At 33.1% G+C, this 72,089-nt stretch overlaps 2 protein-coding genes across 3 annotated transcripts; both read right to left on the bottom strand.

Annotated features, from left to right (window-relative positions):
* Positions 1 to 24,224: 24,224 nt before the first annotated feature.
* Positions 24,225 to 27,145, bottom strand: LOC120155728 (trihelix transcription factor GT-2-like). Of its 2 annotated transcripts, none has more exons than XM_039167217.1 (2): positions 26,652 to 27,145; positions 24,225 to 25,818 (listed from the first exon to the last, which is right to left on the bottom strand). In XM_039167217.1, the coding sequence occupies exons 1-2, from the start codon at positions 27,008 to 27,010 to the stop codon at positions 24,474 to 24,476; spliced, it is 1,704 nt and encodes a 567-aa protein (XP_039023148.1). In that variant the 5' UTR covers positions 27,011 to 27,145; the 3' UTR covers positions 24,225 to 24,473. The 2 variants fall into 2 exon arrangements, with proteins under 2 accessions (XP_039023148.1, XP_039023152.1); XM_039167221.1 differs by having other exon boundaries at positions 24,234 to 25,818; positions 26,660 to 26,815.
* Positions 27,146 to 45,873: 18,728 nt separating this feature from the next.
* Positions 45,874 to 47,275, bottom strand: LOC120155742 (transcription factor bHLH106-like). The gene is made up of 2 exons (XM_039167225.1): positions 46,922 to 47,275; positions 45,874 to 46,551 (listed from the first exon to the last, which is right to left on the bottom strand). The coding sequence occupies exons 1-2, from the start codon at positions 47,177 to 47,179 to the stop codon at positions 46,126 to 46,128; spliced, it is 684 nt and encodes a 227-aa protein (XP_039023156.1). The 5' UTR covers positions 47,180 to 47,275; the 3' UTR covers positions 45,874 to 46,125.
* Between the last annotated feature and the right edge of the window lie 24,814 nt (positions 47,276 to 72,089).

Below are 72,089 nucleotides of genomic sequence, written 5' to 3'. Positions count from 1 at the left end.
AGTAGGATCAAATTAATAGAATGTAAAAGTATTTGAGGACTAAAAGTAGAATTATACCAATTTCATTATCTATCACGTCTGTATTTTCATCTACCATTAACGGCAAGTGGCTTGATTGATAACAATTAAATAGTTAGGTGGTCTAATTGATAAAATTGAAACATCAATTATAAAAGTAAAAGGATTAAATAATTGAGTGTTCAATGGTATAATTTACCCTAAAATTTTTAATGGGTTCAGATTTAGGCAAAACTCATCCCCTTCCCCTAAGGATAATCACAAAAATACTTTTTATATATATTTATATATTATTAGTTAGGTTTTGATAAATATATCTAAAATATTAAAGTTATGACATTAAATTAAATTCTATTTTAATTTTTATGTTATTCAATTTTAAATAAATTAATATTTTATTTTAATTAGTTTAATATTTCAATAAAAAAAATATAAACAAAACAAAATATTATATTATATTAAATCAAATAAGGATCAGATTTTCAATTTAATTTTCAGATTGAATTTAAGAGAATAAAATTATATTTCGAGTTGGATCGATCGAAAACCACTCCATTCCATTGCCATCTCAAAATGTGATATTTAAAAACACTTTATTCATGGCTGACATTTGACAATCTTCTATCCTTAGCCGTTGTACTTATTTCCCTTAATGCCTCATTTATGCGGAAGATAAGGCAGCGGCGGGGGTGATCCGGAGGAGTATATTAGTATTAGTATTCAAATTAATTAAGGCTTAATTCCCAAATAAGTGCCCAAACTATCCCTTTTGTGTCAAATAAGTGCCTATAGTTTTTTTGCTCATCCGGATGCTTAACGTTACAAACATTACCCTTTTAGGTGTTCAGGTCATCAACGCCGTTAGTTTTCCTAGTTAAATGACATGTGTCAACACATAGTAATTTTAAAAAAATTTATATAAAATTTTAAAAAATAAAGTATATATTTTTAAAAAAGAAAAACATAAATTTTGAAATAACCCCTAAACTTTAAAAACATTGATTTCAACCTCTAAACCCACGTCGATCGCCGCCATTTACCATCGAATAAGCTCCACCCAGCCTCCCACCGATGACCATAACCCCTATAAAATCGAGATCGGTTGACGATCAATCGACCACAAATCGACGTTTTAAATCTCACATACCCTGGATGAAAATCGTGATCCCACGCCATTTCGACGGTGAATCGACGACAACTACCGTCATATAACTAGGATGATGTCAAGGACTACGTCGACGACGGTGGTGGTTATGTTTTTTCTAGTTTAAATAAGAAGATTAAAATAACAATCTAATTAAAGTATTGGGTTCAAAAGAATTATGGAGAAAATTCATGGACTTTAGTTATAGTATTTCTCTCACTTGGTTATTATAAATTTAAGAGATTTCTAGAAGAGAAAATAACCTCAGTGATCGAAAATGTCTTATAATATACGATTTTAACCAACTTTTTTTGGATTTGCGAAAATGACCAACAAATTCGCAATGCGATCTCAAATTCACAACGCGAACTCCTATTTCGCAACCCAGTTTCCAAATTCGCAACGCGATTATGTAAATCGCATTACGATTTTCCAAATTCGTAACGTCAATATGTAAATCGCAACGTGAATTTGTAAATCGCAACACATAAGTCAAATTCGCAACACAAAAGTCAAATTCGCAACACATAAGTCAAATTTGCAACACAAAAGTCAAATTCGCAAAGCGCGTTTATTTTCGCAACGCGAATTTTATTTTCGAATTCGAAACACAATATTAATTGAGAAACACAAATATAAACAATATTATCGTAAATCATAACCTAAAACCCTAAATCATAACTCAGTCTCATCTTCATCTCTCACTCTCTACAGTGACATTCGTCCCCATCTCCAACGAAATCTGTCCCCATCTCCTGCGAAATCCATCTATCTCCATCTCTCAGAGCAACCCTCACAACTATTTACGGTCATAAATGGAAAATCAACCACCGAGGGTTAGTTTAATCTCTTATTTTTATTTTAAAATTGTTGTATTATTATTAGATTTTTCTGATATTGATGATAAATTTACTGGTAATTTCAATATATAATCTATAACCATTTCACTTAGATTGCTTAGTAAATTCATTCGGTTGCTACCAATACTGCCCTGTGAAGTTAGTATTTGTCTTTGTTTTGTCTTTTTGTTGAAGAAATGCAATTCATTAAAGTTTTAATTTGCAGAAGAATAGTTTTTGAAACTTAAATTCGCAACACGAAAATGAAAATCGCAACGCGAAAATGAAAATCGCAACGCTATTTTAGTTTCGCGTTGCGATTTTCATGTTCGCGTTGCGATATTTGCGTTGCGATTTTCTAGTTTCGCGTTGCGATTTTAATTTTCGCATTGCGAATTTAAGTTTCAGAAACTACTCTTATTCTGCAAATTGAAACTTGAATGAATTGCATTACTTCAACCAAAAAACAAAGACAAATACTAACTTCACAGTGTTGCGAATTTAGGTTTCATGAATAAACTACTACTCTTTATGTTGTCCTTGAACCCGCACTAAACCTATATGTTATCCTTTTAAATGTTTATATAAGTGCTTACTTCTGGAATGTTATCTGATGTTTTGTGAACTATAATGGAATAATGACTTGGGTGAATACCGTGCTAGTTTGAAACATATTTGGCTTTGTTTTCACTGTTTAATATCATGTCTGTTTATAGTGTATAATTTTTAGTTTTTGGTATATCTAACTTTGTATGTTTATTATTTTTGTAGAAATTTTTTTCGGATGCATTGACCTTAAGGAATAAATTAAGCATAACCACTAAAATTGTGTCAACGCTTACACCTCTACAAAGAAAATTGTTTGAGGAAACTTGCTTCGGGCCATGGCTGAAAGTACAATATCCGGGTGGAGATGCTATGTTGACACATTTGTTTCTTCAGACCATGACTAACGATCTACCCGAGAGGATACAACGTGGTGATTAAGAGATATGGTTTCATTTTCCTCCGGCGTATACTTGTTTTGGGCGGGAAGAGTTTTGCTTAATCATTGGTCTACGCTTCGGACATGATGATGTAACCCGGTACACTAGTCATATCTCCCGCCCATCATGGTTATCTCGGGTTTTTCCTGAGCTGGCAAAGTCGAAGCCGAGTTTACACGTCGACGACTTGAAGAGATTATTTGTTAAAGATGGTTTTACTTGGATGGATGACCTTGATGTTGTCCGAGTATGCCATTTATTACTTTTGCATACTAGCTTTTAAGGCAAAGAGGGCAGATAACCTATCTTTGAGGACCTAATATTATTAGTAGAGGACCTAAATGCATGGAACCTGTTTCCGTAGGGTTCATATCTATGGAAAGCTACCTGGAAGAAGTTGTCGTCTACCTTTGAGGACCGAAAAAGTTTGCGGGGCAATGGTTCTAAATGCACTTTGACAGGCTTTACTTGGGCCTTTAAGGTAAGAATTTCTATATAATGTTTCCAAAATTATAATTAATTATTTAACAATTACTAATGTTTGTGTATTATATTGTTTGTAGATTTGGATATTTGAGGCTTTCCCCAGCATGCAGACATATGCGATAAAAAAATCAAATGATATTCCTAGGGCTATTACCTGGAAGAGGATCCGCATGTTGGATTGGGAAGAGTTACTCCCATATACGACGATGAATTATGTAAGTTAACACACAAATAATACCATATATAAACAAGTTATAACTAGTACACGTTTAACTTTGTTTGAGATTTTATATTGTTAGGAGGCCAACTATCCATTACAGAGGTTGAGCTTGCCACTGATTGGTGGCAAGCTAGTAAGCGGTTTTTTGATGGGAGAGATGATGAGAAGCCCCCACTTTGAGAGCCATCACCTGATCGGGCCGATTCTACAGCTCGACACCCGGTGCTATCACCTGATCGAACCTCTTCTCCACCTCCACCATCACCTATTCCATCACATCATCGAGCCTCTTCTCCATCATCACCTCATGATAGGCGACCGACAAAGAGGCCACGACATTTATCTCCCTGTTCTCCACCTCCACGGGATGAGTTAGGGGAGTTACGTCATGAGGTCGGTACTTTGTGTCATGAGGTCGGTACTTTACGTGAAGATAATGGTGCATGGAGTGATGAGGTTCGGTCTTTACGTGGTGAGGTGGATTTTTTACGCGATGATAATGGTGCGCTACGTGGTGAGGTATCTACTTTACGTGATGAGGTTACCGCTCTACGCGAGATTGTTTTATCGTTGCAGAATGAGGTTCATACTCTACGCAATGAGGTAAATTTATTTAATACTATACTAAAAATGCAAATAACCTTTTTTCGATATTATTTATTTATTTACTGATTTATGTATTAATTTATTTTCAGCGGCCCGATAAGGTAGATGCTTTACGTCAGGTTTTTCTTGCACGACGGGATTCACGCACCAGACGTCGTGCACGTGCCATTACATCTCCGTTCACCCCACTAGTGCCAAGACTCCTTAAGAAGAATCCCAATGAAACTATCATCGTTCAAGAGGTGCCTCCTATCGTTCAAGAGACCCCTCTCATCATCGAAGAGGCCCCTCCCACCATTCAAGAGGCTCATATCATCGTTCAAGAGGTCTCGCCCGCCGTTCAAGAGCCCGATTCACATGGCGTCATATGTCGACATATTGATAAACCCCCTCTCATTCCCGATATGATGGATACGAGTTGGTTTTCGTATGTGTTACCGGCCAGTACCATTCCTCAGCAGTAGAGGGGAACACTATCGGACACAATTACGGATAATACCCTTTGGACTAATACCGTAGTTGATTTTTATCTACATCAGCAGAGCAAGGGGTGTTATTCTGACCTATGCAAACTCGACGATGTTATGCATTTGTTTCTTGATCGGTCTTGGTGGGGTATTTTATTAGGGGTTGAAGATAATGGCTATCTCGAAGGGGTGGTAAGTCTTATATTCTTCTTATATTGCATTTTGATTAATTTTTTTTAAAATTATTAATAAATTCACTAATATATGTATTTTTTTATAAAACAACATATTGATGCATGGGTGTCACGTCTTCTAATAACAAGGAAATTGAGGAAAATAAGAAATACTCGATGGACTATTATGCCAACATCTTTTCACGTAGCTCACTTGAAGGATCCGAGAGATGCTTCATATACGTTGGGTAATGGAAAAGCTAAACTTTATCCTGCGTGGTGGGAGATCGATAAGGTTAGTATTTATTTTTTGAATATTTTAAAGGTTTTCATAAATTTTATTTGATGTGCGCAATTATTTATGATTGCAGGTATTTATCCCTATTTTGGAACGTCGTCATTGGCTTCTCGTCGAGCTTCAGCTCCCATCCCTGAAGACAATGGTATATGACAGCATGTTGAATTACATACCATTATCTAATTTGAGAGATATTATTTGTAAGGGATGGAGCACTCATTTGGCGAAATACTTGGACGCGATTTATTATTGGACTAATTCTGGAAACAATAAGCCAAAAAAGTTCAAAATTACAATGATCAGAGACGATACCGCGCCACAAAAAATGGAGGGAGCCAGAGGGGATTGTGGTCCTCTTGTATGCATGTGCTTGGAGCGTTTGAAAACAGGAAGTAAACACCTTTTACCTCTCATAGATAGAGATAGAGGTGCAGTAGGCTTATGGTTTCGGTATTTTATGGCTCGAGCGATATATGCGAGACGTTGCCTACCTGCATCCGCATGCTGAAAGTTTGCATAAATAATTGGTAAGTTTGAGAAAGTGTTGTTAACATATATACTCTTTGTTGGTTTGAAAATGTTTGGTTAAGTACCTATAATTCAATAATTTGTTGTTTGTTGGTTTTAGATGTGTAGAAAGTGTTGTTTGAGCAAATGTTTGGTTTTTGTAGTTATTCCTGACGTGAGCTGCTTGAAATTAATGTATTTGTGCATAAACAATCATGTCCTTTTTCTAATTTTTATTTCTATATTTTTTAGGATAAAGTATAGTAATGATCATTGAACTTTTTTGACGCTTGCATTTAGGTACTTCAACTTTTAAAATTTACAATACAATCCTCCAACATTTAGTTCGTTTGCAATATAGTCCCCGACGTAACCGACCTTTTGACACCGTTACACTGCCATTAGAAGAAGATGACATGGCAGTCCTCCAACATTTAGTTTGTTTGCAATATGGTCACTGAACTTTTCAGGCGCTTGTTTAATTGAATTTTTACATTGATTTGTTCTCTTTGTAAAAGTTGATTTGTTGAGGAAATAAGAATTATTTTTTGCTTGTTGATTTGTAAAAGTTGATTTGTTTAATTGATGTGTAAATAAGAATTATTTTTTACTTGTTTCATTGATTTGTAAAAGTTGATTTGTTTAAATTCAATCTGCATTATGTTGAAGGCAAAAAAAACTGTTGAAGGTACAAATTCGCAACGCGAAAGTCAATTCGCGTTGCGATTTTCTCGTTGCGATAGTCAAATTCGCATTGCAATTTTCACGTTGCGATAGTCAAATTCGCAACGTTAAAGTTAAATTCGCAACGCGAAAGTCAAATTCTCGTTGCGATTTTCGGTTTGCGATTTTGATTTTCGCGTTGCGAATTTAATTTTTGCAACAAAAAATCGCAACGTGAATTTGACTTTCGCGTTGCGAATTCAAGGAAAACACCTTCAAAAAGATAACAGACAACAATCTGATAAGTGATAACAACTGAACATATCATAGCAATGTTCAAACTCAAGTTACTAATGAATGTCTAACTGAAAATGTATGCATTCACACATAAAATACACATAATACAACGTTTGCATTTAAAAATCACCTAAGTTAATGTTAATAAGTCCCAAAAGGTGAAGCCGGTTGTGATTAGGATTTTGATTTTGATTGCGATTTTGATTTTGATTTCCTTTTGCTTGGCACCATATGAGCTTTGGATTTTGATGAGGATCTATATTTAAGTAGAGGAAAAGATGATTGTGATGGCACTGGTGATCCACAGGTCAACCTTGTATGACCACTTTCCTTGCACCGACTACATATCGATATCCTCTTCTCTTCACCCTTAGACGATATACGATCGTGATTTTTTGGTCGGCCAGGTAGCCTGTTGTCCATGACTGGTTGTAAAACTGTTTGTAAGTCATCTGGTATGTCCCACTCAGAAGGATGTTGAATAGGGTAGACAATCTCGGCATAAGTCTGTCGATATACTTCTGTAGTGTAGCAATGCATAGCGTATACACTTGAATCATCCTGGTTTAGATGAAGAGAAACTTTTATAACATGCCCACACGGACAACCAGATGTTTGCCTTTTCATACAACTACACGTTTTTGCATTTAGATCGACAAGCCTATTTAAGTTATTATCCAATACTTCAAACAAAGTGTTTGAACATGGTTCAACTCTCCATGGCGTTGACTTCACACATTTAGTGATCTTTTTTCAATCCATGGTGTAACACGACGTTCCAATGTTCCTGTAAATTTAAATAAATAATACTTAGTAAAATATATGATAAGTTACGAATTTAAAGAAATAATACATGCATGGTTTCTTTTCTTGTAGTACCACTGTTGAATAGAGGCTCGAAAAAACTTCATTAACATAGTAATGGGTAATTTCCGGGAATGACGACTTAGAGCGTTGATTGATTCTGCACTATTATACGTCATGAAATCATATCTTGCTCCAAGTTGATGTACTCTTGACCATCTTTCAAACCCGACATCTTCTAGTGTTTGAGCACATTGAGGCAAAACACGTCTTAAACAATGTATATGCTTATTAAAATTCACTTCCCTATAAGCTTTTACAGTCTTCCAGTATGTCCATTTGTGATTTTTTATACCAGCGGACCTTGATTTTAGATTTCTGTACAAATGAACACCACAAAGTCCATGAAAAGCATATGGGAAACACCTTTTAACAGCGTTTTCAATTGAGTTTGCCCTATCGGATATAATTTTCAGATTGCTAATAGGACCTATGCAATCCCTAAGATGCCCCATAAACCATGTCCATGAATTAGAGGTTTCAGATTTGCCAACCCCGTAAGCTATTGGCAGTATCCTATTGTTAGCATCCATGGCTACTGCTAATAAGTTTACTCCAAGGTATCGACCTTTCAAATATGCTCCGTCAACTATAATAACTGGGTGCATGCAAGTAATAAATGAACGAATCTACAAAATAATATACACAAGAAATATAATCATTTAAATGTGAAATGCATTTAACTAACAAAAATGAGTTAACAAAATTATATTGATTTACTAACCGCATCACCAATGGCGATAAACAGCAACTCAAAGCGTCCATCTCTATCTATTTTGATATAAGTTACCGACCCAGGATTTTTCAGCTTTAAATTGTGACAATAAGCTGGCAGTTGGGCAAACGATGCTTCTAGAGACCCCCTCAACAATTCCAAGGCATAATATCTGGCTCTCCAAGCTTGAGAATATGAGATACTAATCTTGAACCATGCATTCATGTTAGTCATAATTTCATGTCCCCGATATACTCTGCCATTCATAAACATTAACTCAGCCAGAAAACCACCCAACACCTTTTTGTTTGCTTGTCTATGGTGAGGAAAAACTTGGGTTCTTGAACATGTATGTTTATCAATAAAAGTCCTAACTTGAAACATTTCGTAATCTTTTATCCTCTTTGCAATCATACGTCATGTACAGTTTTTGTCAATCATACACTTTGTTTCGAAACGATCTTTGCTTGATTTGTTAATTTTTAGTTGATAGCCATCTTCCACACATTTCGTATACAAAGATATCTTCAAGTCTTTCTTTTTATCAAAACAATCATCTTTCTTGATACGAATAACTTTTTTGTAACAATCAACTGCTATCTTTACCAACTCTTCTTCCGGTATATGAAGTAATTCTGGCATATTTCAGTTATACTCCCGTGGTATTTTCTTGTTTTTCTTTTCTTTAGGGACTTTTTCTTCTTCTTTTTCTTCTTCAGAGTTATATGAATTACAGAATGGATGTTCAACATGTTCATTCATAGTCGTAACTTCCTCCTCATTATTATCAACAACATCTTCCTCGGCAGCGGCTGTTTCATCATCAAAATTCGGGTATTGACCAATATCAAAATCATTACACGCAGGGTCTGTTTCTTCTTCTGAAACATCATCAAAATCCAAGTATTGACCAAGATCAAAGTACGGGTATTGACCAAGATCAAATTTCGAATACTTACTAGTACTCACAATTTTTTCTGTTGGCTCATAATTGTCTAACTGGTCAATACGAAAACCAGAATTTGGTGCTAAAAGTTGATTGGGATTTGGATTAGGAAAAGGTTGTGGGTTTTAAGAATGTGTTTGGTATTGGAAATGTGGTGAAACAAAATTTTCTTGGTGATGAAATTGTGGTGGAACCATTAAATTTTGAGGTTGATAACAACGTTGTACATTGTGAGCACTATAAACTGGGGTTGAAGAACTGAGTTGATTACTACCCGCTACTGACCCAACTTCACTACTTCTAGGTTCAACAACATACAATGTAACATCATCTTGCGAAACACTAATGTAAGCAATGAATCGTTCAACATCTTCATTGTCGATTAATAAATAAACTTTACATTTTTTCTGATAAGATAGCCTAAATCCACTTAGAGGCTCTAAATTCAATTTCTTTGCAACATGTAACATTAGAGTTTCATAAGTTAACTTTTTTAATGACATTTTTAGTTGAAGATTCATGGGTAAAGGAATATATTGTAAAACACAGTGAACATTCTCCTATGACCCTCCAAAACACAAATATATCCAAACATGATCAACATTAGATGATTTCATTCTACAAATTGTAAATTAATTTACTAAAAAAATGAGCTATAAACTAGATATCAACACTAACTTAGAGAAAAACATACCTTTATTAAGTTGATAGTTGATAATTTGGGAGAGAATTCATTGAAAAATTGTATATAAATAAAATTATGTAAAAAAATTAGAGATGGGGAAGGATGTTGTTGGATATAGGAACAGATGTCGCCGGAGAGAGTGATAGATGGAGATGGAATGAGTTGCGATTTAGGGATTTAGGTTATGAGTTACTGCTGCTGCATAGTTATATACCCAAAACATTTGTGTTGCGAAACTAAAACCTGTTGCGAAATTAAATTCGTGTTGCGAATTCAAAAATCGAGTTGCGAATTTGAAATTCAGTTACGAATTTGACTTTTGTGTTGCGAATTTGACTTTTATGTTGCAAATTTGACTTCTGTGTTGCGAATTTGACTTATGTGTTGCGATTTACAAATTCGCGTTGCGATTTACAAATTCGCGTTGCTATTTTCCAAATTCGCGTTGTGATTTACATATTCGCGTTGTGAATTTGGAAAATCGCAATGCGATTTACATAATCGCGTTGCGAATTTGGAAACTGGGTTACAAAATAGGAGTTCACGTTGCAAATTTGTTGGTCATTTTCGTAAATCCAAACAAAGTTGGTTAAAATCGTATATAATAAGATATTTTCGGTCATTGAGGTTATTTTCTCTTTCTAGAATACGTGGGTTTTATTTTTACGAAATGATATGAAGTTTGGTTGGCAAATAACTTTTTATCAGAATATTATTTTATTAAAAATAATGAGGGCAACAGAATAAGAGATTTTTTTTCTTAAGTAAGGTGGCAGCTTGGTTTAAAAACCAGGAATGAGGATGATGAAGGAGAAATCTTTAACCTTACTTTGTTGGTTCTCCAAAGCGGTGAACCAAAGTAGGAGATTGACCAAACCAATAGACTAGCAAGCTAAACGTGCTGAGTTATCTCGTTAAACCACAACAGCCTCTGATCAGCATCCTTGCAGCAACCAAGATCCAAATACCACCAAGCTTAGTCGAGTTCCAACAGTACCAACGATCGACGATGTAAGCTCCATCATGTGTACCATTTCATCATATGTAGAACCACCATTAGCAACTATAGTGTATCAACTCAAGACAAAGGAAAATAAGTTGAATGTCAGAAAGAGTTGGGAAGGTTTCATTTTCGATGTTGGAGGCGTTATTTTAGAGATCCCAACGGTGAGAACACTTCTCTTGGTGATAGGAAGCACATATCTCCAAGCTAGCTCCATCGAAAGGTGAACGACGACAGTAGAGGTGTTTTTAGTTAATGGGAATCGAAACATTTTTTGTAGATCTGCAACTATTCATAAATATTCTTTATAATCATAGTCTAGATTTATGATAAGGAGAATGAGGAGATTCAAACGGTATAATTTAGGTTTCGACCGACTGTTAACGACGATAGCTAACGCAGAGGCCACCGACAGTTAATGACGGTCGATGATCGAGCGTTGGAACATCCTTTCTTGAGATATAAAGAGCAGAGGAGGATAAAGTAAATTAAAAAAAATGGTGGAAGGCTGCGTGAAATGGAGAAATGATTTCATAATTACTTTTAAAAATCACGTGTTTTTAGGGTGTTGAGAAAGTAAGATGGCCAAATCATAGTTTCAGTTCTCTATGTTTGGTAAGGTTGCGACTTGTCCTTCAATTTTAATAATATTTCAACCAAGCTATGATAGTTTAAATTAATTCGATTTAGTACCTGATTTTAGTAATTAAATATTTTAATGACTCTAGAAGTTTTTAGTTTTATCATTTGGGTTCCCGAACTATAAATTAGTTTCTAATAATCATTTTTATCACGAGGGGAGTTAGCTTGGATTCAAATTCGTATATTTGATGGTTTGGGTTCGTGAGAGAAAAATTGGAAGCTCGACCCAGTACCTTCCGATTTATCTGTATGTATAATCCGTAATTAGTCGTATGGTTCTATAACCCTTATGAATAATTCGTTTAGAATATTACTCCGATTATAACCTTATTCTTATATGACCTAGGTTCGTAGTCAGTCAGAGCGTAGCGAAGCCGGTGCTCGGTAGATCTCCATGACTGATTCTTTTTGGAAGGTGTGTTCCTTGTCAGGCATATAATTGTTTTAAATATTTGTTTGGAATACCATGTGCACATGATTATTTTCTCTGATTTGAAATGAATTGTATGCTCTGATTTGACTACTATATGATTTATCTGATTTAAGTATAATTCCTGATTTACTGTATTTTAAATCATGCTACCTTGACTTTTGTTATATGGTTATTGTTTTTAATCATAAATAAATATGTATAAACTTTGATTTCCTGCTATCACTAGTTATTGTCTGAAAAATATTTTTCTCTGGGGTACTATGGGATTTAGTATGAAGTCTCTGCAGGTTCAGCTCGATCAAACTAGTAATTCATTATATAGGTTCAGATCGATCGAACTGGTAATTCCTTATGGAATTAAGGCGACTCTTGGGTGGGCTTATAGGCCTAATAGGCTTAGTGATAAGACCTCTTGGGTGGTACCTCTGTGATGCGCATTAGGTAAGTCCTTATGGGCCTGAGAGCACTCCCCTCAAATGGACCCAATGTGCTCCCTTAGGTTGGCACCTACGCCCTTTGGGCCTAGGGTAAGTCCTTATGAATGCAGTTCTGGGGAACTGCATATAGTGTTTGGTTGGAGGGCGATTATCTAATTTAAGCTAAAAACACTACTGATGTTTTCACAATTTGGAACTGTACTGATTTTGGAAACTCTACCGACTTTCATGATTTTAATGTTGAACTGATTTTGAAACCTTAATTATATGTTTATTTTTGCACTGTTAGAAAACAGTGACCTCCTTAGCTCACTCCCCAAACTTCTCTCTTTCAGATATTTTGGATAGGCATCCCGAACCTGACACTTCGAGGATCGACAAATTATTACATTGATATTATGTTATAATGCATTTATCTTCCGAGTTGCATTTATTTTGGGTGAAATGTGTCTATATTTTGAAAATGTTGATTTTATGATTTACACTGCCTTTGATACTGATGTAGAATATTTTATTTTTATTTAGTCCTTATGACAAATTTTAAATTATTGGAATTGAATTTTAATATTATCAACTATATTTTTAAAGAATGTTTATTCGAAATATGATTTTAAGTTATTGAAAAATGTTTTGAAAATTTTTTACTGTAATTCACTAGATTTGGTCGTAACGCATAGGTCGGGTCTAAGGGGTTAAAATTTTGGTATTAGAGCTTATGGTTTTTAAACCTCATACTGTGAATATATCCAAACCAAAATACGATTTTAAAATGTTTTACAAAATAAGTCACGAAGGTCATGTCACCAAGTTTTTACGAGTTTAACTATGTATGGGACTCCAAGTGCCAACCTAATCTTAGACTTTATCTCCTCTAGTAAACCTCGAGATCTACCTAAATGAGTGTTAGACGTGGTTGTCGACTTGGCTATGGGCGGTTCGAACAATTAGATTTGCGGACCTCATAAACGAGATGCTTATAGATACTCTACCTCTGGTAGATAATTTTACCCCTATGACCCCGATGTATTTACCCCCTACCACTGGTATAGGTTTGACTACTCCAGTTAGAGGAGCGGTCATTTTTGAGTCCGATTCTGTGAGGGTAGTATTAGATGAAAATCTCGGTAGGCAGTTCCTTCAATTGATTTATGGAGCGATTTGAGCTGCTGACGTTACACCTAAAGTTCATATTTCTCAAACTCTGATTGCTAATGGAGTCAGGACCTTTGGGAGGCTCTACTGGTGAAGCTCCAACTGACGTTGAGGATTGAATTTGTGATATCGAGTAACGTATGGATCAACTAGGTTTATATCCACAACGACATTATTTTGGAGTTGTCTCTATATTGGACGGGAATGCCCACACCTGGTGGGAGTCTGTGGTGAGTAGTGTTCTAGACGATCGCTTAACCTAGGATTTTTTAGAGAGCATTTTAGGAGTCATTTTCTGAGAGAGCTTTATCTCGCTCAGAGGCGACAATAATTTCAGGACCTGGTTCAGGGAGATATGACAGTTCCTGAGTATGAGATCTAGTTTATGAAGTTGCTAAAGTATGACTCTAGTTTGGTACCTACCGAGAGGGATAGGTGCCAAAAGTTTGCTCAGGGACTCAGATACAAGCTGCATCGTCAGGTAGTTACCAGGATGAGGTGTTCGATGTTTTAGTAGAGAGAGCAAAAGATGCTAAAGAAGTTGATGTTTTTTCTCTTGATAGAGATAAGATAGATCGAGAGCAATCTATGAGACTTTTTTTGACAGTCTAAACCTTCTACAAGCCCTGATAAGAGGACTCGTACAACTGCCCATCAGAGGAGTCATACTGGTTCAAGGCCTGCGTCACCTCCACCTCCATCTATTAGTCAAGGTAATTTTCATGTTTCACTCTGGTACCGAGTTGCAAACACTGTGAAAATCGATATGGGGGAGAGTTTCTTAAGAAAATGGGTTCCTATTATCTCTGTCGATCCAGTGAGCACTTTTTGAGAAATTATCTGCATCCTACTTCTGTCGATCAAACCCTCGTTCAGACTCCTGCACGTTCACAAGCTTTTGTTCAAACTTCCACTATGAGTCATAGTAAAGGTAGGACTTCCGGATCTGTTTCTAGGATGGACATCAAAGCTCGATCGCATAGTGGAGGACCAACTGCTTTTGAGGTTAGACAATCTGCCCTTGTCTATGCTACCCAATATTCTGGAGATCAAGTTGAGCCAGGGACATCAGCAGGATATTTATTGTTATTTCTGTTTCTTGACATGCATTCCTACCAACACCTTTCTATACTCAAGTTTCGTATCTTGTGACACCTTAGATTTTTTATTTAAGGCATCAAGACCCTTTTTTTCGCTCTGAGTATAGCAAGATTCTCTGTTATTGTCAATAGAGCAATTAGTCTTTGTCCTTGAAGGAACTTTTCGAGACCTAGTTTTTATTTTCTTTCCGACTTTAATGAATTTCAAGGACGAAATTCTTTTAAGGGAAGGAGAGTTTTCACACCCCAATTTAGGGGTTATGTTTCTTCTAGTTTAAATATGAATATTGAAATGACAGTCTAATTAAAGTATTGGGTTCTAAAGAATTATAAAGAAAATTCATGGACTTTATTTATAATCTTTCCCTCCCTTGGTTATTATAAATTTAAGAGACTTCTTAAATATGTGCGTTTTATTTTTGCGAAATGATATGATGTTTCATTAGAAAATATTTTTTATCATACTATTATTTTATTAAAAATAATTAGGGCCACACAATAAGAGATAATTTTCCTAAGTAAGGGGGCAGTTTGGTTTTAAAAACCGGGAATGAGGATAATGAAGGAGAAATATTTAACCTTACTTTGTTGGTTCTCCAAAGCGGTGAACCGAAGTAGGAGATTAACCAAACTAATAGATTAGCAAGCTAAACGTGCTGAGTCATCTCATTGAACCACAACGACCTCTGCTTAGCATCATTGCAACAATCGAGATGCAAATACCACCAAGCTTAGTCGAGCTCCAACAGTACCAACGACCGATGATGTGAGCTCCATCATGTGTACCATTTCATCATCTGCAAAACCACCATTAGCAACTATAGTGTATCAACTCAAGAAAAAGGAAAATAAGTTAAATGTCAGAAAGAGTTGGGGGTTTCATTTTCGATGTTGGAGGCATTATTTTAGAGATCCCAATGGTGAGAACATTTCTCTTGGTGATGGGAATCACATGTCTCCAAGCCAGCTCCATATGAAGGTGAACGAAGACGGTAGAGGTGTTTTTAGTTTGTGGGAATCGAAACATTTTTGGTAGATCTACATCTATTCATAAATATTCTCGATAATCAAAGGTTAGATTTGAAATAAGGAGAATAAGGCAATTCGAACAGTATAATTTGGGTTTCGACCAACGGTCAACGACGACAGCCGATACGGTAGCCACTGACAGTTAATGGTGGTCGATGATCGTTTATTTGAACATCCTTACTTGAGATATAAAAAGCACAGGAGAAGAAATGATGAGTTTTTGAATCGATAATATTTTCTCGTTAATTATTCGATCTTATGGATTTATTGCTTCTGATTTAGTTATGTTTATTTTCATGCAGGATCTAATTTTCCATAATTAGTGGTAAAAAGGGCGCATTCTGTATTTTTTTATTTGGCCATGGTTGGAGACATGGAACGACTCTGGACATGACACGGTCTGACGTGGCAGTTTCTAGAAGGTCCAATCAACAATAGTTTTCTAGAAGATCTAGTCAGTGCCTTCTGGAAGGTGGACGGACAGAGATATCTTAGGAGACTTATTTTTAAATTTTAAAGTTTGAAATTAGAAAACATTTGGAATTATATTTAGGATTATCTTTATTTAATTTCTATGTTTATCTCTAAGTTTTTAGAGGCTATAAATACCCTCTTGGGGTAAGCCTAAACAGACAACTCAGAATTTACTCTTCCTCTTCTCTCTAGTTTTATAAAGTTATTTCTTTTCTTTTCTTTTCAAGTTTTCATTTTTCTTTTATTTTAAGTTTTGTTTTTAAACATGCTAAGTATGACTTTTGTCATGCTTAACTAATTTTCTCATTAGCCGAGAGTTGAAACGATGACTCAATTCCAACGTGAGAATTGAAAAGCACCTTAATAACTTCGGAATATCTGTCTCAATCTTTGGGCTTATTTTCAAAATTAAAACAGTTTCCAAAATATAAGATTGACTTTGGTCAAGATGTTGTTACTATTAAATGTGTGGGAGGGAAGGATTGACTTATTGAAAGCACATTCGACTTTCTGGGAACACACTTGGCGAGATTGCCTTGCTAAGAGGGAATTGAGATCGGAATTAGTTGTTATTGAAACAACAATCTGAGTCGGTCTTCACGAACTTAAATGGTTATTGATCTACGATAATTGATGTTGATCAGATCAATTTCTGAAGCCAGAATCAAAGTTTGCATTGGGTATTCGGTATACAAAGAAGAGTCACGAGGATTGCCCTTGTTGACAAAGTAACTGACGTGAATCCCGAAAGGAAAATATAATTTGATGATCCGAAGGAAATTGAGTCAAAGCGAGGCTTGAGGATGTTTTTACCATATTCATTTCCAGCCTTAGACTTTTATTTTCTTTATTTTTTCTTTAAATCGATTTTTATTATTAAATCATTTTTATCAAAACCCCCCTTTTACTACTTATCGCTTGTTTTAAACCCTTCAAATAGAAATTGGGAATTTTAAAAGTCCCTTAGAATCGACCCTTATTTCTCTTTACTACATCTTTCATTTATTTATTAATTGAGAAGAATGAATATATTTTGACATCAAAATGATAGTTTTCAAGAAAGTAAATAAAATAAATAAATGGTGGAAGGCTGAGTGAAATGAGGAAATGGTTTCATAATTACTTTTGAAAATCACGTATTTTTTGGGGTGTTGGGAAAGTAAGATGGGCAAATCATAGTTTCAATCCTCTATGTTTGGTAAGATTCTGATTTGTCCTTCATTTTTAATAAAAATTTAACCAAGCTATGATAGTTTAAATTAATTCGATTTAGTACCTGATTTTAGTAATTAATTATTTTAATGACTCTAGAAGTTTTTAGTTTTATCATTTGGGTTCCCGAACTATTAAATTAGTTTCTAATAATCATTTTTATCAAGAGGGGAATTAGCTTGGATCCAAATTTGTATATTTGATGCTCTAGGTTCGCGAGAGAAAAATTGGAAGCTCTACCCAGTGCCTCCTAATCCATCCTTATGCGTAAGCCGTGATTAGTTGTATGGTTCTATAACCCTTATGAATAAATTCATTTAGAATATTACTGTGATTATAACCCTATTTGATATAACCTAGGTTCGTGTTCAGTCAAAGAGTGTAGTGAACCCGGTGCATGGTAGATCTCCATGACTAATTCCTTTTACGAGGTGTGTTCCTTCATATAACTATTTTAAATATTTGTTTGGAATACCAAGTGCACTTGATTATTTTCTCTGATTTGAAATGAATTGTTTGCTCTAATTTGACTATCGTATGATTTATCTGATTTAAGTATGATTCATGATTTACTGTATTTTAAATCATGTTTGCTTGACACATGTTCTCTAGTTATTGTTTTTAATGATAAATAAATATGTATGAACTCTGATTTCCTCCTACCATTGGTTAGTGTCTGAAAAATATTTTTCTCTGGGGTACTTTGGGATTTAGTATGAAGTCTCTGTAGGTTCAGCTCGATCAAACTAGTAATTCCTTATATAGGTTCAGACCGATCGAACTGGTAATTCCTTATGGACCTAAGGCGACTCTTGGGTGGGATATTGGGCCTAATAGGCCTAGTGGTAAGACCTTATGGACCATAAGATACTCCCTTAGGGTGGCACCTCTGCTATGTGCATTAGGTAAGTCCTTATGGGCCTGAGGGCACTCCCCTCAAGTGGGCACCTACGCTTCGGCTAGGGTAAGACCTTATGGACCCAATGTGCTCCCTTAGAATGGCAGCTTTGCCCTTCAGACCGAAGGTAAGTCCTTATGGATGCAGTTCTGGGGAACTGCATATTGTGTTCGGTTAGAGGGTAATTTTGTATTTTAAGCTAAAAACATTACTAATGTTTTCACAATTTGAAATTGAACTGGTTTTGGAAACTTTACCAACGTTTCATGATTTTAATGTTGAACTAATTTTGAAACCTTAATTATATGTTTATTTTTGCATTGTTGGAACACACTGAGCTCCCTAGCTCATTCCTCCAAACTTCTTTCTTTCAGATATTTTGGTTAGGCATCCCGGACCTGACACTTGGAGGATCGACACATTAGTACAGTGATATTTTGTTGTAATGTATTTATTTTTCGAATTGCATTTATTTTGGATGACATGTGTCTATATTTTGAAAAAGTTGGCTTTATGATTTATACTGCCTTTGATATTGATGTTGGAATATTTTATTTTTATTTAGTCCTTACGATTACTTTTAAATTACTAGAATTGAATTTTTAATATTATCAACTATATTTTTAAAGGATGTTTATTCGAAATATGATTTTAAGTTATTGAAAAATGTTTTGGAAATTTTTTACTGTAATTCACTAGATCTGGTCGTAATGCATAGGGGGTTACATTGCCAGCGGATGATTAAGGTTATGATTTAGTATTTTGGGTTGTTTATAATATAAGAAAAGTTAGGGTTTTTTATAAAAATAATATATTCTTTATATTTTTTATAAAAAATAAATTACCAAATGCTGACACATGGCACTTAACGGGAAAACTAATGACATTGACGACCTGGGCATTTAAAAAGGTAACGTTTATAACGTTAGGCACCCGAATGGATCAAAAAACCGTAGGCACTTATTTAACAAATAAGGCATAGTTTGGGCACTTATTTGGGCCTTAAGCCATTAATTAATAACAAATGAATTTAAAGCGATGCAATACCCCAATTGAGTTGAGAGCTTGTGGGTGATAAAAGCGTTGAAAAAGAGAGGAACGTACGAAGCCTTGCAACACTTCATAATTGTTTAATTATGGGTAAACTACATTATCACTTAGTTATAGGATGATTCCAATTAAACCACTGATCAGTTACTTTTTCCAATCAAATTCTTTAATTATGTAAACTATAAAAGCTATATACTGTTGAAATTTAATGGAATAATTGATGTTATAATTAAAAAAATTGATATGATTATATACAGTCTTTAAAATTTAGACAATCATAAGATGATTATAATAATATATTTTTACCTCATTTATAAATATGAGACATTTTCATTATTATTATTTTAATTAGTTTTCTATAAATATATAAATTAAATGAATTATAATAAAGTCTTAAGAATAATATGATTATTCTTAAAAGGTATTGCCATCGACATAAGAATATTAAAATCAATACCTAAGTAGGAATTACAGAATAACATATTGGTCATACTTGTTATGAGCATCTCTCGAATTATTATTATGTAATAGTTACAATATTATCTATAGTGATAATTATATGTAAGATCCTCAGTTTTGAGGTAATCATTATTTGTGCGTTACATGTTTCAATACAATCAATTGTGTATCGTAATGGGTCACACTATAAAAATTGATGTTGGATATGCAATGATATATATAGTGGGATATATTTAATTAAAAATGAGATTTGTCCCCTTAACATAATGAGAGCAACATTTTAAGTCACTTATCTAGTCAGACCATAAATATATGACCATGTTCAAATAAATTGATATGGAATATCATACTTATTTGTCTATTTTAATCTACTCAATATATCAAGAAATATTAGATGGATTATACCAATGTGACTATTTCATGACTTGTGCCCAATCTAGATATAAAAGATAAAAGAATGTAATACATGAAAAAGGATTAATCACAAAAAAAAATATGTTGAACCATGACTCTTTATAACTTAGATGACAATGATGTATTGTTAGATGTCATTTATTGTTTGTAATATTAGAATTTTTCTTATATTATTACTATTGTTATAGAAACATACATGATCACATCCTATGTTTGGAACAAATGAATTCAAGTATGGTTGAAAATATATATTTAGTTGTCACATGAATTAAACAGATTAATTTAATTAATTTAATTGGACAATTGAATAGTGAATGAATTGTATGTATCAATATGTATACACAAAATGATATGGTACAATCAAAATTGTTGTTATGAGATAATTATGATTCTTTATAATAATTAAATATATCATTGTTGTATTTATATAAGTACGGTACAACTAAAAGTATTGTTATATGTTTTAATTGATTTATCACATATTTTATTTAAGGATAATTTAAAATCTAAATAAAAGATTAATCAAAAAGACTATTAGTTTTAAGCTTACGAAAATACTTGGAGTATATATAGGATGGTCTAGCAGATGTTTTATATGCTCAAGCAAAATACTCTATGAAATAGTTTCAATTTTACTCTTTGTTTTTTTTGTTCATTTTAATTGGGTAGACGGCGTAAAGGTTAGAACGTTTCACTTTGTAGCTTGATTGACATTGTGTCAAGTGGATCAAAATTTGCAGGCATCTTCTCAATGTGTTATTCCCAAATAAATAAGTGTAATGATCGAGAGAAAACTGAATCAATGGTTGAGCTTTGGCCCGGGGAAATCACAAGGAGGCTTAAAAGATGGGTTAAGTTATTAGAGATTTTTATTATAGACCCAAAAGATAAGAATTTAAAAATCAAAGAAATGTGAAGACTCATAGGGTAATTATACACTTTAGATAAGAAAAATCTATTCTTGTCATTATTATGTTTCTGCCGTAGAGTATGAGAGAAGCTAGGCAGGGAAAGAAAACATTTCTTTTACAAGAACTCCATAAAACTTTTCTTTCTTCTTTTCAACAATCATCCACCAATCGATTGCTTGTATTTTTAGGAGCTTGGAAAAGGTAATCAATAGTTGAGAAATATACATATATATAGACATATAATTTCGAGCTATGAATGGAGTAGAAGTTCTCATACTTCAGGGGGGGGAAATCAAATATAGGAATTTGATGGGTATGAATGCCGTTAAGGTTTGAAGGACAAATGGATTAAAAATTTAGTAAATTTTTATCGTTCCAATTTTCTCATAGTTTCATTTCCTTCTAATATAGAAAAAGAAGTATGAGGACTATCTCAAACAAATGGCAAGGAGAAAGTTTGAAGGTTGAAGAGGAGAGCTTCATTCCTAGCTATTTTGTAAGGTAAATGTACTTTTATTCTTGGTGGATTCATATGCTTATAAAGAGAAGTAATTGTGAATATAGTTGCATGTTCAGGTGACTTAATGTCACTCCGATTTAATCGTTATTACCATTTGATAGGCGAAATCTTAAGCTTCACTAGTAGAACTAAGTGTTAATTTCAATGGCAATAGTCTATGTTAAGTTCCACGGCAGGAATTAAGTATTAATTTCACAAGTGTAAGTCTATAGTATGCTGGAATTAAGTGTTAATTTCACCGGTGTAAGTTTATGATAAGTTTTACGGTTGGAATTAAGTGTTAATTTCACCGGTGCAAGTCTATGTTAAGTTTTATAACTTGAATTAAGTGTTAATTTCACCTGTGTAAGTCTATGTTAAGTCTCACTGTTGGAATTAAGTGTTAATTTTACCAATGTATAATTTCACTGGTGGAATTAAGTTTTAATTTCACTGGTATAAGTACATGTTAAATTTCACTAGTGTAAATATGTATTATGACATATACTATGAAAATAACATAAAAGATGTGTACATGCATGGATTAAAGCTGGATGAATGATAAAGAACTATGGCTCACTTGGTACATAAGGATATAAAATCATTTTAATTTCAGGTGACACGTACGGAAGCCACAAAGAATTAGAGTGACTCATATGAGAGCAATTAATCATAATTATTTATGGGTGACTCGTACGGGAGTCCCGAAGGATTAGAATGACTCGTTCGAGAGCACCTAATCATAATTAATTCTAGGTGACTCGTACAAGATCCCTAAAGGATTAGAATGACTCATACAGGTGCACTTAATCATAATTAATTCTATGTGACTCGTATGGGATCCCCCAAAGGATTAGAGTTACTCGTACGAGAGAACCTAATCATAACTATTTATGAGTGACACATACAGAAGCCCTGAAAGATTAGAGTGACTCTAATGAGAAAACCTAATCATAATTAGTTTTGAGTGACTCGTACGGGAGCTCCAAAGGGTTAGAGTGATTTGTACGGGAGCACCTAATCATAATTATTTTCGGATGACTCATACGGGAGCCTGAAGGATTTGAGTGACTCGTACGGGATACCTAATCATAATTAATTTTGAGTGACTCATATGGGAGCCACGAAAGATTAAAGTGACTGGTACGAGAACACCTAATCATAACTAATTTCAGGTGACTCGTACGTGAGCCCCAAAGTAATTGAGTGAACTTGAAAATATTACAATTGCGTATTAAAATTAACGGGAAACCATCTTACAGCGTAAGAGATACATATATATATATATATATATATATATAACTCAAAAGGTTACATTTCATACACTTTTCTCTTGTGTTACTTTATGTCATATGAATCTCCCAGAATAATTGTACATTACTGGGCACTAGTGACTCATTTTTTTTAATTGTCTATCTTCTCAAGAATCAAGATCATGGATGTATATCATCCCCTAGAGGAGCGTCATTGTCGTGGAATCTGAACCTCGCATTTAGAGTACAGTATTGAATTTCTATGTGGGGCTATTGTATCCATGTAGATCGTTCAGTGTTGGTCTCTAAACTACATTTTGTTGTAAAATGTTTTGAAAAATCGCTTCTCTTTTTTGTGAATATTTGAAAAAAATGGAACTCTACTTCTTAAATTCAAATCTATTCATGCATTTATGGATAATCATTGTTTTATTTTTTTTTTAGAGAAGGTTAAGTTTGAAAGAAGGAGTCTTCTAGGAATGTTACTCGAGTCCTTCGAGTCATTATGAGGTGACACTTTAAGCTACAACATGTCTATGATTTTACAATAAGGTAATATTTCACATCTCTTCCTACATTCGTCAATCATTTATTAAATTTTAAAATAGACTGTCAGATTAAACTTTTTTATGTGTCATGAGATGTACCAATAACTCTAATGGATCATATTGTTTACTTCAAGAAAATTTGAGGTAATAACATATTTATGATGTATTTAAATTTTTACCGTTATATATGGATAATATTGATATATTTAACGAGTTTATAATCTTGGTTGATAAATTTAAATATATTTTTTATAAATTTTAATTTTAATTCTAATCTTATTTAGAGGGAAGAAAATGAGGAATTCTAGAGAAAGGAAAGGATTGCTCTTAGTGGGTAAGGAAATATAAAGGAACAAAAATGAACAATTTGGTCAATCGATCAAATGTAATTATTTATTATAATATTTTTTAAGATATTATTGTGATGGAATAAATTATTATAATTATTAATTTTCAACAAAATATTTATAGTAAGACGAGTCTTAACTACATCTCGATCCTTTATACTAATATATCTAATTATTATTGTTATTTGAAAGATACTAATATATTTTATTTTTACTTAAATTTATATACAAAAAATTTCTAAATATAAAAATTATTATTTTTCTTTCAAAAATTAAAACTTGAATATATATATATATATATAATAAAATAAATAAAAACCTTAGCAAAATAATTAAATAGTCTAATTTAATGCATATATTTTAACTTATAGTGCAGTACATTTGTCCACGGTGAAAACTTAGAACATGAAAATTTTACAGAACTAGTCTTTTGTTTTATTTTCCTTGTTTATTATCATGCGGAATGAGACTCAACTTATTTATATATCTGAAAAAATAAATAATAATGAAAAATAAACATATAAATGCTCCTCTGACTAGCTCAACCAATGTGTGCTCGATCACTCACCTGTAAAAATTCATTTCACCATTGCCGGAATCCCTGTCCCACTTGGTACGACATCAACTCAACATGGTTGATTCTTGGTGTTTATCTGACCATCTTGTGCTAATCAGGTTGGTTTTTTTTCTGATATGCATCATTCATTTGTGTTCATTGAAACTGGTTTGCTGGCAACAATCTCAAAGCTCCCCCCTTCATCTTCTTCTTCCTCGTCTTCGTCTTGATTCTGATCACTTTCCATGTCTTCCATTACATGGTCGTGTTGAGGCTGGGGAGGAGGAGGCCATTGCTGCTCTGGGCGTACCATCAGTGGGACTGAGTTGTGGTTGTGTTTAGAGCTGTCATGTTTGTTCTTTTCTCTATATAAAGCATCGAGTTGGTGGAAGTAGGGACATGTTTTTGAATCCTCGGGCCTCTTCTTGTTGCTCTCTTTCACCTTCTTGAAGTACTTATTTATGTTCTCCCATTTCTCTTTGCATCTTTTGGCGTTTCGATTGTAGCCAAGCCTTTTCATTTCTGCTGATATCTCCTCCCACAATGGTCCTTTTGGACCACTGTCTTGGTATTTTGCGTCCAGGTTAGCCCTCAGGCTAATCAATGCTTCGATTTCGACTTTAGGCCACCTTGAAGAGCTCGGTGTGTAGCTTTGATCGCCGTTATCTGACTTCGACACATCTAAATTAGCCCCTTGTGGCGGAACTGGTGGTGGCGGCGGATCTGCCAATGCCACTGCCGACACTGGCTCTGGAAGAGCTCGATGCTGCTGCTGTTGCTGTGGCTGCTGCTTCTGCTCGGATAACTTCTGCAAAAAGGCCATAACAGCTGCATCCTTCGCTGCTGCAGTGGATCTTTCTTGGCTTAATATCTCTTGTTCTCTATTCAATCTAGACATTTCTTGCATCCTCCAAGCTTCTTCACGGACCATTCTTTCGCGCTCGCGTTTCTCGATTGCTTCCAAGAATTTATTCTGCATCTCCTCCTGCTTCTCAATCACCTCCTTCATTAGCCTCTCGAAAAAGTCCTTCCATTTCCGTTTCCTCTTCCTATGACCTTCTAATCCTAAATCGGACGAGGTGGACGAAGACGTTGAATTCGACATCAGATCTGCCGAAGAAATGTTAGGGAAAGACGGAATTGTAGTGCTTGTTGTCGTCGATGGGAAGGAAGGAGGGACTGTAACGTTTATATTCGGAAGTACCATATTTTGCTGCACACCGGTAAGTGATGTGGATGGAACATTGACTTGGGGCACAGTTGGGAGATTAGTCGTCCCTGCCGCCGCCATTGCAGGCGTTAGTTGCGGTGATGATTGAATGGAAGGCTGGCTTTGGAGGGCTTCTAATTGATCGAAAAACCGATATGTCTTACCATCGGTTTTACCACTTCGTCCATCTTTGGTTCTCTTGTGATACTTGTAAACGTTCTCGAATTTCTCCTTGCATTTCTTGGCACTTCGATGATACCCAAGCTCCGCTAGTTTCCTAACATTGAGAAACAACAACTTCAATATTTCTTTATTTGCACATAAAATAAACTACCAGTTGAATTCCACATGTATAACTGAGACTAGGGTGGTTAAGTAGTTGATCAGCTCGAACTCGACTCGGTCAAAACTCGGTAAATATTAGACTCGAGTTAGCTTGACTCGAATTCGAACTCGATACCTTAAGGAACTGAATCGAGCAAAGTCTAACTCGACTTGATAAATTCTCGAATAACTTGTTAATTTTTTAAAATATAATTTTAGTAATTACTTCAATATTATTTCATTCAAAAAATAAATCTAAATAATTATTAATTTATTAATAAAAAATAATAAGTTAACTAATATATTATTTTTAATAAATAATAAAATATTATTAATTATAATATTATTTTAATACAACACAAACAAACCCAACCCTAATATCCTATTATTAGTACATTCTATTTTTAGTTAAAAAATTGAGGTAAATTTTTTAGTGAGCTTAACAAGCAACGAGTCGAGTTTTACGAACGAGTTAAGCATCAAAATTTTTTAACGAGCACGAGTCGAACACAATTTTAATGAGCAATGAGTCGAGTCGAGGAGCAAATTTTTTTATCGAATACGTGTCGAGCACTACTCAACTAACGATCGACTCGCTCAATAAACACCTCTAACTGAGACGATCAGAAAGCTTTAGTAGAAGGGGAAAAAAAAGGAACTACGATAAACCCAGAATCGATACTGATGAACACAGTTAAAAACTCAGATCTCCATCTATCAAGCTTACACAACCTGAATCCTTCACTGAATGATAAAAAAAAAGAATAAGAAAACAAAAGATATCACCTTGAAACCTCTTCCCATAGTGGACCCTTAGTGCTAGCTTCGCGAAAGGTAACATCCATGTCGGACCTTATCTTCAAGAGTGCCAAAGTCTCCTGCTTCGGCCACCGGTTGCCTCCGAAAGTCCGCTCACCTTCATCGACCCGACCTCTATCGTCTTCACCTGAATTGTTACTATTGTTTCCATTCGAATCAAACATACCGCCAGCACCACCACCAGCTTCATTGCTTCCGTTACGACCTCCGCTGCAGCTAACCATGCCAGCAGCCGTAGAAGCGGCAACGGCAGTGGTATCACTTTCACCGCCTGCGCCGCTTCTGCTTTCAAGAACGGTACCACTAGTGTCACCACCACCCAGCATATATGACGTTTTTGGATGCGACAACTCCTCTCTTTGGCCCCTCCTCGGCAAGAGCTTGCTATTTTACTTACAGCTTTCAATGGCAAAAGGGAAAAAAAGTTGAATTAACAGAAAAGGAAAATATATGTCAACAGAGGAAAAGAGGCGGTGAATTTTATTTCTTGTAATTCAAAAAGGGTTTTCATTGAAGATGGATCGTATATGTATATAGGTGAATTTATTAATTTACTATGCTCTGTGGGATCTGCTTGTCAGATGTCCATCTCAGCAAGTAGTGTTTTCTTTTTCCTTTTTCACTTCAAAACTTTCATATTTTTCTCTCCTTTTTTGCAGTGGAATCTTCAGAGTTTTATTATTATTATCTTTTAAATAAATAAATGGGTTGGTTGGTTGGTTGGTCTTTGGTTAAAAAGAACAGCAAAGAGGAGCTGGGGGCTTCCTTTTTTATTTTTATTTTATTTATTTATGAGTAGTAATTAAAAAGTGGCACAGAAAGATATATATAATAAATGAAGAAAAAGATAAACAAATATTTCAGAATTTTATCTACAGCTGTTGCTGATCATTTTGCCTTTTTTATTTAGCTAAAAGCCCTCCTCTGCTTTTGTAAAACTTTTTTTTCACTTTCTTCCTTTCTTTATTTTTTAGAGGAAAAATATTTTTTATTAAAGAAATTAATGCAGAGTGAATTCCAACTTGGATTTTTAGTTTTTATTTTGCGTTCTAAACTTTACTGACAGTTGGCACCATTTTAGTAAAATAACTAAAATAGCCCCTAACATGGACATACACTATACTACTTTAATCATTGAAGTCAATTATTTTCAAAATAATTTTTTTATTATTCAATTTCACCATCTGAATAGCGATCTAGGTTTTCTTTGAGAAGCCCCAGATTTAATCATTACCCCCAAATATTTTAAAATATAGGTTAATTTAAAAAATTAAATATTTTGTAATTTAATTCAATATATATATATATATATATATATATATTAACTTTGAGATGATTCTATTGGATTATTTTTAAAAAAAATAAAATTGTTAACACACAATATGAATGGTGGTGACGGTTCAGAGAACCTTATGAAATGGTTCGAAGGGTTTTCATAAAAGAAAGGAAGATTTTGATTTTTTTTTTATACAATTTCAATTGCTTCAGGCTTGCTGTCCTACTAAGATACACGAGGAACTAATATGAGTTGTTCTTTGTCCACTCGAGGTACATGTAAGGTACGAGTCTAGGAAAGAAAACTTCCCAATTTTTATAAAGATGAATCAAATTCGATTCGATATAAAAATTTTAATTTATTTAATTATGAGTTATTCAAGTCGAGTTATATGTATTATTCGAGTTAATTTGAATTAGTGAGTCAATGTTTAAGTTTGAGTCGAGTTTAGATTTTACCAGTTCAAAAACTTAAATTAATGATGTCGTTTTGATATTTAGCTAAGCAATTTAACTGTTTTGTAATTTTTTTTTTTTGATTTTCATATTTCTTTAATTCTTTAGTCATTTTTAGTTAATTTTTCACCAAATATGAACTGCATGCTCTTAAAGCACTATAGAATACCTATATAGTTTCAATTCATTTATGAAATTAATTTTTTTATATTTGCAGTTTAATCCATCAACTTTACATGATTTCTCCATTTTTTTAATTTCTCCTTTGTATAGAGCAGTCTTGACTCTCGGGCATTTTCGGGGCCTAAGTGAAACTAAAAAATAGGCCTTTGTAGAATGAAAGTATATTTTATTACTTTGAACAATTAATTTAACATTACATTAATGAATCTTAGAAAAATTATTAAATTAGGGGCTTTAATTATAAAAGTAAAAAGTTTAATTGAAAAAATAAGGGCTTCAATTATAAAGGTAGAAAGTGAGATTGAAAAAATTAGGAGCCTCAATTATAAAGGTAATATATGGGATTGAAAAATTTTGGGGCCTCAACTATAAAGGTAAAAAGTAAGATTGAAAAAATTAGGGCTCTCACTTATAAAAGTAAAAAGAGATATTGAAAAAATTAGGAGGTTTAATTATAAAAGTAAAAAATGGGATTGAAAAATTTAGGATCGTTAATTATAAATGTAAAAAGTGAGATTAAAATAATTAGAGGCTTCAATTATAAAAGTAAAAAGTGAGATTTAAAAAAATTAGGAGTTACAAATATAAAGGTAAAAAATAAGATTAAAAAACTTCATGCTTTAGTTATAAGTGTCAGCTCAGTTGGTAGAGCACAAGGCTCTTAACCTTGTGGTCGTTGGATCGAGTCCCATGGTGGGCAATTCATAATTCAGAGGTCTCACACGGACCTGCTCTCAACCTGGTGTCTGGGAAAGCCTACTATCCTACCTTTCCCTTACCCCATTACATATGGGAATAAGGGTCAGCTAATGCTTTAGTTATAAGTGTAGAAAGGGAGAGAGAGAGAGAAATTAGGGGCCTCAATTAGAAAGATAAAAAGTAGGATTGAAAAAAATAAGGGTCTCAATTATAAAGGTAAAAAGTGGGATTGAAAAAATTAGAGCCCTCAATTATAAAGGTAAAAAATAAGATTGAAAAATTAGGGGTCTCACTTATAAAAGTAAAAAGTAAGATTGAAAAAAATTAGGAGCTTCAATTATAAAAATAAAAGGTTGGATTGAAAATTTAGGAGCGTTAATTATAAAGGTAAAATGTGAGATTAAAAAAAATAGAGGCTTTAATTATAAAGGTATAAAATGAGATTAAACAAAATTAGGGGCCTCAAATATAAAGATAAAAAGTGAATTGAACAAAATTAGGGGCCTCAAATATAAATGTAAAAACTGAGATTAAAAATTATAGTCTTTAATTATAAAGGTAGAAAGAGAGATAGAAAAACTATGGACCTCAATTAGAAAAGTAAAAAGTATGATTGAAAAAAATAAGAGCTTCAATTAAATGTAACAAGTGAGATTGAAAAAATTAGGGACCCAATTATAAAGTTAAAAAGTGGGGTTATTAAAATTAGGGGTCATACTTATAAATAAAATAATACTAACAAAATTAAATGGCTCAAAAAAAATTATTTTGAGAACGGGGATAAAGAGCTTGCATATTAGCAAGGAAATATACAAGCACAAAGACATTCAAAAAAGGTCCCATTAAAATTATGAAAATAAAAATTATGATTGAAAATTTTGGGGCCCTATAAAAAATGAGGACCCTGAGCAATAGCTCATCTTTCACCCTATTAGCCGGCTCTACCTTTGCATTAAGTATATTTTAACTAATTTTGAACAATGTGCTCGTCTACTACTATAGAATACATATGAAACTTTAATTCCTATTTTTTAACAAAATTTTTTGTTTTTCAATTAATCTATCAACGTTGTATTTTATTTAATTACGTCATTTAATTGTATTTTTTTAAAATTCTTTCTTCTTACTCTTAATTTCTTGATTCTTTTATACTTTCATCAATATTTTATCTTCAACATCTCTTTTTTATAAAATAATATTATAAATATATTCTATAAAAATATTTTTCTCCTGTGGTCAGACACACTTCAATCCGAGCAGTATTTGCATTGGTGGCCAGTTGGGATTTGCATTTAGAGCAGATGGATGTTAAAACTGCTTTTTTGCATGGTGATTTAGAGGAGCAGATCTACATGCGGCAACCTGAGGGTTTCACTCAACCTGGAAACGAGCATTTAGTTTGCAGATTGAAGAAATCTTTGTACGGGTTGAAACAGTCTCCGAGACAGTGGTATAAACGGTTTGACTCCTATATGATCAAGATTGGCTACAACCGATGTGAGTATGATTGTTGTGTCTATGTTAAGAGCCTTAATGATGGTTCTTTTATTTTTCTATTACTGTATGTTGATGATATGTTGATTGCTGCGAAGAACATGGATGATGTTATCGGTTTGAAAACTTTATTGAGTCAGGAATTTGATATGAAAGATTTAGGTGCTGCAAAGAAAATTCTTGGAATGGAAATTTGCAGGGACAGAGACTCAAGGAAACTGTGGCTATCTCAACGGGGTTATGTTGAGAAAATGCTAGAAAGGTTTGCGATGAGCAACACGAAACCAGTTAGCACTCCATTGGCGAATCACTTTAAGCTCTCATCAGAACAGTGTCCTAAGACAGATAAGGAAGCTGAAGATATGGCAAATGTTCCGTATTCTAATGTTGTTGGCTGCTTGATGTATGCGATGGTATGTACTCGTCCTGATTTAGCTCATGTTGTTAGTCAAGTTTGTAAGTACATGTCTAAACCTGATAAGCAACATTAGGAAGCGGTCAAGTGGATCTTTCGGTACTTAAAGGGTACTGTGGGACATGGAATTGTTTTTGGGAGTCAGTAGGATAATCCTTTGGTTGTAGGATATGTGGATTCAGACTATGCAGGTGACTTGGATAATAGAAGATCTACAACAGGGTATGTCTTTACTCTTGGTGGAGGGCCTATTTGTTGGAAGTCTACTGTTCAATCTGTTGTGGCTCTATCTACAACTGAAGCTGAGTACATGGCAGCGGTTGAAGCTGCAAAAGAGGCTTTATGGCTTACTGGTTTGGTGAAGGAGTTGGGTGTTCAGCAAGGTGGAGTTCAATTGCTTTGCGACAATCAAAGTGCTATTCACTTGGCTAAGAATCAGGTGTATCGTGCTAGAACTAAACATATTGATGTAAGGTTCCACAAGATCAGAGAGTTGGTTGCATCTGGAGAGGTTCTGTTTCAGAAGGTACATACTGATGAGAATGCCGCTGATATGTTCACTAAGCCAGTTACGACAGACAAGTTCAAGTATTGCTTGGACTTGTTGAATGTTTCAAGTTGTTAAAGAACTAAGGTAACCCAACCCACATTGAATGTTTCCTAAGGGGCAGGATATTCGCCAAGGTGGAGATTTGTAAGGTATGGCTCATAAATATACCGGTAAAGAGGACAGGGGATGGAGCGGAGTGAGCGAACATCAACTGTCCTTACAAAGAAAGTCTCGTAGAGGGGGTTACGATTATGTGTGTTGGGGTGCGGGGGCGTAGCCCCCGCGGTACGGTACAGGGTTAATTTTGTAATTATGTACTAGGGTTTTCTATTATAAATAGAGATGTAACCTAGACCTAAAACATATTGAATAAAATTTTCTAGCGCCGCCAAGGCACCGAGGACGTAAGCACATTGCCGAACCTCGTTAAAATTCTTGTGTTCTTTCGTTTTCTTTGCCCGATTTATCAACAATATATATAATATTATTTAATTGTCAACACACGTAAATAATATTAAAAAAGTAATAGTATAAATCTTAGATCTAAATGTGTGTATTTTAACTCAACGTTTAACTATTAAAATTTCGTTTCATCTATAAATCAAAATATGGCGAACATATTTGATATATCAAAAGTAATTGATATTTTAAAGAAGTTGTATGATTATATTTGATGTGGTCATTTGAATATAAAATTCGTTTTAAGGTTAAAAACTTCATTTTACTCTATTGAAAAATTGAGTTATATACTGGAAATAATTTTCAAACATTTTTATAAAAAGTTTTGGATTTTAGTCAAGTCAAAAACTAATTCTTAACTCAGTAGTATTGATACAAATAGACTAAAAATGTAAGTAGTACTGATATTTGGTGTCGAGTTTATGTTAAAATCCTAAAAAATTCATAAAATCCTCATTTTCTCAAAGCCTAAGTTTTCTACCGTCGAGAACCTCATTCCCCTATCTAAAAACATCATAATTTTTTATCGTTCTTATGTTGATTTTGTGTCGTTTTCATCTCTAGTACTTGCATTCATCAGCATATCGTGCAATCATCTCTCATTCCATCTCAAATCGATGATTCTAGGTAAAATTTTCAGAACTCTATTTTTTTCTTTTCGAATTTAGGTTCATTTTTTACTAAATTACTTCGAATCAATGCATGGGATAGACAAATATACTATTTTCACTTTATAATCTACACCCATTTCAATTAAATTTGTTTAATTTTTCAAATTAAAAAAATCTAAATTCTTTTTAACATTCTTTATATATATATTGTAATTTTTTTTATAAAAATATAAATAATCATACTATATTTTTTACATTAAGCCCATTATTTTCATTTGTTATTAAATACCTTGAATTGTGGACTCATATTGAATTTTGGGATTGATGTTAGCATTCATGTATTTCATTTTTCTTGCAGGTTCTCTTTATCCTAAATTTTCCTGAAAATATTCTCGAAACAATCCACCTCTCAGAGCCTCTGCTCCTCAAAATCTTAATTCCAACCCTAATCTTAACCCTAATCAAGACCCAAATGAACTTACCATTCAAAACTCCTTCTTCAATGAACTTGGTCGACAAAATCTTTGGTATCGTTATGTAAAAACCTTTGAGATATTTCCTATTAGGAGTAGTGTATGCCCTCTCAATCTACCATGACTGAGCTCAATTTCAATTATCTTCATACTCTTAAGGCATGGAAATTAGACAACACTTTTAAAGTCAAACCCATTACTTCCATAAGCTAGTTCAGAATGGCACTCAGAAATACACTGCCAATATTCGCTCTTATCTTATGGGGCAATACATTACAATATATGTCATTTTGATAGCTGGGGACTTAGGTCTAGAGCTTAAGGGTATATATAATGAGTGAGATTACGTACCCTCCCCATTAGAGGTCAGTAAAAGTGTCAGTGTCTTAGATATTCATGAGCGTTTCGTGCACCTCATTATCTCTTGGTGGTTTCGACCATTTGGAGGTAAATGCCCTTCGCAGAGTTGACTTCTGGTGGCTTTATTATTTTGATCATAATAAAAAGATAAATTTTCCCAAATTGTCTTCAGTGAGTTAGTTGACACCATAAATAGTTTCACATCCAAGAAAATAGATACTCTAGTCTATGGTTTTCTTCTTAGCCATTTCTTTGTCAAAATCGATATCAATGTTGATGTTGATGTCGCTATTCCCTTGACCTCCTTTATCGATCTAAAATCTCTTCGTAATTCGGGATGAGAGAAAGTTGGCACTACTTGGAAAAGCAAAGACAAAGGGAAGCAAGGTGTTAGTTCTTCTAGAGCAACTCAGACTTAGACTTAGGCTCAGGATTATGACATGATGCAAAACATCGACGATTCGATGAATCATGTTCCTGACGATCCTCCTCTAGTCGGTGGTGAGGATGTTAGTGTAATGCCTCCTTACCTTCAAACGATGATGGAGATGTTGGACTAGACGTTTGCTACCACGGAGTCTCACTTCACTGCTTTGGGTACTCATGTTTTAGAGATTGTTGCTCGAAAATTATCATTGGAGGTGATGCATGTGGGCTCTTGGCGTGATTTACTTGTTAGATTCAACATAGTTACGGATAGGATAGATGATCTCTCTCGCAACCTTGCTCCTTTTCGCATTCCTTCTTTGGATCTTGAAACTCCTCCGTCGGATGCCTGATCACTTTTCCATTTTGTTTGTTTATGTTTTAGATGTTTGATCTTGCATTTAGATAATTTTTTTGGCTACTTTAATATTTTGGCTTTGGATATTTGATTGTTTTTATGTTCTTGGATGATTTTTTTACTTTGGATTTGGATTTGCTTATGTTATGCACCTCTTTGGATCTTTATGTTGGATATATTATGGATTTATGACATTTGATATTTTGATATTTGAGGCATGTATATTTTTAATTATGATCATGTTTATTGTTTAATGATATTTGATATTGTTGACTAATCGTATTTGACAAATTTAATCTTTACATCTTGCATTTATATATTGCTTAAGCTTTTTGATTTAACAAAAAGGGGGGAAATGTTAAAGTAAGGCGAGTATTTTTCAAGAATCTTAAAATTTTTCAAATGTTTTATTATATCAAAAAGAAGTAGATTGTTGAACATATTAGATATTTTGATATATCAAAAGTAATTAATATTTTAAAGAAATTTTAAGATTATATTCGATTTGATCATCGAATATAGAAATTCATTTTATGGTCAAAAACTCCATTTTCTCTTTACTCTATTGAAAAATTGAGTTATATACTGAAAATAATTTTCAAACATTTTTATAAATAGTTTCAAATTTTGATTGAGTCAAAAACTAATTTTTAACTTAACATTACCGGTACTACAAAAACAGTACAAATATTATTCATGTAGTATCGATACAAATAGCCTAAAAATGTAAGCAGTATTAATACTCATTGTATTATGCATATTTCAGTAGGCTATTTTGGTACCGTTACTATGAAATCATCGATACTCTAAGTGAGAGTACTGATACCCCCTTCCCCAACGACTAGATTTTTGTATTTAAAGAAGGTAGTTCCGATATTCCAAGTATGTGTACCTGTACTCAAGGCGTCTAGTTATAATTTCTTGTGAGAAATTTCTTCCCAACGATTCTATTAACTCTCACAACAACCCAAACGACTAGAATTGAATGAAGAGGTATAAAAACAAGATTCCAAGTCCTATGTGAAGACAAGAGATAAAAAAAAAAGTCAAAGCAATCACATTGAGCCAAAATCAAAGTAAATATTCTCCAACATTCCTTTTGCTTTCAAAGAATATTTTTGTACTCATTTATTTATTTCTTAAGTATTCTTATTTGTTAATGAATTGAGCGAACACCTCCCTTGTGAGGTTTTTCTAAGTTTGTAAATTGTAATTTTCTCTTTGAGAGAGTGTATCGAGAATTTGATGTATAATTCTTGAGGGAGTTGTAAGGTTATACCTTGTCCTCAAAGGTTGATACAAATTAGTGAATTTGTGAAAAAATAGTGAATTTGTTGAAATCCTTAGTGTGGATAGCTAAGGTAGTAGATGTATAGATTGGTTTCGAAAGTCGAACCACTCTAAAATTCTTGTTTTCAAATTTTCAATTTCTCTTTAAGCTTCCACCAAATTATTTTTTTACCAATTCATCCCATGTTGGCTATTTCATCATTTCAATTGACTCAACAAAATATTTTAAGAATATTTAAAATTATATCTTATTGTATCAATCAAGCGTCTCCATTGGTTAAAAGATTAATTTTATCCATTGAAATTCCAAGTTCGAGTATTGTGTATGCAAGAGTATAAGCATTCATTTTTCAAATTGTTGAGAGTAGGGTTGAGCAAAACTCGACTCGAAAATTAAAAAAAAAATTGCTCAAGTCGAAAAAACTTGACTCTACTTGAAAAGATTTTAAGTTCAAATCAAGTTGTAAAATATAATTCGAATAACTCAAAATTTTTAGTAATTAGTGCATTGATTTTCAAGTTTAGTCAATTCCCTCGACTTTGTGTGATACATATATATTACATATAAAAAAATATGAAGAAATATATATATACGATTATAAAAAAACCATTTAAATTGTAATCAAATGATATCACAATATTAGAAATATTTATAATTAAATTTAAACAAAATCTCTCAACTTGTCAACTCAAATAACTCAAAAAAATTTATTCGACTCGATTCGATCAAACACTCACTCCTAATTAAAAATTTTGAACAAATAATATCTTATATTCATCCCATATTTTAATTAAAGACAAAATAATTCATCCGAAAATTATGATACAATTGAATCAAAAGATTGGACTAGTAATCTAAATACACATTTTACTAATTAAGTTATTATTGTATTTGCAGTTCACTAAATATAAAACTCCTATATTTAATATTTATTTTAAATTTAATTATTGGGTTGGGTGACCTGAAATCGAAGTTATGGATTAAGAATAATCCAACATAAACAGGATAGTTTCCTTTTCGAAATAATTTCAACTTGCTGGGTGTGACTGTGGTACACAAATGGTGGCGAAAAAGGGGTCCCTACACGACGATGGCGACAATGGAAAAAGTTTGACGAAAATATTTGGGAATTTCGAAATTGCATAATTCTTTTTAATAAATTTGTAGTGATCTGATAGTATCTATCCAAATTCTTTCTTAATTATTAAGAACATATATGTCACGTACACACAATTGTTCAAACTCAAAATTTCTAAGAAGAATAATATTCTTTTTTACCACTAAAACCATATATTGATTTCAAATTTCGTAATCTTATAAAACTTATATATAAGGAGACATTAGCCGTGGTTAGATGTAATTAGGGGCCAACCCCATTTATGATTTGAAGTAAATTGGTTTCCATTTCAGTTAGGTCTGCAACCTACCCCCAATTAATAACACCATTGATGTAAATCTCATGGGGACCATTGTAACTTAGCTGTGTCAATTGGATGTTTCCCTAATTTTGTCCCAAGGGGAGATAGTTGCCTTGCCGTTGCATCCATACAATTAGTGATTGTGGCAACACAATGTTCACATTATGCCATGGCCCTGCACTTGCTTAATGGAAAATGACATGTCCTTGTGATAAGGTTGTTGACACCTATTTTTCTCACATTATTTTTATATTAATAATGTCAAGACTTGTCCTTTCATCTTCTCTTTTTATTTATTTTACTTAATTTATGCTACAACCATTTTATTTATTTATTTTTCACTTGTAGCACATAACTTGACTTATTATTGATCCATCAAAACGTCACATACCTTATACTTTAGGTTTAACTTGTGTGATTATGGTAAAAAGAAATTTTTCTCTCCTTAATGAATTTAAATTCTAATAACTGAGTGGTAGAGAATATAATGGATGAAATTAAGTCTTAGAACCTCTCAATTTTTTTAGCTTAATTATTTTTAAGTCCTAATAGTTTTATGAATCAATGAAATCAATGCTTCACTCCAATTTTTTGGTTAAATTATTCTTTAAGCCCTAATTAATTTTGAAATTATGAATTTAAGCGCTATCCTCTACTTTTATAGTTTTTTTAATTCAAAATTTCTGGTTAAATTACTTGCTAAGGTTCATATTTTTTATTTTAAATTAAATTGGATTTTAAGTCTTCATTATTATTATTTTTCATAATGAACGTATTTCTTAGATTCTTTGTTATCGGAAAAAGAATTGTCCAAAATTTAAACTTAAGATGCAATGTTAATAAGGATTTAAGCGTTGCAAGCTATTTTTAATGAAGAGGTTAAGATTTGAAGTTCCTTTTATTTCTTTTTCACCATAAAGTTTGCTTGCATATATTTAAAAGCAGAAAGAAAAAAAGAAGAATTGTTTCCATATAAAGAAGTGGAGTCAATAACTGAATTGAAAAGCAGAAATACTTTGGAGTCAATAACTGAATTAAAATGGCTAAATTACTTTTTTATCACTTAACCTTCTTTTTTCTCATATTTGGATCATTAAAGTTTAATTTTTTTAATTTAATCACTTAAATTTTGATTACTCATATTTTGGTTACTCTACCGTTAAATAATTAATGACATTATGACATAACATATGACTTCATTTTAGGTTCCTAAAAAAACTAAATTTAGATCGAAATGGTGTCGTTTTAGATCCCTATGAAAAAACCAAAATTTGTCTTTTTCCTCTCATTCTCCCTTCTTTTCTTCTTTCTTTCATTCTCATCATCTCTTTTTCTCTCTCCTTTTCTTCCTCAACCTGAACCAAGCTCAAATTTCAACCACTATGTCGACCATTTTTCTTACCACCACTGTCGTTAAAGGCTGATGTGCCCCGAAATTTCTCGTCAAATTCGTCTTGTCCTTTTAAACATGAATATGGTGTCTGTTTAACCGAAAAACACCTCGATGTTCACAAATTTTTTGTTCAAAAATCTCAATCTACCAACAATGATGTAGTTTGACTCATCTTTTATTCTTCTACAAGTATTTCAATTTAGTTTTTAATAGAAACTCCACAAAAATCTAAAAAGTTCTCCTTAACTATCGACATTCTCCTTCATCAATCTCGACATTCGACTATCAAGTTACCATAATTTTGAGATATATTGTTCTTCTCACTGGCGTCGACCTTTTCACCGTTGGTATTTTCCATCTGAATAGTATAACTTTTGTGGGCAAAAATATGATTTATGGTTGAAAATGGTTATGGATTTTAGGGTTTGATTTTGATTTAAGGTTTAATATTTGATTAAGATTTGGGGTTTAAAGTTTAGTTGATGTTTATGAATTCAAATAAAATAGAGGTTGAAGTTAGACTTGAAGATTAAAATAGTCCAGTTTGAAAATTTTGGATCTAACAGTAGTCGACAACAAAGATTAACCCAATGACCAATCTAAAAATTAATAAAAATACCAAATCAACACACAATTAGATAGATAAATGATTGACTGATTAAAGCAATAGCAATTTGAAAGTTTAGTGATTAAAATAAAAAATTAAACTTAAATGATCAAAATATGAGTGAGAAAAAGTTGAGTGATGATTTGTGTCGTTTACCCATAAACTTAAAGGGAGGGGTTTCTTGTACATTTTGCCATCAAAATCAGTAACTCAATAATTGACGAGGCCAAGGGGGAATGTGGCATATCTATAATAATGCGTAAAAGTGGGACCATTAAATAAATATGCCACTAAATAATCACATATAAACATTCACATGGGGAGAACCATATCATCATTAGCTGCACATTAAATTAATAAAGGTACATAAAGGTTTTTTTTTTAGTTTGAAAAAAAAATAAGGCTTAGTTTGGTTTTTGAAAATGTTTTACGTTTAATTTTTATTTTAAACCTTGTTTTTAGTATTTATAAATTAAAAAATATGTTTGACAAATAGAGAAAAACTTTTATTTTTAATAATAAAAATATATTTAATTATTTATTTTCATGTAAAATAAATAATATAAATTTACAAAAAAAAGCATTCACACGTGTAGATTTGAACCAATATCACTGATTTAAAATCATACATCTATTTTTTATTTTTAATAGAATCAATTAATATTATTAAAAAGTGAAAATATATCAGATTACAATAAGGGTGTACAACTATTATTGTAAACTAGATACACAATTTGCACATTGCCCTATAACATCGAAAATAATCAATTTATATCATATAAGGATTATACATGAAAAATGTTAAAAACTCAACCAAAAGACTCAAACAAAAAAAATATATGAACAAATTTGAGAACATCGGTGAACGAACCACAACAGTAAATTAAATTATTAAAAGATCACCAAAAACCACAAATCAAAGCCAAACGTCGTGAGAAACTATCAACAAACGTAAAATCGCGTATCCAAATTCAATTTGAGGGACCATAGTAGATGTGATCAACAAGATTACAAGCATCATCTTGATCGATTGTAGCGTCGTCAAATCTCACTGTGAAAAAACTTAAATAAAATAACAATCAAACGACCGAGAAAGAAAAACAAAAAACATGCCATAAATGCATAAAAATGTTTCACAAAATTATAATTATTCTTATTAAAAAAATTAAAAATAAACAAAGAGAAAAGAGAACTGACGAACGACAACTATCATCAAAATTAGTTGTTGTCCCTTTTTTCCCATATGTATGGGATAAGAGGAGGTAAGATAGTAGGTTGTCCCCAACACCAGATTGAGAGCAATTTCCGTAGAAGACCTTCGAATTATGAAATGCCCTCCGTGGGGATCGACCCACGACCTCAAGATTAAGAACCTTGTGCTCTACCAACTGAGCCGGATTAAATCATATATCTATATATTGACTTAAATTAGAATCAATTCATTAAAATAAATTATCTATGTTTTCAACTTTTCAGTTTCATAGAATGTTTTTAGTGAAAATAATAACAATATATTTTATTGCTTTCTTAATTTAACTTTTTTCTTATTATTTTTTAGAATTTATTTTAATATTTTCAATCAAACACCTTTTTTCAATGATTTCTAGTCTCTAAAAGAATGAAAACGAAAACAAACCTTGTTCCTTAAACCAAATGTTCTTAAATACTTTTTCTCCCTTCTGTCAAAAGGCTTTTTATGTAAAAAATATAATAAGTTTCAACTAATAAAAATTATTTATTTTATTTTTCTAAATTTTTAATTAAAAATATTTACTCATATTTTTTTTAAAATTTTCATTTGAATATAGATTGATTATATAAATATAATAAAGTTAATGATTTTTTTAATTTTCATTATGTAGCATCATATCTGATATGGAAAGAAAGATTCATGATATAATTTTTGAGAGGATTAATGTAAAATTAAGTGTCAAAACTATATTTAAAGTTAACTTTAGGTGACTAAAGAATTTTTACATTAAGGAAAATTTCCTTAAACACCAAAAATTAACTTTAATTATATTTTAGACACCTATTTTTACATTAAGTTTTTTCAAATAATATCAATTTTGTCATTATTATTATGTATGATGGTGAATTGCTAGCAATTGGGCAGGTTAGAAAAAATGGAATATATGGAACGGAATTCAGAGTTTGGGCAATTACTTTTAAAAGAGTATTTAGTAAATTTTTTTAAAATTTATAGTATCATTTAGAAATTTTCCAATAACTAAAAAGGAAACGTGGTGTTTTCCAAACCACGAGTGCCTTTCGTTTTACTGTTTGTTTTTCCGCTGACATAGGAATTAAATACCTAATGCTATATCGGTATCTTTAGATATTTATGTAATTCTGATGTACAAGACTTTGAAATAAAATAACAACATACAAAATTTGTCTCACTTAGAAGCCTTGTTAGCGTTAGACACATAGTTCAAATAAATGCATCTCTCATTCACTCAACCAGGAATTAACCACAAATAAGTAGAGAGTTCCACCGGAGGTTCCATAAATTCAAAACCATTAATGGGAGCTCCGCTGCTTAAAGCAGTCAGTCGATCAGCTGTAGGTTTTTGATCTCGATGAATATGAATTTTATCCTCCAATATCGATCTTGAAGTCTCGAGATATCAATTAACAAGGCTCTTCCTGCTAACGCTTCCGAATCCTTGTTACAAATTTTGAAACCTCAAGGTCATCTGTTTCTACCAATTTGCCGAAAATCGAACCTCCAAACATGCAATAGGATGTCATGAATAGCCCAAAGCTCGGCCGTGAGAACTGAGCACCTCCTCGGGAGTAAAACCGAAGATCCATTCACTCGCAACGTTACGCAGCAGTCCACCAGCAGCGGCCACGCTGCCATTTGATCTCACAACTCCATCCGAGTTAGCCTTGATCCACCCAGCAGAGGGACGCAGCCGCATCAAAGGATTAGCATCCGATTTGTAAATAATTAGCTCTGCTGCAGGCACATTCGCTGCCGCAAATTCTTCAGTCAACCGCTTACACTTCGAAACAAAATCCTCCCTTTGCACGTAATCAGGCTCAAACAACAAACTACGTCTGTGCTTCCAAAGTTGCCAGCAGATCTCAGCAAAGTAACTCGATTAACGAGCCCTTATCAATCTCAACCATTGGATTTAATGGATAGAGACATTAATTGCTATTTGGAATCTCTATCAAGCAATTGGTACATATATGTGCTTTGCCACAAAGTTTAGACAATGAAATTTACAGACACGATACTTGTGGAGTTTAGGCATGTACTTTGGACAAAATTCTTTTGTTGAGAATTTCAAACAACTCAGTTATTGGAGTCACAATCATACATTGTATCTAAATTTCATCATGCAATAATGATACAACACAACCGAATGGTGCTCAAAGGATTCTATAAGTTAAGGGTACTGAGCATGGATGAATCGAGGGAATAATAGATGAAAGCGGTTATTTCCCTCAAAATTTTCAAATTATCTTATATTTTAGATTTTTTGTTGTTGTAGTTTTTATTGATTGTTCCTTCTCGCCCCACTAAAATTTTATAAATTCACCCCATTACTATAAAATCATGTATCCGTTTCTGGTACAGACGTTGCTCTAATTCATACCAGCTTTCATTCATTCCAGTTTTGATTTTGATTTAATTAATCCAAGCATAGACTCAATGTTGAGAGAAAAATTCAACTATTGGGCTCGATTATCAAATATTCAAAGCAAGGAATCCATGAATCTCAGTCAAAGTGGACATATTTCTGTTCAATGTTGCTTACACGGAATGAGTTGCAATAATTATAAGCAGGGAAGGGAAGGAGTATTCAACATGTATGAGGAGTCAACTTATTCTCTCATACTGAGTATAAAACGTCCACTTATCTAAACAACAACTTTTATTGAGAGTTGTCTTTCATCTATTCACTAAACAAAACAAAATAGATCGCATGAAGTCACAAATTAATATCGAATTCAGAACTAAACTCCTTGGTGACATTTACTAATATTTACGGATTTGACTAATTTTAATTCATACATAAAATTGATTAAATTTAAATTATGAAACCAATAAATGTAGCAGTCCATACCAGAATCAGCTATAAAATCTTGCTGTTATAGTATACTTGTTTTGGAATAAACGACTCCTTGATAGAGGAAGTGGATAAGTGATGACAGAAAATTCATCTTATACGAAGATAGCATTAATCTTTATCATAATCACTATTCATTGCTTAACCACAAGGGGGGATTAAGGATTTTCTCATTCTTCATTAAATAAAGATAGATCCAACTTGGCATGATTTGTTACTAAAGTCTCAAGCTTGAACTTGGTAGGTTTTGGTTGAGTTGATGACCAGGTTTGGGATGTACCAATTTTTTGGAATAAATCATATTATAAATAAAAAATATAAAGAAAATATTTGTATCATAAAAAAATTGAAAATTTTAGAGTAGACGACCGTCCTGTCAATCCGTTGGTCCATCCCTACTTGTCTAGACAGTTTCATGATGTTTTTCATTCTCTCTTTTAAGGTACTGTTTGCTCTAAATTGGTCTTAGCACGTAGAAGCATTAGCTTGGTGCAAGACTCAGTTCCGAAATGTCTTTTGCCATTGGATTATGGGGCTTGAATACCCATTTATAAGTTTTTCATGCAAAGCATTTGAAGAATGTTCCTTCTCTTTGATATAATTTAAGTTCTTCCAAACAAAATTTATTCTATAAAGAAACTCGTTCATCCTTTTGGATTCAGAGACTCTATCCACCTACTGCCTCACCTTTGGTTGGTGAGCCCCCAGAGGACTCCATTGCTATCTTGGTGTCAAATCGAAACTCAGGCAGGCTTTTCTGCATGCCACTAACATTCTTCTTGAAGCTCCTGATTCAACATCAGCATTGCCAATTTGCCTGCCTCCTGGACTTCTGGGGCATTGATGATGTCTTTTGAGGAGTACATTATGCATTCTCTCGAACAATACAGGTTTACCGGATGGGGCTTATTGTCCAAAAATTTCTTGAATGAACAATTGAGATATCATTTTTCCCCCTGTTGATGAAATCTTTCTTCTTGTTCACATATTTATTCTTAATTCTATTTATGGTTTGTGTTAATTTAAATTTTCTATTTGAGAAACTGATATTGGAAGTAAAATAGAAAAATGATGAAATTACGAAATGAAAGAGTCATGGGAAGCATGAGTGCAAAGAGCAGATAAAGCGGTTTAGAAGGCGCAAAAGAGCGCACGCTGCAGAGCAAGGCGGTGGGAGGAGAGCACGTCCACCTGACACAGTGGGCCACTCCCTCTCTCGAAATGTGTAAGCAAACACAAACGCACCTTTTTCCATCCATCATTCCCTTCCCTTTCTTTTCAGCTCCAAACCTAATCCTCATTTCTTATTAAACTATGTATCACTCAATAAATCTTATTTTACATGGTTTAATATAAAAATAAGTGGTAAAATTGTATAGTTTTTTTTATCTAAATTATTTTTAGTTTAATTTAGGTGTCTAACATTATAAATGTTATCATTTTTAGTGTATCGATCGTAATAGCCGTTAGAAAATCCTATTAAGTACATGCTACTTATTTCGGTAATTTTAAAGATTTTTTTTTTTTTTAAAATATTATATTTAAAAAAATTCCTCTCATCCTAGAATATGAAACGAATCAGCATGTTAACCTCCATCCCAGTCGTCAATTTTTCAACGAAAAATAATGAGTTTGAAACATATGAGAATAATCGACTATTTTATAATTTTTAATAGTTAAAATACTCAACAAAACAACATCTTATAGTCAGAAGATTACTTATAACTTCTAATAATTAGAAAACTCAATAAAATAAAACTCTATAGTCGGAACCATATGTGTATTTGATCCTATATTTCTTTATCATAGAGTATTATGTAGTTCCCTTTTGTAAGAAATTTATAAAATTGAGGAACCAAAACTGAAAAATCAAATTATTGAGTTGCATGCAAAGAGATCGTCCTTGATTCCTGTGAGAATGTTTGTCGCCAATGCTTTTTGTTGGTTAATACCCGGAGCTGAAAACGAATCCATGAATGATAGCTGTCCAAAACATACCATAATTCTAAGCATCAAATCAGAGTCTGTAAGTAAAAAAATCCTTCAAAATCTTTCCGCTTTCCAAACTCAGTGATGAAATGCCAGAAGACCCAAACCCTCAACACGTAAAAACGATGATTTTATATATATTACTATCATTTGCAGAATTCATATGCTATATTTTTTATGCAGAGCATGGGAACTCACAGAAACAACTGTATTTTGCAGCTAAAAGACACCAATTACGTACATATGTCTTCATTCAGATTTCAGAACTCCGATAAGATCATAGAATTTGATCCTCCTTCCACTTTTTCCCTCCATGTCTCACATTTTGTTGTTGACGTGTCCATGGGAGTAGAGGAAAATGTAATATGTAGGGTTTTAAATAAGATGAGAAAAACTGTAAATTATTTGAATTTTTTATTTTTTAATTAAATTATTAATAATGTTAACACTTATATGCGGTATAAGATTTTGATGTACTCTAATTTGAATTAAGCTTGAGTTTGAGTTCAATCGAGTTAAGTCTGATAATATTTTAAGTTCAAATTTTTTTGAGTTTGATTTTCAATTGAGTTAAATTTTTTTGAGCTTGAGCTTAAATTTTAATTTTTGATTTTAAATTCAAGTTAAACTTAAAAATTTTAAGGTTCAACCAAGAAATATCGGATTTTCAATTTGCTTTGTTCCCTTTTTATTGGGTTTCATTCGAAATACAAGTTAAACAGCATCCACCCTAGAATTACAATCCATGTCTTTTTAGAATACAATAACTAGCTCACTCGGTGCAGTCACCCCACTCCCCCCCCCCCCCAACAAAAGAAAAGAAAAAAAAACAGCAAAGTTGAAGATGAAAAATTTCCCAAAAAAAAAAAGAAGATGAAAATTTTAAATCAGCGACTACATCAGGGGACCATTACATTGTGATCATATGCCCGTCTCCTTTTAGGCCGATCGATTGAGTCGGAACGTTCGAGCAAAGATTTCAATGCGTTTTGCAACAAATGAACTGATTCAATGCCGTGATCTTTGTCCGCCGCCACAACCAGAACGTTGCGGATTCTTCCTCCAAAGGTCGCCATCTCGGCTCTCAGAGTCTTCAAATGGAGAGAGTTTAAAACCTGAATCAGCTCCGGAAAAAGATCCGACCTGTCCTCACAGCACAATGAAGCCTTGAAAATTGATGTTCCATCACTTGAATAATCGCACGACAGAACCCTGATCTCATCGGTTTCGGATGGTAAGTTCTCCACTTCAGTTACCTCAACCGCTTGTTGTTTCAGTTCTCGCAAGCGTTGGACCACCTTTGCTAGAAGCGAAGCTTTGTCTGTCTGATATAACTCCATTAAATGAAAGAAAAAGAAAACTCTAATTCTAGAAAGCATATTTACTTCCCCAAACGATGTCGACAAAAAAGTAACGAAATGTATTTTATCTGTAAAACTGCAACAGGAAGAAGCTGCTGTTTCGAAAGCTTCAAAAGGCTGTTATAAAGTTATAGATCCCCAGATTTTAGAATCTAGAGACTTTATCCAGGAAACTTTGACGGAAAAAGAGAGTGATTTTCGCTGTAAAAAAACAGCCAACAACTATGACATATATCCAACTTCAAAGTTCAAAACTTTACCGTCTTCTTTTAACTAAAGGAATTAGCATCAATGATCGGAACATTTAAAATAATGGAACATCAAAAGAGAATACCTTAGAGTTACAAGGGAGAAGACTCCTAAGCCTGTTGAGATGAGAGTTAATCCTTTCTCTCCTTCTTCTCTCAGCTTCTTTGTGATTCTTCAAAGCAGCAAGAGCTCTATCCTGCGGCGTCGTTTCGCTGATGCAGGAATTTGAAAAGCTTTGCATAATTTGAAAGTCGTAGCTGGAAGAAGAAAAGCCATAGGAGGATCCATGTCCGACACCGTTTTGAGCCAGAAAACGGTAGAGCTCCGAATTCTCCGGTTGCATGTTTTCCTTTTTCTTCTTTTTGAGTGGAGAGAAGAAAGACCAAGCTAGTAAGTTGGAAGTGTTTTTGAGTGCGTTCGGTCGTTTTTGTCTTTATGGTTTTTAATAATATCTCCAACAAAAAAGTTGTGGTATAAAGTTTCCCGGCTTCCTTGCTCATGTAGAGCATTGGAAAAAAAATAATTTTCTTGTATAAGACTTTTATCGTATTATTTTTTTTTTGATATAAGATCATTATTATAGTATTAAGTAAAGACGCACGTAATTTTAGAGTCTTTAATTAAAGATTTCATGTAATCTTGGAATTTTTTAATTTTTCTAAAATATAAAAAGTTTAGTAATCTTGGTAGTCTTCAACTCAAGAATCTATGTAATATTAGAGTCTTCTAAAGGTATTGTAATAATTACACTAGTGTTAGAAATAATACTCGATATAGACTATTTTGAGATTTTTTTAAAAAGATATTATTTTAATCATTATCTCAAGTTTTCCATTTCTTAATATTTTATTTGAAAGAATATTATAAAGTGGAATTAACTTCTCACGAGTAGGGGTGTAAACAGGCAAAGTCGAGTTTGAATAATGCTGAGTTCGACTCGATTTGAAAACTCTGAAATGAAGTTCGAATCGATTCGAAAACTCGTGAGCTTAAAATTTTTAAGCTCGACTCGAGCTCGAAATCCTGAACTGAAGCTCGTGAGCAACTCGAAAAGGCTCAAAATGAGTAAAAAAAATTCTTAAACTTAACTCGATTGAAACTTCAAACACGAACCTGAACGTTAAATACATGAAAATCTTATTGTATTTTTAAAAAAATCAATACATAAATGTTAATATTATTAATAATTTATTTAAAAAAAATAAAATCTTAATATATTATGTTTTCGAGCTGCTCACGAGCTTTTCGAGTTAAATATCAAATAGCTCGTTTCGACTTGTTAAGAACTAGAGTCAAGCTCGAGTCGAATTCATTCGATCTGAGTATTTATTAAGTCTTAATTAATTCAATCTCGAGTAACTCACGATATGTTTCTTCTCATTTACAGTCTTACCCACGAGTTCTCAAATTTCTAGGCATTTATAATGTTTTTCTTGAAAAAATATATTGCCGCTTTATAGTTATGGGTTGTTCATGATATACTGATACACGCTTAGAGATTGGGATATAAAAAAGTCAAATTGAAACGGACAGTGCTGAAGTGTGTCGTATTAATTTTTAGGAGTCTCTGTCGGTGGAAGAAAATTGTAGGGTAAACTATGAGTTTAGTACATAAATTATCAGTTTTAATCAATTTTAGTACATACACTTTTAATCTTTTTAAAATTATATCTAATGTTTAGTTTTTGTTTCATTTTAGTACCTCGCCATTAAAAACTTAATGTGTTTAGTACTTAATCTATCGATTTTGGTCCGTTTTAGTACCTAAACTTTCAATTTGTTTCAAAACTTAATATTTTAACAGGGTACTAAAATGAAATAAATACTAAATGTTATGAGTGGCAACAGGGGGTGAGGACGATTTTGCATTACCCATTCCGTCCCCAACATTTGCTGGTACGGTTTTGGGGAATCTCCATTATATGTTTCAGAGATTTTTTTGTCTCCATCCCTTACGGATCCCTGCGGGTTTCGGCAAAAAGTAAACTAACATTTTTTTAAATCGATGCAACACCTAAATCTTGTAAGATATGTAAGATTGCCTCAAATTGATTTATATCTATAATAAGAAAGTTTCAAACATCAATATTCATCTAACACTGAATGTATATGTGCAATCTTAACCATTTTAATATCAACAAATCAATGTATATTAAATGAGAAAAGATCTAAACTTCAATTTTAGTTCCTTTAAGATGTAACAGTGGAAAAATGTAATCTCACATATATTTTTTGGGGTCCTATAGTTATTTTTGTAAAATATCGAGGATTCCTACGATTATTTTTCGGGGATCTCCACGATTATTCACACAGGTACGGTTCGGTTATCCCCACGGTTCGGATATAACAATCCTCTTCCCCATCCCTAATTAAGCTTCGGGGATAAAACTTCCCCATCCAATCCCCTTGGGTGAAGATTTCGGTTATTCCCCATCCCTGTCGGTTAAGATCCCCACAGTTTTCAGTTTTTCCCCACCCGATTGCCACCCCTAAATGTTTGGTATCATTTTGAAAATATTAAAAGTTTAAGTACTAAAACATATTTAATATGTTAGTTTAGATATTAAATGTGTAGTTTACCAAAAATTGTGTTGCGTGTATCGAAATCATTTTTTCAGCATAAATTAATTGTTGTTAGTGGTTATAGAAATGTTTTTTATTTTTAGATGTTTCAGGTTTGAGTATAACATTTGAAAGAATGTTTGAATGTTCATTATCAAAACTTAATTTTTGAATGTTTGTTATTTTTAGATGTTTCCGGTATCGATGATGTTGTAATTGGACTTGAACTCTATTTACTCCATCAACTATGATTAAAAAATATATCCACGTTATTCAAAAGAAAAAAAAGAAGTATATCCACAAGGTAAAGTCCTAATATAACTCAATCTTAGATTTTTTTTAATCCTAACCCGACTAGATTTCTATTTACTTGATGACTCTTGGATGGCAACAAATGCAATTCGCTTTGTGGTATGTTAGTCGATACTCCTGGATACCTAAGATTGCCTTAGTCTCGAACCTTGACACGCGACCCGTGACATGAGGTTGCTCACTAGTATAGATAGAGAGATGTGAAAGTAACAGTCTTAGTTATGGTCATACCCAAACTTATAATCTTTACATTATTACTATTGAGATAGGAGCAGCTCAAAATGGTTTCATCTTTCCCAATTATCTTGGCTGGAACTTGTACGAAGCGTTTATAAAAACTTTTATGCATAGAGGTTTGACATTCTTTTCCTATCTAAATCTGAAGGACTGAACCCTACCTTATTCTTGAGCCCTTTGTCGACCTAACCTTACCCGCATTTCCTTTTGAATGGGGCCAAAGAAATGTCATCTGCAACCAGCCTCGCTCCGACAAAGATAGGATGGCATTCTATGCTGTGATATGGACTATTGGCTGTGCCGAAACGAAATCCTTTATAATAAAATAAGTTTTAGCAACGGATACTTATATGAAATGGCTATGTTGAGGTTGGGTTTTTGGTGCAAAAGCAAGTGGCCGGTCTGCTGTGCTTCCATTTTGGATTGTCTGCGTTCCCCTAATCTTATCAATGTTCCTAGTTAAAATTAATTCTGTCATGCTAATTCGGATGTGGTGGTTCTGTGTGGTTATGGTTTTGTTAGTTGATTAATGTTCCTGGAATGTTTAGCTTGGATGTAAGCTGCAGAGATCCTGGTTACTGGGTGAGGAAAATTGGTTGTGATGGTCCTTTTGGCATTGATGGTGATTTTTTATTGGATCGTTCCTGTTTTTTGGGAAGCAAGAGTTTTTGCGGGGTGCTATTTTTATCTGTTGTTGTTTTTTTCTACGACTTCAAGGTGCGATGCTTCAGTGGGAATCCAGTCTTTCGCCTTGCTCCTATATGGTGTGGTGGAAGCTGCTCAAGGGTGAGGCATTACTGCTTTCTTTGTGATAAATTGATGGATCCTGAAAGGTGTGTATATCCCATTGCAATTCTGCGGTTTAAAGGTAATAGTCTTATCGCTTTATAATCATAGTCCCATGGCAAAGAATGAGTTGGTTCCAATGGGGGCTTTAGTTGATGTGTATGGTCATTCAAAATCGTGGGTAGTGGAGATGATGCTTGTGGTGCTTTAATGTACATTAGCGAGCAGTAGTGCAGATGAAGGTGTCGATGTCTCCACAATTCTAGGTTTAGTTATGTTTCGTTCCATATAAGGTTCATGAAGGGACGTTGGTTTTCCACATTGGGTGTGGTGGTGGGTGCCTAATTGAGTGGGCTTCAGTGCTATTTTTTTGGGAGTGATTTGTGGTCTCGGGTGAAAAGCTGATCGAAAGTCTATTGTGGATTATCAAAGTGCCTGATTGTAGTAAAGTAGGTGCTGTGGAGTGTTGGTGGGTTCATGTTTGTTAAGCTTCTAGAGGGTACACGTTGGTTCATGGTGGTATTGAGTGCATTGAAAAGCGTTCCTTCCACCCTTTTGTTCGGCTGGGCTACTTCTGAGTGCAGTGTTCATGCAGTTTTAAATTTGTTTCGGGTGATCTTGGGTGAGTTAGAAGGCTCTTAGCCAGTTTTTTTATTTTATACTTTGGTGTATGGTCAGGTTATATATGTAAGTTGGTTCCTTTGTGATTGTTTGTGAATGACTCGGTTATGTAATAACACTGATTGGACGCACTCTTTTTCTTCTATTTAAGTTTAGAGAAATTTTTTAACGATATCCCTATCGATATATTTGTTTTATATGGTTTTAATAAATCATACAAAAACCACCTTTTTCAAAAAAAAAAATCCACTTAGACCTCTACTTAAGAATTAAGATGGAAACTTAGTCGATCGATCTGCTAATGGAAGACTTTATAACACACTATGAACGGAAAGAGCATATTGAAGCTTTGAAAGGAATTCTGCGGAGCCGGTTAGAAGGATACATATCAAAATCATAGTGGCCGCTCTCTTCACTTCAAGAGTTTCAAACAAGACAGACACAAAATTTTATATTAAAGAGGCGAACTTCTAAAATTTTAGGAGGAGATAACTTTATAAAACTTTAGAGCGAAAATAGATTATCAATATAAAATACAAAAAATATATCTAAAATATATGATAATTTAAAATTTTTAGAGATGATTGCCTCTAACCGTCCCTCCATTCGGTCAATCCCTAATTTCAACAGAACAAGAAAGAAGCAGCAAACCAGACTCTTTCGCTAGGGAAATGAGAGTTGGGGTAAGTTAGGGTGTGCTATAGAATGAAAGGATGCAAAATTTAATGTAGAACCAATAGAGAGGTAGCCTTAAATCAAAAGATTAGGCGAAGACTCATATGATTTGAGTAGTATAAAAGAAAGAGATGATAAGCTTTCCTCGTGTACTAGCTTACTCTTCAAGCAAGAAAGAACATACCTCTATAACGCAATTCTCGAGGTTCACTAGGACTCATCTCAATTGCCAATTCCTTTTATGAGAAGGCTTCAATTAAAAGAAAATTACAACTTGAGGTGGAATCACAATCACAAGTCATATCTTTCCACCATAGTAAAATCTAAAGAAAAACTTCTACTCGAACTTGTGTAACATGGTAAGCAGTAAGGGTTCAGATTTAACAAAAACTTTTTGTACGAGTACCCAACCATATTTCACAAATTAATGTAGGACTAATATAGAGGTTAACTCTTAAATGCAGGCTTATAAGTTCGTCTAGGATTAGCCGCTTACTGACTACCTGGTTGGTAGCCTTAAATCAAAGGATTATGCCATTACTCATATGATTCGAGTGTAATGAAAGGCGGAGATAACTCCCGTCGAAACCAGTCTTATTCATAGAACATGAAAGAAGAGACCCCTTCATCAAATTCTTGAGGTTTATTTCTACCAATAGATAGATCTAAAGAAAAACTTTTTCTGTTCCAACATGTGTAATAACAATAGGTAGTAGGAATAACACACCTTATCCAAGTCGAACGATCGGTTGGGCATGTGTATCATGTTTAACAATAACACTGCTAATTTTTTTAGAACACATGTGTATTCGTATAGACTTTATTTATATTTTAGTCCTGGTATTGAATTTGTAAGAACTTATAGTTTATTTATTTCTATACATGTTTGTGTGAGAGCTTTACATTTGTACCAAACATTCTACCAAACTCAGTTGATGTATTTTGTTATCTTTTGAGATGTTAAATTGTTTTTTTATAGAAAAATTGTATGGTCTATTTGTTGGGTCGTTTAAAGTGTCTAAATATGGAATCATATGTCTACCGTTGTAATAGGTTGAACTTAGTGTGTTAAATTTAATGATAACATAATTTAGGTTCAATCGGTCTTAAGATTCGTTGGTCGATTTTAAATAAATATCAATAGATACATGCCCCTAGGTTTAAGTGTACTCCTCAAAGAGTGAAATTTTAATAGTGTTTTTCTTATTCTTTTGATTGTAGGAATTCGATATGCCTTGTTGTCGGAACGGTCCTTAAGTCTTTTAGAGCTATGGCGGGGATCGATCCAACTGAATCTTGGAAAAGGTTGGGTTTTAAAATAAAAAAACAAATAAATAGATTTGGAGTCACCATCGACCATTGGGTTAGGTGAGTCGAATATCTAAAAATACATTTTAAAATAATCTTAAGAAAAATAATTTTAAAAGATAAAAATTGATATGCATTTAACCATAAATTCGTTTTGAAAAGGATTCGAGAGTCGATTACGTGTGGGGAATGATTAGCACCCCTACGACGCCCGAAATCGGTACCTAAGCGATTATACATCATCTAAATATTAAAATTGGCAAATTCGAATAACATTTAAATTATAATATTTTTTGAGAGAAATTAAAGGGGTATTATTTTGCACGAACACTTCTCGAAAATACATTCCTTGTCAATTAAGGGGCATTTTCATGGATTCCCCATACAAAAGAATATTACCCAAATTTTTAGATAAAATACATACAATAATTACATTACAAAAACAAATTCATTCGAATATAAAATGCATTATCTTGTTCGAACAATTCTTGGAAACACACTCCTTGTCAGTTAAGGCGCGTTTCTATAAATTCCTCGAGTAAAATAATATCTGAAAATATTACAACTAGCGAGTAATTAACAAATACACGTAAGTGATGGATCAAAATAAATAAGATGACGACTTTAGGGATTAAACTATACAACCAACATGAAATCAAGGCAACCATTGCAAATATTTTACAAACTAGGCACTATAATCATAAATAAACCAATTTCAATCATTCAAGATTAAAATAGAAATCATTAAAATAAGGCACTCGAATTAAAATAATCATAAAGATAAGAAAACAATCAGAAAATGACAATAAAACAATATCTACATCATGAACTATCAGTGACTAAAATACATAAATTAAAGATATCGTATCTAAATTATAATAAAATAATAAACAGAATCCAAACAATGGTTAAAATGAATAAAAATAAAAACCACTAACAAATTTCGAATAAACCACAATAATAATAGTGACTAAATTAAAACAAACACAAATTCTAGCACAAAATTAAAGAAATAAAATAAATAGAGTACTAGTGACTGAAATGGAAAAACACGCATAAAGTAAAGGGACATGGAAGAAAATAAACCAAAAAGTTAGTGCTGAGAAATAAAAAGGAAAAATACTAAATCAGTCTATAAATATTTTTTTAAAAATTAAACAGTCACTACACATGACCAAAATGCAAAACACGCATAAAAGTACAGGGACCAAACATAAATTAAACAAAAAAATATATAACATTCATCAGAAATGGATAAATTACAAAAACGATCCCTATAGTTGACTATTTTGTAAAACACGCCTAACTTAGGGGGGCCTAAGTATAATTTCCCTAAATTTTTCTATAAATATCATATTTTTCTCTTTTTTTTAAATAATTTTCATTTGTTTTTTTAATCTTTAGAGAGAGAGAGAGAGGTCTCACCTATCTCTAGGATTCCAGTCGTCGGGCTACGCCGGTCGCATCATCGCCTTTGTCGGTGGCCGTTGGCCACAAAAATTTACCAGGAGATCCGCCTCAACCTCCTCATCGCGGATCTGGGCTTGGTTTTGCGAGAATCGACCCAAGCTCCACGAAAATAACCAATAATGTATTGGCTTCCACCGTCCAAATCTCCGTCGTCCGATGTTGGATCGCCTCAATTTTTTGTATGTTGCTCGTCGATTCTTCTTCTCCACTTTGACCGTTTGGATCTTGGAAAGGAGGTCTCGTCCGCCGTAATACCATCGGCATAAGGGTAACACCCTTTCCTCTCCATTCAATTTTTTTGTGTATTTCGGTTCTTTCTCATTTTTTCATTTATTTTGCAGGTTCGTTGGAGGTTGGTATTTTAATGAATCCCATTTGAATAATACAAAAAAGAAAGAAAGAAAGGAAAAAAATGAAAGTTTCCTCAATTTTTCTTTTATTGATTTTCAATTTTTTTGTTACAATGGTTACACTATTTTTTTCTTCTTCGATTCTCCCCTCTTTTTTTGGTAAACCTAGACCCTTTATATTGTTGTTCTCCTGGGTTTTTATATGCCATTACACTTATAATCAAAATGAATTCCCATATCTTTTTGTTTACTATTTCGTGAAGTGTTCGGTTGACAGGGACTGATGGTGGCGTGCTCAGTTGGTGATGGCAGGAGTAGCTGGTGTTTCACGTGGGATTGCACAGTGATGGCAGGTAGCAGCAACCGGGTCTGGGTTGTCATTGTAACCGGGTTTTGCTGTTGGGCCCGATTTGGGTACTTGTTGCTTGTTTAGCCCAATTGGGCATGCTAATGTAATTTTAGGCCCAAGTGGGCTCGTTGTACTGGCCTGCAAAGGAAATAAAATAAACGTTGATAATAATAATAATAATAATAATAATAATAATAATAATAATAATAATAATAATAATAATAATGGGTCTCCAAACTAAAACGGGTGTCAACAGCTGCCCCTCTTTGCCCATTCTCGTGTTAACAATAATAGGGCAAAGATAAAAAGACAACTCATTTTTGTCTGGTTCCATCTCTGTGCTTTGAAATTTGATAAGGGATCTGCTCCACTATTTTTGCAGGGTATATCAGATCAAGAAACATTGATTCATTCCACTGTTCTTCAGGGAAGATTGAATCGGAATCGATTTGCTTCACTACTCTTCAGGAAGACCAAATCTGAAAGAAGAAGAATATGTTCCACTACTTTTTAAGGGAGATCAGACTCGAGAAAACTATGATCCACTTCGCTGCTCTTCAAGGAAGGCTAAATCGAACTTGATTTGCTTCGCTGCACTTCAGGAAGACCAAATCTGAAAGAAGAAGAATTTGTTCCACTACTCTTTATGGGAGGTCAGACTCGAGAAAATTTTGATCCACTTCGCTGCTCTTCAGGGAAGGCTGAATCGAACATGATTTTCTTCGCTGCTCTTCAGGAAGACCAAATATGAAAGAAGAAGAATATGTTCCACTACTCTTTAGGGGATATCAGACTCGAGAAAATTTTGATCCACTTCGTTGCTCTTCAGGGAAGGCTGGATCGAACTTGATTTTCTTTGTTGTTCTTCAGGAATACCAAATTTGAAAGAAGAAGAATCTGCTCCACTACTCTTTAGGGGAGGTCAGACTCGAGAAAATTTTGATCCACTTCGATGTTCTTCAGGGAAGGCTGAATCGAACTTGATTTGCTTCGTTGCTCTTCAGAAAGACCAAATCTGAAAGAAGAAGAATCTGCTCCACTACTCTTTAGGGGAAATCAGACTCGAGAAAATTTTGATCCACTTCACTTCTCTTCAGGGAAGATTGAATTAAATTTGATTTGCTTCTCTTGTCTTCAAGAAGATCGAATCTAAAAATCAAACATTACCAATCATTAGTGCACGTTTGAGAATTTGAAAACATCATACTTGAAAGTTCAGAATTTGATAGAATCTTTGAAAATTCATTTTTCTTGTGGGAACTTGTATCCCAGCCACCAGATATGGGAATATGCCTTGACTCAAATGCCATTTGAACCTCTCTCTTCTTGGGACTTTGAATTGTTTGATGACTCCTGCTTGTCATAAATCTGTAGTTTTCTTGAAAAAACTTGTAAAATATTCATTTTGAATATGCAACGTATCTGAATAATGAATGTAGTGATCCAATTCATTTATGATTAATCTTTTGGAAAGTGAAAAGGTCTTTAAGAAAGACAAAATTAGAACATTCACCGCAACGACCCACAATAGATAAAGTTAATTTCTGGAGTCTTATGGAAGACATGGTCGAGGTTTCGAGGGAAACGATCCTTAGGAAAATTAAACTGAACTTTCTAGGACACAAGTCCTAAGAGAGTCAGAATTAAACACAAGTTGATGAATGATACTACTGAAAAGTTGACTCCTCTCAGCGAGAAAATAAAAAAAAACAACATCAAAAGATTGACTCCTCTTCACGAGAAAGTCAATAAGAAAAACACTAAAATGTTGACTCCTCTTCACAAGAAAGTCAATAAAGACAACATCGAATGATTGACTCCTCTTCGCGAAAAAGTTAAGGACAACACTAAATATTGACTCTTCCTCACGAGAAAGTCAAGGAAGACAACACCAAAAGATTGACTTCTCTTCACGAGAAAGTCAGGAATGGCAATACTGAAAGATTAACTTCTGTCACGAGAAAGTTAAGAATAACATTGAAAGATGACTCCTCTTCACGAGGGAGTCAAGAATAACAAAGATTAACTTCTCTTCACGAGGAAGTCAAGAATAACAAATATCGACTTCTCTTCACGAGGAATTCAAGAATATCAAAGATTGACTCCTCTTCATGAGGGAGTCTGTAATACCCCAAATAGTAGGCTAGTGACTAATTTGAAAAGAATTTAAAAATTAAAGATTTATTTGAATAATTGGTAAAAGATAAGAAAATGAATTGGAATAGTGTTTGAACTAAATTATAGAAATAAATGAATAAAGAGGGCATTTTGGTCTTTTAGAGTGAAATGAATTTAAAACCCATTTAAATTAGGGATTTTAAATAAAAAGGGGAAATTAAGCTTGAGAAGCTATTTTCTTCTTCTTCTTCCTTCTTCCATGTGGGTTTGCTATCCTCCATAGCTCTAAAGGTAAGTTCCAATTATTTGGTTTTTCCTTTTGATTATAGATTGTTTTTACAACCTTAAGTGATATGAAAGCTTAAGGAATGATTATTTGAGATTTAAATCATGAAATGAAGAAAATATTAGAGATTAAAGAAAATGAGTTTGATAATGATATTTTAATATATGAAGGTTTAGTAATGTTTGTTGGTAAAATTGACTTGTCAAGAAGGTAAATGTTAGATTAGAAGCATTTGTTGAGTGAAATAACAAGTTAGAAATTATGGTGTGATTCTTAAACTCAAATGATCTTGAGGAACATTAGATGTTTTAAGTGGATAAATGAAGGAAAGTTAGTAAGGCTACGTAGAGAAGTGTTATATAGTATAGTTAGGGGTAAAGGAGATGAAAATTTCCCAAAGTTGGGTAAATTTTGAGAAAAAAAAATGAAAAATCTGGGCAGGGGTATCGATACCCTATGAAGAAGTATCGATATCATAGACAAGAAATTAGGCTAAATTATATAAGAGGTATAGATACTGATTCAACCAGTATCGGTACCCAAGCAATGTGGTATCGATACCATGGTAAGGGTATCGATACCAGTAAACATCGAATCTAATTTGGGTATCGATACCTATAGGGGGTATCAATACCATAGCATAGGGGTATCGATACGATGGTGAGGGTATCGATACCAGGATACATCGAAGCTAATTTTGGTAGCGATGCCATAAGCAGGGGTATCAATATCAAAGGGCCAGAAATGTTAATTTGGAGATGATAATGTTGTAGGAAGTTAATAATAAATATTTTGATTTATGTTAAGTTATAATTGTTAGGAAAATATTCTAACATTGGATATGATACATATTTTATGGATGCTTGAGTAGATCAGAACCAAGCTCCCGAAAGAAGCAATATTAAGGGCAAAGACAAAGTACCAAAGTAATCAACTTTATATTTGGGATACATAGAGAGGAAAGCCAGGTGAGCACATTTAATTATGTACATATATGCTACAATAGTTATAGTTGTAGAATGATTAATGTAAGTATGATGATTACCAAATGGCACTTCATGTGAAAAATGTTAAGAAATTCATACCAAGAGTATGAATTTCCGTATGTGGCACTTCGTGTGCTAATATGATAAGAAATTCATACTAAGTGTATGAATTTCTGTATCAGGCACCTTGTGTGCTAAATGATAAGAAATTCATACTAAGTGCATGAATTTCATTATGAGAAAAATATGGTTATAAATATAAGCACTGCATAATAAGGAAATTGGTCTTTATATTAGTTATGGGTATGCAAACCACACATATTTTAGAAATGATTGATAAATTATGATATTAGCACTAGGGATGTAAATTATGGAATATGAATTGAATTGAAAGATCTCGTGAGAGATAAAATTGTCAGAAGTTCATAATAGAAGGTGAATTGTCGTAATTGTATTGGATAAGTAATCCATGTAAATTGTAGTAAAATTTAGGTATTAGTACACTGGCAGTATGGGAATAAACCATAGAATGTATAATGATGCAAAGGGTTAATTGATATGATGAATGATTATTATAGTAGAGATTGCTCTAAAGTAAAAGAATAAATGCCTAACTGTGCATATGACAGAAAGGTGTCATTTATGCCAGTTAGATGAAAGGCTAAGTGCCTTTGAGGCCTAACTTTACATATGATAGAAAGGTGTCATTTATGCCAGTTAGATGAAAGACTAAGTGTCTTTGAGGCCTAACTGTGCAATTGGCATAAATGTGTCAATTATGCTAGTTATATGAACTGTTAAGTACCGTTGAGTAAAAGAATAATGGTCTAACTGTGCAATTGATAGAAATGCGTCAATTATGCCAGTTAGATGAACAGTTAAGTACCGTTGAGTAAAAGAATAATGACCTAACTGTGCAATTGGCAGAAAGGTGTCAATGATGCCAGTTAGATGAACGATTAAGTACCGTTGAGTAAAAGAATAATGTCCTAACTGTGCAATTGGCATAAAGGTGTCAATTATGCTAGTTAGATGAACGGTTGAGTACAGTTGAGTAAAAGAATAATGGCCTAACTGTGCAATGGCAGAAAGGTGTCAATTATGCCAGTTAGACGAATGTTAAACACTGTTGTGTAAGAGAATAAAGAAATTATAATGTAATGTGATATGAATGGTATATAATTGATACGAAAGGATAATATATATTATATATATATAATGTTAAAAAGAAAAATACATAATTATTATGAATGGATGTTATAAAGGGAAAATGTAAACCAAATATAATGGGTATGAAAGGACACCCCAAAGGAATACAAATCAGTGTATAAATAGTAATTAAGGTGTCACCATAAGGATTATAAAAGATATATGATCAACGAGAACCTTGGTGAAATACATGTATAGTATTTTCACATGCAATGTACAATGGGTAAATAAAAAATCAAGGGGGATAATATACAAAAGGATAAGTATGATTGGTATAATATGAATAATTTCCATGATGTTATGAAAGAATTATGGTAGAACTAAGAATGGCTTAACTTGTCCTTATAAATAACGAAATTAAATTCTTTATTCAATATTCATAGGATGTTGTTGTATAGCTGTAATATCATTGCAGTATTATGTCTCACTAAGTAATTACTTAATGTGTGTTTATTTCATGCATAGGTAAAAGCAAGGATTATTTGCGTAAGGAGTGTAGTTGTTACATTAACTTTTATTAATTAAAGGTTGACTCACCAATAACATTATGACAATCTTATTCATTTTGAGAACTTAGTTGGCAAGTAATTAAATTATAGTAAATATTTTTTAATGTACTAAAGTGATAGTTTTAGTATGTTGCCTTTATAAACATCATATTTTTTAGTTGAGCAAATTGAAACAATTTTTTACGGATTTTGTAATTAAACTATTTGAACAGTGATGAATAGTACCCGATGCTCAAAAATTCCAGAAGGCTACAGGGGTATCGATACCTGCTACAGGAGTATCGATACTTCTACTATTCATATAACCCAACGGTCATAAAATTCAAATATTATGAAGGGGTAATGATACCTGCTACAGGGGTACCGATACTACCTATTATGGGCAGCTTTTTTATGCAGAAAAATCATCCCTAAACGGCTTCAAAACATCCCCAATGGCTATATATGACTTCAAACACATTCCAAGCTATAAATACAAGCTGAGGACACTTGAAGAAGTATGAGAACAACTATCCAAGCAATCAAACACAAGAGAAGAGTTTTTCATTCTTATTTCATCTTTCTCTTGTAAATATTTTGTTCTTGTGAGCTCAATCTTGTAAACACCTACCTTAGATAGGTGTTCTTGTCTACGTTTCTTATCCTTTGTAAAGGGGAAAGGTTCTAGCTAAGCCCGTGTAAAAGCTAGGGAAATGTTATAGTTTAGCCATTGAAAAACTAGGGAGTTGTAAAGGTTATCTCTTTTTCCTTGAAAAAGAAAGAACAAATTAGTGAATTTATTGGAAAATCCTTAGTGAAGAGCTAAGTTAGTGGATGTAGACTTGGTTGAGAAGTCGAACCACTATAAATCATTGTGCAAATTTCTATCTTTCAATCTCCTTACTCCCTAAACACAAAAACCGTTCTGACCCCTCTTTGTAAACCTATTCGGTTATCGATTCGAGCTTCCGAAAAATACCAACAATTGGCATTAGAGCCTAACTCGTTAGAAGGCTTAACATCATTGAGACGATCCTTGAAGAAGCTCTACCAATTCCCAACGCAACCGACAAAGAAATGGCTTCAACCTCCGGTGCTTATTACCTTGAAGATATACCTATTATGGATTTGCAACTGGTCAACAAGCCACCCTTCTTCAATGGAGAAAATTATGCCCATTGGAAGAATAAGATGATGTACTTTATTCGAGCCTACAATCTAGGAGCTTGGAACTCAATCATGGACGGTTACTCCTCTCCACCCGGCAAGTACAACGATTGGAGCAAAGAAGAGCAGAAAAATTTCAAGCTTAATTCTAAGGCTATACATATTCTCTTGTGTGCTTTAGGCCCAAATGAATATGGAAGAATCTCATATTGTTCTAGTGCCAAAGAGATTTGGGATAAACTCCAAGTCACTCATGAAGGAACCGATGAAGTGAAGGAATCTAAGAAAAGTCTTCTCAACCATAGCTTCGAGAACTTCAAGATGAAACCCGATGAAGACATCAAAGCTATGACGGATAGATTTTCCGTGATTGTCAACGGTCTTAGAGGATTTGGAGAAATAATCCCTAATGAGAAGCTTGTAAGGAAGATGATCTACTCTTTTCCAAGTTCGTGGCAATCGAAGAAGACCGCCATTATCGAAGCTAGAGACCTAAAGTCTCTCACTCTCGATTAATTGATTGGTTCTCTTCTCACTCAAGAGATGATATTGAAGGAAGAGTAAGAAAATGAAGAGAAGAAAAACAAGAAAAAGAAAAAGGAGGTAGGCATTAATGAATACTATTAAGATTCAAGTGATGAGGTGGATGAAGACGATGATGAACAAGAACAAGAGATGATCAAGCTCTTGAAGGAACTCAAGAGATTCATGATTTCCAAGGAAGTGAAACATGAATAAACTAAGAAGAAGAGTCCCCCGGTGTGCTTCAATTGTCAAAGAAAGGGACATGTCAAGTATGAATGTCCTCTTCTAAAGAAAAAGGGGAAGACGACATTTGTTGCATCTTGGAGCAATGACGATGATTCCAATGATGAAGATGAAGTAGTCAACCTATGCCTAATAGCCACTCATGAAGATTTAGAGGTATCTTCTAACTCAAATGAATTTAATTCATTTATTTTTAATGAGTTACAAGATGCTTATAATAGGTTGTATTTGGGATTTGAGACCATGAATTCCAAATATACGAAATTAATTTCAAAACTCAAAATTAAAGATAATTTGATTTTGAAAGCAAAAGTTGATTTTGAAAATCAAAATGAAATTTTGAAAAATGATTTAGAGCTTTCAAATATCAAAATAAATGATTTAGAAAAAGAAAATTTTGAGTTAGGAGTTAAGCTTGAAAGCTTAATAAAAGAAAAAAATTAATTTCTAAAAATAACCTATTATGTTTAAATATGGCAAAATGCTCACATTGTCATTATCATGGTCATTTGGAACATACTTATCCTTTGAAGAAAGGAAAACATTTTAAAATTAGGCAAGTATGGATTCCGAAAGGAACAAGTGTCATTAAAACTAACGTTCAAGGATCCAAATCAATTTGGATACCAAAATCTACTTAAATGTCTCTTGTAGGTTTGTGGGAGCAATTGTAATGAAAGTGATGATATTCAAGATGCTCTAGCCACACATGAAAAGGAATGGGTAACCTTTAAGCTTAATGTTTTTAATTTTAGTTATTTGGTTGCTCATTTGGATTTATGCATGCATGAGCTTTGATTTTAAATGATAATGCATTGTTTTTAATCTCATGTATGATTTTAAAAAAAGGTATGATGAACATTTTAATTTTTTTTTTATAATTTTTAGTTCATCATAATACAATTTTGGTCAAAATTGGTTTAATGCAAATGATATCTCTCTAACAATTGATATCAATTTTTCAAATACTTTGATTTTACAAACTTTAAATTTTTTTACCTAAATTTGAATGTTTATGCATGTGGTTTAAATGAAAAATGATATCTCTCTAACAATTGATATCAAAATTTTTGAAATGCATAACATTTTTGGAAAACTTTATGCATATGATCTTTGATTCAACAATTGGTATTGCATAAAGTATTTTGGAATTGGATACATTGAATTTCATGTGCTACTAACATGTTTGTTATTCTTTGTTGAAATTCAATTTTGTTTAAGTGTCAAGTTCTTAAAGCTAAATTTTGTTTGGAATACATTTATTGAGGGGGAGCTTTGATTTTTCAAATGATTTTTTAAATGTCAAATTTACCACTTACTCTCCAAAGTTATTTAGAACTTTAAAGATTGAATTATTTTTTATATAACAAAAAGGGGGAGAAGTTTGGTTTGAAAAATTCAATTTCTTAATGAAAAAGGGGGAGCTTAATATTTTCATATATTTTCCAACAATTGGTAACAATTGGTATCTTTTTAACAATTGATACTCTTTTGTTAACAATTGGTATCTTTTTCATTAAACATTTGATTAAGGGAGAGTTTTGCCAAAAACAATTTTTTAAATGTTTTGTTATATCAAAAAGGGGGAGATTGTTGAATTATGTTTCGATATAACAAATTTAAAGGCAAAATATTTTGGGACTTGAATTGAATTTATTCAAAGTTTTAAAAATGTTTCAAAAATAATTCAAAGTCCATCTAATTTGGAATTGAGGACAAAAATGTTTTTATGAATAGTAATTTACTGTATAAATAGTACCGATAATGTTTGAACAGTATCGATACTATTTGAACAGTGATGAACAGTACTCGATGCTAAAAAATTCCATAATGCTACAGGGATATCGATACCTGCTACAGGAGTACCGATACTGCTACTGTTCATACAACCCAACAGTCATAAAATTCAAATATTATGAAGGGGTATCGATACCTGCTACAGGGGTACCGATACTACCTATTATGGGCAGTCTTTTTATGCAGAAAAATCATCCCCAAACGGCTTCAAAACATACCCGACGACTATATACGACTTCAAACACATTCCAAGCTATAAATACAAGCTAATGACACTTGAAGAAGTATGAGAACAACTATCCAAGCAATCAAACACAAGAGAAGAGTTTTTTATTCTTATTTACGTTTCTTATCCTTTGTACAGGAGAAATGTTCTAGCTAAGCCCGTGTAAAATCTAGGGAAAGATTCTAGTTTAGCCATTGAAAAACTAGGGAGTTGTAAAGGTTATCTCTTTATCCTTGAAAAAGAAAGAACAAATTAGTGAATTTGTTGGAAAATCCTTGGTGAGGAGCTAAGGTAGTGGATGTAGACTTGGTTGAGAAGTCGAACCACTATAAATCGCTGTGCAAATTTCTATCTTTCAATCTCCTTACTCCGTAAACACAAAAATCGTTCTGACCCTCTTTACAAACCTATTCAGTTATCGATTCAAGCTTCCGAAAAATCCCAATAGATATGGTTGTTTTATTTATTGGTATCATAGCTATAGATTTAACCGATTCTTGGCTAAAACTGGGTTTAATTGACTTGAGAAAAATGATTACATGATATTGAGATTGTCAAAGTTACTGATAAGGTGTCATTAGAGTATAATTAATGACACTCCTTACTAACAGTAATGTTGTAACAATGTATATTCTAATAGATGTCAGAATTCTCGAACTCGTGTAGAGCATAGGAACAAGAGATAAGAGAAGGGACTAATAGCGAAAGTTACGAAGCTAATAGTGAATAATCGGTTCCATTTGAAAATGCTAGTGCGCCTTCACATCAAGGGATATCGATACTAGAGTATGGAGCTTTTATGCAAGCTCTCAACGTATGTTGACTCGTTTTCAACCTCCCTCTGGTCCTTCAGTACCTAGAATGTTGATCCCAAATGAGCTAAAGATTTTAGAAGTTCCAGAGTTTCGTGGAAATGAAGGTGAGGGTCCTTTGGAGGCCGATATGTCGTTAAATGATGTGATGTTAATGTTTGAAAGCCTGCAACGCTCAGATCAGGAAAAATTTAGAGGAGTTGTAACTTTACTTAGGGGATCAGCTCAAGTATGGTGGTCTAACACTATGATGTATGCACCACTGGAGCAAGTCACTTGGCAATTCTTCTTGGGAAAATTTAAGAACAAGTATGTGGGTGAACAGTTCAAATGGGCAATGCTGTTAAAGTTCCTAAATTTGAAACAAGGTGATCGAGTAGTATATGAGTACAAGGCTGAGTATAATAAGTTGATTCATTTTGTTATGAAAGTAGTTCTAAATGATAAGGCCCGATGCGATTGGTTTATGGAGGGGTTGAGGCCAAAATTAAAAGAAATATGTTGGCTTTGAGTTTGCCTAACTTGCAAGTTATTAACCAAGCCAAAGCTATCGAAAGAGCACAATATGAGACATTAGCAGCGGAACATAGTTTACAGATGGGGAAAAGGGTTAGAACACCTTCAACTCCCCCATTATGTTAAGAGAGGCAAGGGCTCGAGTTCGAGAGATTCATACCAAAAGGGTTATGCTGAAATTTCACATAAAACAAAACAGTCTCAGTCGGTTGCTGCTAGCTCATGTAGAGCAGTTGGATACAGAATAGTATGTCAGACATGTAGAAGAGTGCACCGGGGAGTATGCAGACTTCTTAGTGGAGCTTGCTTCCAATATGGTGAGATCGGTCACTTTGCTCGAAATTGTCCAAAGAAATATGAGGACAATTTAATGCAATATGAAAGATCTGTGGAAACCTCTAATAGAAACAGAGGAAGTGGAAGATCAAGAGGATGATATGAATCATTGCAGCGACATGAGACTCGAGGAGTTGCCAAAATTTATAATGTTATGTCCAATGAGGAACGGGGAAATCCGGAAATTTTAACAGGTATTTTTCATCTGTTGATGAAATTGTATTAGTATTAGTTGACCCTTGAACTATGCACTCATACATTAGTACAAGGTTGGCTAGAGCTAGACAAATTCCTGTAAAACCCATCTTGAGTTAAAGGATAATCGTAAACATTAATGGGTCATAGTAAAAGTATGAGTGGGATGGTAGTAGACAGCTAATAAATGTTCCAGGGATTAGATTTTGGGTGAATCTTATGGGATTACAAATTGATGAGTTAAGATCATTGCCTAAAGTGACATTGATAATAATTGTGAAGAGAATGATAATTGGGTAATGTAACAGATACTCAAATCAGAAAAGTAGGATTATCCGATAATTTCATCAAATTGTGAAATTAGAGATGTCTTTGTGAGATCTATATATTGGGTTACCTCTAGATCGAGAGATGAAATTCGAGGTAGTTGGTTCTTAGAGTACTGAACATGTTCTATGATTTATTATCAAAAGAATCAAGAGGAATTATCTATGTGTGACTTAGAGTCGGTAGTAGTCGAGTTACCTTAAAAGATTTGATGTCATTATCGGTATAGTGAGTGGTAACATAATGGTTCTAAACACAAGAACCTTAATTACTTGTGGAATTGAGGAGATGGAACAAGAGATAGAAAAGATGTTCAGAACCTCTAAAGTTGTATGAGGTGATAATTGATTATATTACAATAGAAGAAATTTTTTTGGATAAGAATGTTATAAGTAGAACGTGAAGAATTAAGGACTTTTGTGAGGCCAGGTTCGAAAGATATTGTAGTATTGTGGTAAACACAAAAAGTTTTTAAAATTCGAGGACGAATTTTATTAAGGGGGAGATTTGTAATACCCCAAATAGTAGGCTAGTGACTAATTTGAAAAGAATTAAAAATTAAAGATTTATTTGAATAATTGGTAAAAGATAAGAAAATGAATTGGAATAGTGTTTGAACTAAATTGTCGAAATAGATGAATAAAGAGGGTATTTTGGTCTTTTAGAGTGAAATGAATTTAAAACCCATTTAAATTAGGGATTTTAAAAAAAAAGGAAAGTAAGCTTGAGAAACTATTTTCTTCTTCTTCCTTCTTCCCCGTGGGTTTGCTATCCACCATAGCTCTAAAGGTAAGTTCCAATTATTTGGGTTTTCCTTTTGATTGTGGGTTGTTTTTACAACCTTAAGTGATATGAAAGCTTAAGGAAGGATTATTTGAGATTTAAATCATGAAATGGAGAAAATATTAAAGATTAAAGAAAATGGTTTTGATAATGATTTTTTAATAAATGAAGGTTTAGTACTGTTTGTTGGTAAAATTGACTTGTCAAGAAGGTAAATGTAAGATTAGAAGCATTTGTTAAGTGAAATAACAAGTTAGAAATTATGGTGGGATTCTTAAAATCGAATGCTCTTTAGGAATATTAGATGTTTTAAGTGGATAAATGAAGGAAAGTTAGTAAGGCTAAGAAGAGAAGTGTTATATAGTATGGTTAGGGGTAAAGGAGATGAAAATTGCCCAAAGTTGGGTAAATTTTGAGTAGAAAACTAAAAAATATGGGTAGGGGTATCGGTACCCTATGGAGAAGTATCGATACCCTAGGTAAGAAATTAGGCTAAAATATATAGAAGTATCGATACTAATTCAACCAATATCGGTACCCAAGCAATGTGGTATCGATACCATGGTAAGAGTATCGATACCAATAAATATTGAATCTAATTTGGGTATCGATACCTATATGGGGTATCAGTACCATAACATAGGGGTATTGATACCATGGTGAGGGTATCGATACCAAGATACATCTAAGCTAATTTTGGTATCGATACATGAAGGGGGTATCGATACCCTAATAGGGTAGTATCGATACCATAAGCATGGGTATCGATACTAAAGGGCCAAAAATGTTAATTTGGAGCTGATAATGTTGTAGGAAGTTAATAATAAATATTTTGATTTATGTTAAGTCATAATTGTTAGGAAAATATTCTAGCATTGGATATGGTACATGTTTTATGGATGCTTAAGTAGATCGGAACCAAGCTCCCGAAACAAGCAACATTAAGGGCAAAGGCAAAGTACCAGAGTAATCAACTTTATATTTGGGATATATAGCGAGGATTTTCTGGTGAGTGCATTTAATTATGTACGTATATGCTACAATAGTTATAGTTGTAGAATGATTAATGTAAGTATGGTGATTACCAAATGGCACTTCGTGTGCAAAATGTTAAGATATTCATACCAAGAGTATGAATTTCTGGAAAGGGCACTTCACGTGCTAATATGATAAGAAATTCATACTAAGTGTATGAATTTATGTATCGGGCGCCTTGTGTGCTAAATGATAAGAAATTCATACTAAGTGTATGAATTTCAGTGTGAGAAACATGTGGGTATAAATATAAGCACTGCATAATAAGGAAATTGGTATTTATATTAGTAATGGGTATGCTAACCACACATATTTTATAAATGATTGATAAATGATGATATTATCACTAGGGATGTAAATTATGGAATACGAATTGAATTTAAAGATCTCGTGAAAGATGAAATTGTCAAAAGTTCATAATATAAGGTGAATTATCGTAATTGTATTGGATGAGTAATCCATATAAGTTGTAGTAAAATTTAGGTATTAGTACACTGGCATTATGGAAATAAACCATAAAAAATATAATGATGGAAATGGTTAATTGATATTATGAATGATTATTATAGTAGAGACTGCTCTAAAGTAAAAGAATAAAGGCCTAATTGTGCATATGATAGAAATGTGTCATTTATGCCAGTTAGATGAAAGGCTAAGTGCCTTTAAGGCCTAACTGTGCATATTACATAAAGGTGTCATTTATGCCAGATAGATAAAAGACTAAGTGTCTTTGAGGCCTAACTGTGCAATTGGCATAAAGGTGTCAATTATGCCAGTTAGATGAACGGTTAAGTACCGTTGAGTAAAAGAATAATAGTCTAACTGTGCAATTGATAGAAATATGTCAATTATGCCAGTTAGATGAACAGTTAAGTACTGTTGAGTAAAAGAATAATGACCTAACTGTGCAATTGGCAGAAATGTGTCAATGATGCCAGTTAGATGAACGGTTAAGCACCGTTGAGTAAAAGAATAATGGTCTAACTGTGCAATTGGCAGAAAGGTGTCAATTATGCCAGTTAGATGAACGGTTAAGTACAGTTGAGTAAAAGAATAATGGTCTAACTGTGCAATGACAGAAATGTGTCAATTATGCCAGTTAGACGAATGTTAAACACTGTTGTGTAAGAGAATAAAGAAATTATAATGTAATGTGATATGATATGAATGTTATATAATTGATACGAAAGGATAATATTATATATATATATATATATATATATATATATATATATATAATGTTAAAAAGAAAAATACATAATTAGTATGAAGGGATGTTATAAAGGAAAAATGTAAACCAAATATAATGGGTATTAAAGGACACCCCAAAGGAAAATACAAATCAATGTATAAATAAAATTAAGGTGCCACCATAAGGATTATAAAAGATATATGATCAACGAGCACCTTGGTGAAATACATGTATAGTATTTTCACATGCAATGTACAATGGGTAAATAAAGAATCAAGGGGGATAATATACAAAAGGATAAGTATGATTGGTATAATATGAATAATTTCCATGATGATATGAAAGAATTATGGTAGAACTAAGAATGGCTTAACTTGTCCTTATAAATAACGAAATTAAATTCTTTATTTAATATTCATAGGATACTGTTGTATAGCTATAATATCATTGCAGTATTATGTGTCACTAAGTAATTACTTAACGTGTGTTTATTTCATGATTAGTTGCGTAAGGAGTATAGTTGTTACAACAGCTTTCTTTAATTAAAGGTTGACTCACCAATAACATTATGACAATCTTATTCATTTTTAGAACTTAGTTGGCATGTAATTAAACTATAGTAAATAATTTGTAATGTACTAAAGTGATAGTTTTAGTATGTTGCCTTTATAAACATCATATTTTGTAGTTCAGCAAATTGAAACAAATTTTTACGGATTTTCAATAGACAAAAAGTTGTATAACGTGATGTGACCTATGTATCTCGTATACGAAAGAGTATACGGGATGTGGTTGTTATAGAGTCAAGTTGAAGTTTCAAGGAAAAATGATTTTTTAGTAAGACAAGATTGAGTTTCCTAGGAGACATGTTCTAAAAAGGCCACGATTGAAGTTTTTAGGGAAACTATCTTAAGAGAGGCAAAAAAATTCTCAAAACAAATTTTAAAGAGATCCTCATGAGAGAGATCAAATTCATGTAGTATGTATGAAATGATGTATGGTGCAATGGCACAAATTCATGTATTATATATAAATGCATGTTTTCTTGATCTGTGGTGAGAACGACTGCAAGAGAGGTGCACTCTTGAAATTCTTGAGTTGTATCAATTTCTTCTTACCCCCAGAAAATTTTTTCCCCTGATAAGATTGGCTTTCTTCGCCTGAGAATCTTTGCTTTTCTCCTACATATGATAGTCCAATTTTGGAAATAGTTTACCGGGTAAGAAACTTTGAAAATTGCTTTCTCATTTTTTCAAAAATCATGTGAAAACATCCTGCCCGAAGGTCTTATAGATGGCCCGAAGGACTTAACATCTTACTTGAAAGACTAACAGATGACCCAAAGGATTTAATCATCATGCTCAAAAGACTTACTAATGGCCCGAAAGACTTACCAATTTTGGAAATAGTTTAATAGGTAAGAAATTTTGGAAATCGCTTTCTCATTTTTCAAAAATTTCATTTTCTGAAAATACTAAATGAGAAACTTTGGAAATCTCTTTCTAATTTTTCAAATTCATGTGAAAGCATCCTACTTGAAGGTCTTAAGGATGGCCCGAATGAGTTATCATCTCGCTCGAAAGACTTATAGGTGACCCGAAGGATTTAATCACCATGCTCGAAAGACTTATTGATGGCCCGAAGGACTTACCAATTTGGTAAATAATTTACTGGGTAAGAAACTTTGGAAATTGCTTTCTTACTTTTCAAAAATTTCATTTTCTGAAAACATTAAATGAGAAACTTTGGAAATCGCTTTCTCATTTTTTAAATTCATGTGAAAACATCCTACCTGAAGGTCTTACGGATAGCCTGAATGACTTATCATCTTGCTCGAAAGACTGATAGATGACTCGAAGAATTTAATCATCATGCTCGAAAGACTTACTGATGGCCCGAATGACTTACCAAATTGGGAAATAGTTTACTGGGTAAGAAACTTTGGAAATCGCTTTCTTACTTTTCAAAAATTTCATTTTCTGAAAATACTAAATGAGAAACTTTGGAAATCGCTTTCTCATTTTTCAAATTCATGTGAAACATCATACTCGAAGGTCTTACGGATGGCCCGAATGACTTATAATCTTGCTCAAAAGACTGACAGATGACCCAAAGGATTTAATCATCATGCTCAAAAGACTTACTGATGACCCGAATGACTTACTAAGTAAGAAACATTTATCATTTCCTTGCTCCAACATTGATTCTAAGCATGAACTATGTGTCTGAGAGACATATGTAAACTACCAAGACCTACTCCAGAGAGATTGCCTTGTTTGAAAATGTTTTTCTTCTTCTTTTTATTTCCAAAAAATTGAAAATATCAATTAAAAGAATTTTGA

The sequence above is a fragment of the Hibiscus syriacus genome, unplaced genomic scaffold, assembly GCF_006381635.1.
Source record: "Hibiscus syriacus cultivar Baekdansim isolate YM2019G1 unplaced genomic scaffold, ASM638163v2 tig00002840_pilon, whole genome shotgun sequence".
Lineage (NCBI taxonomy): Eukaryota > Viridiplantae > Streptophyta > Magnoliopsida > Malvales > Malvaceae > Hibiscus > Hibiscus syriacus.
Note: the sequence above shows the minus strand (reverse complement) of the source record. Positions and strands in the feature narration are given on the sequence as shown.

Coding starts and splice junctions, on each gene's coding strand:
- LOC120155742 (XM_039167225.1), bottom strand. CDS start 47,179: ATGCAACCGGAGAATTCGGAGCTCTACCGTTTTCTGGCTCAAAACGGT. Junction 46,552..46,921: donor TTCTCCCTTGTAACTCTAAG/GTATTCTCTTTT, acceptor GAGTTATATCAG/ACAGACAAAGCTTCGCTTCT.
- LOC120155728 (XM_039167217.1), bottom strand. CDS start 27,010: ATGCTGGGTGGTGGTGACACTAGTGGTACCGTTCTTGAAAGCAGAAGC. Junction 25,819..26,651: donor CTATGGGAAGAGGTTTCAAG/GTGATATCTTTT, acceptor TCTCAATGTTAG/GAAACTAGCGGAGCTTGGGT.